We start from the raw sequence: 71527 nt of genomic DNA, 5'->3' as shown, positions 1-71527 counted from the left end.
TATTGCCATAATATGGACTTGGTCTTTTAACGAATAGGGCTATCTTCTGTATACCACCCCTACTTTGTCACAACACAACTGATTAGCACAAATGCATTAAGAAGGTAAGAAATTCCACAAATTAACTCTTAACAAGGCACAGCTGTTAATTGAAATGCATTCCAGGTGACTACTTCATGAAGCTGGTTCAGAGAATACCAAGGCTGCGGTCCAAACCCTTAAAAAACACAATGATCAGCCAAGCAAGGGAAGATTGCAACGTAAGCCCCTCAGCCCTTATTTTTAGTCGGCTTTACGAGTGTGCAATTATGTTCACTCCGGGGCCTGATACTCCCCATAATTCAATTTGCGACGATTGTACATCCGCTAAGAAAAGTCAGCGAAAACTTAAAAACAACATCAATGGAGAAGTCAACATACAAGTGTAAGTGAAATAGAATGCAAATAAGTTAGAAATGGTGCTACTAATGCACATGAAGGCCCAAACACGCGTGTTAAAAAGTAAATGTGTTTTTGCTTGGTTCTTTTGGAAATTGTAGAAATAAAACATTTGGAAAACAGAAAGTAAAAACACTGCTGCTCATGCTCCCAGGTGACATTTATTTACAACGTTTCGACCCTTAGGGCTTCATCAGGCATCCATAACCCAGGTGGGGGTGGAAGGTCCTGTATATAGGGGCAGTACTCTGTGACATCACTTCCTGAAACAGGAGGTAAAAAATGTATAACAGTTTCACAATATTAACATTCAATGCATAGAGAAAGTCATCAATATTTATAGTAATATACATACACATACAAAATTCAATAAGGATTAAAAAAAAAACACAAGAAGAATTAGAATTATTGAAACTATAAAAACGTTTTCAAGTCAAGCTCCTCGTTAAGGCCAAGAGGAGACAGTGTGTTCAGCCTGTGAATCCAGAAAGATTCCTTTTGAAGATGTTTCCTCTCAGTGTCCCCTCCCCAGCGTGACATCTTGACCATTTCTATTCCAATGTATCTCAGAGAACTAATAGGAAGTCCTGGTTGCTGCTCATTTTGTACAAGCTGATGTTTTGTCTTATCTGTCCGTGTGTTGCTGCGGTGCTCACTGATCCGTGTCTTAAGGCTTCTATGGGTTTTCTCTATGTAAGACAGACCACACGGACATTTCAACATGTAAATAACACTGGTGGACATACAAGTAATCAGGCCCTTAATCTTAAATATTTGTCCTGTGCGGTTGGTGGGTAAATGAGTTGCATTTGTATGTGAAGCTGCATTGGGCACATCGGCCACATTTGTAATTACCCTCTGGAACCTTGTCCAAAAACGTTTCCCTTTTCTCTGGTGGGTAATCAGATTTAACCACAATATCTCTCACGCTTGGGGGTCTTTTAAAAACCATACGTGGGGGATATTTAAAATGTGTTTCAATTGTGGGTCAGTATCAATAATGTACCAGTGCTTCCTGATAATGTCCTTAAATGCCTTCCCCATTGGTGAGTATTGGGTAAAGCATGATGGGACATGTTCTGCTTTTTCTTTTCCTTTTGGTTTCAGGCTTTCCAACTGTGTTTGACCTTCAAAACGATCATTGGCATGTTTTACCCAATTGTCTTTGTACCCCCTTTCCTTAAATCTTTGTGTGAGGTCCGTGGTCTGTTGCAGATAAGCAGCATCAGAGCTGCATATTCTTCTGATACGACTGAATTGACTGATAGTGAGATTTTTAATAAGTGGACGTGGATGAAAGCTGTCACCTCTAAGGAGGGTATTTCTGTCCGTAGGTTTCCTATAGAGATCTGTAGAGAGATATGTTTTGTCCTTAATAACCATCACACCAAGAAAACTGATTTGCGATAGGTCATAGTTAATGCTGAAGTGTAGGTGTTCATTCATAGAGTTTAGGTAAGCATGGAATTCCAAAAGTTCTTCCTGGGTGCCTGTATAGATCACAAAAAATGCCATCCAAATATCTCAGAATTAGGAGAATATTGGAGAGAAAAGGGTTAAGGTCTGGATTCAGCACCACCTGTTTTTCATACATACCTAGATACAGGTTAGTATAATTAGGAGCCATAGTGCTCCCCATCGTTGTCCCTTTGGTCTGGAGAAAGAAGTCTCCTCTGAAGAGAAAACAGTTGGAGGTACCAGTTCACCCAAGTCCACCATACGATTGATTGGTGCTGGGAAGAGCTTTAGGGGGACGTTCATTGAGGAAGAACTTGAGGGCCTCTTGGCCGCCCTGATGGGGGATGTTAGTATACAGGCTGGTAACATCAAAAGTACACAGAATAGAATTTTCAGGTATATGGTTCACAGATTTAAAAAACATTGATAAAATCAATAGTTCCTAGTATACGTGGGGAGGGAGATCGCCCAGGGTTTCACAAAACCCGTGTCGTGTGGTAGCAGAGAAAACAGTCTATGACTTGGGTGACTGGAGTCTCTGACAATTTTATGGGCTTTTCTCTGACACTGCCTATTATATAGGTCCTGGATGGCATGAAGCTTGGCCCCAGTGATATACTGGGCCATACGCATTATCCTCTGTATCACCTTATGGCTAGATGCCGAGCAGTTGCCATACCAGGCGGTGATACCAGGCGGTGATCTTGTTATATTCTCCTACATTCAATTCACATTTCCACAAACTTCAAAGTGTTTCCTTTCAAATGATACCAGGAATATGCATTTCCTTGCTTCAGGGCTTTAGCTACATGCAGTTCGATTTGGTATGTCATTTTAGGCAAAATTTGAAAAAAAGGGGGCTATCCCTAAGAACAAACAGCAAAAATATATACATGATCAAATACAAATCTTAGAATCGACTATTTAAGACTACCAGAACCCATTGGATTCTCCAATTACATTGAATGAACTACAGGAGAAAATACAAACCCTCCAACCCTCCATCAACCCCAAGAACTGTGGGGTTGATGGTATCCTAAATTAAATGATAAAATATACAGACCACAAATTCCAATTGGCTATACTGAAACTCTTTAACATCATCCTCAGCTCTGTCATCTTCCCCAATATTTGGAACTAAGGACTAATCACCCCAATCTACAAAATTGTAGACAAATTTGACCCCAATAACTACCGGGGGGATATGCTTCAACAGCAACCTTGGGAAACAACCGTACATTTCCTCAGCGAAAACAATGTACTGAGCAAATGTCAAATTGGCTTTTTACCAAATTAGCGTACAACAGAACACGTATTCACCGTCCACACCCCAATTAACAAACAAACAAACCAAACAAAGGCAAGGTCTTCTCATGCTTTGTTGATTTCAAAAAAGCTTTAGACTCAATTTGGGATCAGGGTCTGCTATACAAATTGATGGAAATTGGTGTTGGGGGAAAAACATACAACATTATAAAATCAATGTACACAAAAAACAAGTGTGCAGTTAACATTGGCTAAAAACACAAATTTCTTTCCACAGGGTCAGGGGGTGAGACAGGGATGCAGCTTAATCCCCACCCTCTTCAACATATACGTCAACAAATTGGCGAGGGCACTAGAACAGTCTGCAACACCCGGCCTCACCCTACTAAAATCTAAAGTAAAATGTCTACTGTTTGCTGATGATCTGGTGCTTCTGACCCCAACCAAGGAGGAACTACAGCAGCATCTAGATCTTCTGCACAGATTCTGTCAGACCTGGACCCTGAAAGTAAATCTCAGTAAGACAAAAATAATGGTGTTCCAAAAAAGGTCCAGTTGCCAGGACCACTAATATAACTTCCATCTATAACTTCCATCTAGATACCATTGCCCTAGAGCACACAAAAAAACTATACATACCTCGGCCTAAACATCAGCGCCACAGGTAACTTCCACAAAGCTGTGAACGATCTGAGAGACAAGGCAAAAAGGGAGAGACAATGCCATCAAAAGGAACATACATTTTGACATACCAATTAGGATCTGTTCTAGAACCCCTTGCAAAAATATCCTGTGTACAACGTAAAACACCAAATAATGCCTGCCGAGCAGAATTAGGCCGATACCCGCTAATTAGCTAAATCCAGTAAAGACCTATTAAATTCTACAACAACCTAAAAGGAAGCGATTTCCAGACCTGCAGAGAAATTCATCTGGAGAAGAGCCCCCTAAGCAAGCTGGTCCTGGGGCTCTGTTCACAAACACAAACAGGCCCCACAGAGCCCCAGAACAGAAACGCAATTATACCCAACCAAATTATGAGAAAACAAAAATAAATTTCCTTGACATATTGGAAAGAATTTACAAAACAACAATGCAAACTAGAATGCTATTTGGCCCTAAACAGAGAGTACACAGTGGCAGAATACCTGACCACTGTGACTGACCCAAAATTAAGGAAATCTTTGACTATGTACAGACTCAGTGAGCATAGGCTGGCAATTGAGAAAGGCTGCTGTAGGCAGACCAGGCTCCCGAGAAAACATGCTGTGCACACTGCCCACAAAATGAGGTGGAAACTGAGCTGTACTTCCTAACATCCTGCCAAATGTATGACCATATTAGAGACACATATTTCCCTCAGATTAAACAGACCCACAACGAATTCGAAAACAAATCCAATTTTGATAAACTGCCATATCTATTGGGTAAAATACCACGGTGTGCAATCACAGTAGCAAGATTTGTTACCTGTTGCCACAAGAATAGGGCAACCAGTGAAGAACAAACACCATTGTAAATAACACCTATATTTCTTTATTTTCCCTTTTTCTACTTTAACTATTTGCACTTCTCACTCAATGTCAACAAAACAAAGGAGATGATTGTCGACTTCAGGAAATATAATGTAATCATATGCTTCCCATGCCATTAAAGACCCTTAAATTGGAGAGAGAGAGAGAGAGAGAGAGAGAGAGAGAGAGAGAGAGAGAGAGAGAGAGAGAGAGAGAGAGAGAGAGAGAGAGAGAGAGAGAGAGAGAGAGAGAGAGAGAGAGAGAGAGAGAGAGAGAGAGACCCCGAAGTTGAATGGTAATTCAATACGTAAGTTCCAAAATGGTGACAAATACTGTCATTACATGACTCTCCCCTGGACTAAATAAAAAAAAATACCAATCCCTCCCCAGACTGAAATTGAAGAGCATGACACTCGTCCATTTTCCACCGAGAAATACAGCCTGTCCCTGAAGTATAATGGATTTATACTAAAGTCCAGTTGGGGGCGGTAATGCAAGATATTGGATGCCACCCACCATTAAAGCCCACTGAGGAAGAATACATCGAATCTGGTCATTGCAAATCGTTTTCGGCATGTGAGATAATTTACTTGTTCTCTGTAATATCGTATAGATTTGGAATCGGGACATTATTTACTGCGGAGGAAAATATGCAGGTTTCTCGACTCATTCCCTGACTATGAGAAGGGATTGAGTGACGATTCGTTTAGCAACCTTGTGACCCAGCATGGCCAGTGTGAGCCAGAATACTAACTAGCCAGCCTGTTGTTCTTTCAAATGCGGTGGTCAGTGGATAAACTAGCTGAGTTGAACATTTGTCATAAAACGAACTAGTAGCCAGTTGTTGTTGTTGTCCATGGTGGAATAATATCAAACCCACAGTCTCCCGAGTCTAGTTAGCATTTCGCTACCTAGCTAGGCTGTTTTATGACAAAACGGTTGATCTGAATCAAACACTAACGTTAGTTAGCCATCATCGGCGACAATGTTATTGTGGCGCAGGAATGTAAGATTCGTGTTTTAACGTTATGTTAATTGTCATTGAAGTTGATGTTTACTATTAGGTTTCAGATCCGAAGTAAGATAAATTGTCAGCCACGTTTTGTTTCGTTTATGCCTCAGTAACGTCAAGCATTTAAGATAACTCAACCAGTCACCCAATGGGTTTTATGTAGAGAGGTATGAATATACACGATATTGCCCCTTACTGCTGAAGGAAATCACGCCTTCCAGCAGACCTCTTGTGAACACTTTAACAAAGTAACTATACTACTGTTGACATTTTTTATTTATTTTTTGCAATTCAGGATATCATTTATATAACAAGTTGTCTGATAAAGGAGAAATAGCTTCCTCAATGGATCAGGTAAGTCTGGTTTCCTTTTAACAGTACAGGTCTGCTGTGTTGTATAAATGTATAGGCCTAGTTTTCATCATATTTGATCCTCCACATCCTTCAGAAAAGTAACCTACTAATGTATCATGCGTAGGAATCTGTGTTTATTACTTAATTATTTATCCTTCATCCCAAAGTGTGCACTTGTTCATCACTGATTTGAAAGTCAGATTATCCATTATATGACCAGATACTGAAAATACATCATCTCCTGTGGGGTTTATTGGCTGTTGACACTCAACGTTATGGTGCATTACGCCACCTACTGTATTGGAGTGTGGGCCAGTGACAGGGATCAAGGTACTAAATCCTATATGCCTTCCCCGTTTCTCTTAAAGATACATATTTGCAACTGTATCTAACAATGTTCTACTCAGTACACGTATCAAACTCAATTCCTGTACCCCGTTCTCCTGGATCAGTCTCTCTCTATCATACTGCCCACACTGTATCAGTACATTCTCCACTGTCTCTGTTTCCTGGCAGTAATCACATCTTCCTGTTGAATGATTTCCCATCACATTTAATCACTTATTCAGCTGGCTGTGTCCTACTCTTAGCCTTGTAAGGAAAGCCTCCTCTCTTCTGTCCATTACTACCATCCTCCCCTACTTTACTCTGTACCTGGAATAGGGGTGGCAGGTAGCCTAGTGGTTTAGAGCGTTGGGCCAGTAACCTGAGCCGACTAGGTGAAAAATCTGTCAATGTGTCTTTGAGCAACTTAACCCTAATTGCTCCTGTAAGTCGCTCTAGATAAGAGTTTCTGCAAAATGACTAAAATGTCATTAATGAATCGATGCCTTCCCTTATTGTCCCTGTTCCACTGCTCCTGCCATCTCTGCACCACCACTGCCCATATCATTCCCTTAGCCTCTGCTTTGCTCATTGGCACCTCCACTTCCTGTCTCCTAAGGGCCTGTTTAGCTAGCACATCTACTTCCTCATTCCCTTCCACCCCCACATGGGCCGGGACCCAAGCAAAGCTTATATGGACACCTATAGTGGGGAGAACAAGTATTTGATATACTGCCAATTTTGCATGTTTTCCTACTTACAAAGCATGTAGAGGTCTGTAATTGTTTTATCATAGGTACACTTCAACTGTGAGAGACGGAATCTAAAACAAAAATCCAGAAAATCACATTGTATGATTTTTAAGTAGTTAATTAGCATTTTATTGCATGACATAAGTATTTGATCACCTACCAACCAGTAAGAATTCCAGCTCTCACAGACCTGTTAGTTTTTCTTTAGGAAGCCCTCCTGTTCTCCACTTATTACCTGTATTAACTGCACCTGTTTGAACTTGTTACCTGTATAAAAGACACCTGTCCACACACTCAATCAAACAGACTCCAACCTCTCCACAGTGGCCAAGACCAGAGAGGGTGTAAGGACATCAGGGATACAATTGTAGACCTGCACAAGGCTGGAATGGGCTACAGGACAATAGGCAAGCAGCTTGGTGAGAAGGCAACAATTGTTGGCGCAATTATTAGAAAATGGAAGAAGTTCAAGATGACGGTCAATCACCCTCGGTCTGGGGCTCCATGCAAGATCTCCCCGCGTGGGGCATCATGAGGAAGGTGAGGGATCAGCCCAGAACTACACAGTAGGACCTGGTCAATGACCTGAAGAGAGCTGGGACCACAGTCTCAAAGAAAACCATTAGTAACACACTACGCCGTCATGGATTAACATCCTGCAGCGCACCCAAGGTCCCCCTGCTCAAGCCAGCGCATGTCCAGGCCTGTCTGAAGTTTGCCAATGACCATCTGGATGATCCAGAGGAGGAATGGGAGAAGGTCATGTGGTCTGATGAGACAAAAATAGAAGCTTTTTGGTCTAAACTCCACTCGCTGTGTTTGGAGGAAGAAGAAGGATGAGTACAACTCCAAGAACACCATCCCAACCGTGAAGCATGGAGGTGGAAACATCATTCTTTGGGGATGCTTTTCTGCAAAGGGGACAGGACGACTGCACCGTATGGATGGGGCCATGTATTGCAAGATCTTGGCCAACAACCTCCTTCCCTCTGTAAGAGCATTCAATGGGTCGTGGCTGGGTCTTCCAGCATGACAACGACCCGAAACACACAGCCAGGGCAACTAAGGAGTGGCTCCGTAAGAAGCATCTCAAGGTCCTGGAGTGGCCTAGCCAGTCTCCAGACCTGAACCCAATAGAACATCTTTTGAGGGAGCTGAAAGTCCGTATTGCCCAGCAACAGCCCCGAAACCTGAAGGATCTGAAGAAGGTCTGTATGGAGGAGTGGGCCAAAATCCCTGCTGCAGTGTGTGCAAACCTGGTCAAGAGGAAACGTATGATCTCTGTAATTGCAAACAAAGGTTTCTGTACCAAAATATTACGTTCTGCTTTTCTGATGTATCAAATACTTATGTCATGCAATAAAATGCAAATTAATTACTTAAAAATCATACAATGTGATTTTCTGGATTTTTGTTTTAGATTCCGTCTCTCACAGTTGAAGTGTACCTATGATAAAAATTACAGACCTCTACATGCTTTGTAAGTAGGAAACACTGCCGATTTTGCAGGTTATCAAATACTTGTTCTCCCCACTGTATCTGTCTCACCCGGGCATGAATTTGAATTCCCTCATGTAGTGCTCCTTGTCTGCTATGTGAGCTAAATGATTGTAGACTCATCAACGCAGCACATGAGTCAGAACATATAACTACACTGTCTGGTTTGACTTCTTCCGCCCACTGCAGTACGGTCATCAGCTCTGCCATGTACACAGCCAGGTGGTCTGTAATACGTCTCCTGACAGCCACTTTCCTGTTCAACAAAGGCTGGTCCAGTCTGACCTGTCCGTGGGTCTTTTGATCCATCTGTATATTGCGGCGACAGGGTAGCCTAGTGGTTAGTGTTGGACTAGCAACCGGAAGGTTGCAAGTTCAAATCCCTGACTTGACAAGGTACAACTCTGTCGTTCTGCCCCTGAACAGGCAGTTAACCCACTCTTCCTTATATGGGAAAAAAATACAAGTCGTTTTGAAAGGTAATGACTGGTATGAGATATATGGTGGAAACTAGCCCATGCCTCCACTAACCCAATACTATTAGATTAGTGGGAAGTAGTGAACGATTGAACATTTAAGCAAAAAGGTGATATTCTAGGGATGCACCCAAATTAGAGGTGTGGACTAAATTAATAAAATATTTGGTTTAATGATACTGTTTAATATTTCTTGTGTCCAACAGGACAAATCTAGCCCATTCCCCTCCACCCTCCCGGAGTCCCCAGGTCAAACGTCTCCCGGGACCGCTTCACTGCTGGGTCTGGTTGACTGCAGGACAACACCGGGGCAAAGAGGAGAAGAAGAAGAGAAGGAAGATGGAGATTTGATTTCATTAAGTAAGAACCATGGTGTGTAGATTAGACTACAGTCTGCTTCTGAAACAATAGCGGAGTTACTCCTTTTGCTGAGTTCACTGTATTCTACATTGCTCTCCTTTACTGTTTTGTTGGTATGGTCATTAGCACATTTAACATGATCCCAATTTTAGCTTCAAGATGGCGGTGATTGTAGATTTATTGGAACATTGTTCAATGTCGCGCACCGTAGTTTCAGAACTCAGTGGATAGTGCTAAAACAGTGACGTCATATCAGAATCCTGCCATCTTTATGCACTTTAGTCATTAATTGATCAATTATATATGAAAATATCTGGGTCATTCCACCCATTTTTAAATGTGTAAAAAATTCACCCAATTTTACCATTCTGTAATAAAGAGCACATGTTCAACTTCATAAAAAACAAGACATTGAATAAAAATATGACTACACTAAGTGCCAATGCGCCAAATAAAGTAACAGGGTTGACTGTAACAGGGGACGACTGAAAACAACAGAACCACCAGATTACATGGGTAAAACGGTCCTTTAAATCAGCCATGAATCTGCTTGTGACAGGGGGAATGGAAGCTAGTATTGTGTAACAGGAAGTAGTAATTGAATGCAGTCTTCACATAAAAAGTTATTGTTAAAACATCTCTATCATGTCTGTGTCTGGATAGAAGGGTTGAGATGCTCAGTTATCCACCACAAAACAGCAGTAAATTGATAAAGAGTAGAACCAGCTCACCTGCTTTTACTCTGATTTGACTATTAGATGTTCAATGTTTCTTTTGAAAACCTATTTTCTTAAAGAATAGTTTCACCATATTAAAACGAGAGTTCAGTTCATGTAACAGGGTAGACCTTAAAATGAGGGGCAGACGTAAATGAATTACTAATCACATCCATAATAACCTTCAGAAATGACTTTGTCAAGGCAACAAAATAACTAGCACTTTACAATGAGTATGTTTACATGTGTTAGGTTCTGAACAAACAGAGTAAAAACTCAGAACTTGCTAAGGCTCAATCCAAGATTCTTCACCCACTGGGTCATACAGCTGCAAAGACATGATTACACAAGCACATGTATTTATACCCTCCTACTAGGCTCGAGTGCAGTGAGTTCAGGGAAAACTGAAAGTAAACATCTTAGAAATAGTTTTCACATACAAACTTAATATGTCCGAAATCGGAATCAAATATGCTTCTAAAAGATAATATGGTCACTGTGGTAGTACATTTATTTTGATTGCCAATTTTCAGCATTTATCAAAGTCCCATCAGGTAGCCTGATTTCAGATGTCCATGCTATTCAATATCTTTCTTTCACAGGGGACAGCCCTAACCGTTGCTCTCTCAGCGGGAGAGGCTTGTCATCTGGGGAGCCTCGACAACATCGTGATGCTGACAAGACAGAGAAGAGTCTCTCCAGATCAGGACGTTTCAATAAACACCGGCATAGAGGTATAGGGAAGAAACCTCACCACTGCTGCTTTGACTGGGGGAAGAGTTTAGCTAAACAGAAGGAATTGATCATTTACAAGCGGCGTAACACTGGAGAGAAACCGTACCACTGCTCTCAGTGCGGGAAGAGTTTAGCTGCATCTAAAACCTTAAAATCTCAGAGAATTCTTACAGGGGAGAGGCCTTACCCCTGCTTTGATTGTGGGATGACCTTCAGTCAATCAAGGGCCCTGACAACACACCAACGCATACACACAGGAGAGAAGCCTTACAGCTGTGATCAGTGTGGGAAGAGCTTCAGGAACTCAGGACACCTGACTAGACACAAACGCATACACACAGGAGAGAAGCCTTACAGCTGTGATCAGTGTGGGAAGAGCTTCCGGAGGTCAGGACACCTGACTAGACACCAACGCATACACACAAGAGAGAAGCCTTACAGCTGTGATCAGTGTGGAAAGAGCTTCAATCAATCAGGCGATCTGACAACACACCAACGCATACACACAGGAGAGAAGCCTTATAGCTGTGATCAGTGTGGGAAGAGCTTCAAGAACTCAGGACACCTGACTAGTCACAAACGCATACACACAGGAGAGAAGCCTTATAGCTGTGAAGAGTGTGGGAAGAGCTTTGCACTGTCCGGAACTCTGACTACACACAAACGCATACACACAGGAGAGAAGCCTTATAGCTGTGATCAGTGTGGGAAGAGCTTCAATCATTCAGGATCCCTAATTACACATCAATACATACACACAGGAGAGAAGCCTTATAGCTGTGATCAGTGTGGGAAGAGCTTCAATCATTCAGGAAATCTGACTTCACACCAACGCTTACATACAGGAGAGAAGCCTTATAGCTGTATTCAGTGTGGGAAGAGCTTCAGGAAGTCAGGACACCTGACTGAACACCAGTGCAAACACACAGGAGAGAAGCCTTATAGCTGTGATCAGTGTGGGAAGAGCTTCAATCAATTAGGAGACCTGACTAAACACCAACGCATACACACAGGAGAGAAGCCTTATAGCTGTGATCAGTGTGGGAAGAGCTTCAATCATTCAGGATCCCTGGTTACACACCAACGCATACACACAGGAGAGAAGCCTTATAGCTGTGATCAGTGTGGGAAGAGCTTCAATCAATCAGGAGACCTGACTACACACCAACGCATACACACAGGAGAGAAGCCTTATAGCTGTTATCATTGTGGGAAGAGCTTCAGTAACTCAGGACACCTGACTGCACACCAGCGCACACACACAGGAGAGAAGCCTTATAGCTGTGATCAGTGTGGGAAGAGCTTCAATCAATCAGGAGTCCTGACTAAACACCAACGCATACACACAGGAGAGAAGCCTTATAGCTGTGATCAGTGTGGGAAGAGCTTCAATCAATCAGGATACCTAACTATACACCAACGAATACACACTGGAGAGAGACCTTATAGCTGTGATCAGTGTGGGAAGAGTTTTGTTCAAGATTCCACCCTGACTGCACACCAACGCATACACACAGGAGAGAAGCCTTATAGCTGTGATCAGTGTGGGAAGAGCTTCAATCAATCAGGATCCCTAACTATACACCAACGAATACACACTGGAGAGAGACCTTATAGCTGTGATCAGTGTGGGAAGAGTTTTGCTCAAGATTCCAGCCTGACTACACACCAGGTCACACACACTGGAGAGAAACCTTACTCCTGTCTATGTGGAAAGAGCTTTGCTCATTCAGGGTCACTGAAAAAACACCAGAAATCACAAACATGTTTTCTTTTATCTCCCTCCTCTCCGGCACCGGTTCCAGATCCCTAAATACAGTTTCATTAGAAAACATATTGTAAAGAGTCATCCATTTCCCATTCTCTAACTAAGTCTTATTACCATGGTAACATGTGTAGATAATATGCAGCTCTGGATCCATATGTATCAAGCGTCTTGGAGTAGGAGTGCTGTGTGTGGTGGGGTGGGGGGGTTCAGAGCTGTATCTTATTTCATCAACTCCTGTTATCCATTAAATAACTGTATAATGTAGAATAATGTTTCAACAATACTCTGTGTGTATTCATGTATTCAAAAGATTAATAATTAAATCCATTATCTGATCAACGTCTGCTTATCACATTAATTATAGACTTTTAAAATCTATAATTCATTTTTTTATAAGGAGCATATGCCTCTTGTATAGTTTTTGTTGGTCCTAAAGATGTTAACATTTCTTTTTAAAACCCTTCATCGGGTTTTACTGTCGCTTATGAGACATAAGGAAGTGTGGTCAAAAATACTATTAGTGTGGTCAAATGATGTTGTTGCATTTGTTTTCAATGATTTGAATGGGTATATCTTTCAACTTTCCTTATTGTACAGTACCAGCCAAAGGTTTGTCCTTAATCATTCCAGAGTTTTTCTTTATTTTACTGTTTTCTACATTGTAGGATAATAGTGAAGACATCCAAACTATGAAATAACACATATGGAATAATGTAGTAAGCAAAATATATGTTAAAATCTTCTAGGTAGCCACCCTGTGCCTGACTCACACTGTGCCTGTGCCTGATTCACACAGTCTCCTCTGAACAGTTGATGTTGAGATGTGTCTGTTACTTGAACTCTGAAGCATTTATTTGGGCTGCAATTTGAGGTGCAGTTAATTACCGATTTCTGAGTCTGGTACCTCTAATGAACTTATCCTCTGCAGCAGAGGTAACTCTGAGGCTGGTACCTCTAATGAACTTGTCCTCTGCAGCAGAGGTAACTCTGGGTCATTCTTTCCTGTGGCAGTCCTCATGAGAGCCAGTTTCACCATAGCGCTCAATGGTTTTTGTGACTGCACTTTCCGGATTGAATGACCTTCATGTCTCAAAGTCATGATGGACTGTCGTTTCTCTTTGCTTATTTGAGCTGTTCTTGCCATAATATAGACTTGGTATTTTACCAAATACGACTGTCTTCTGTATAGCAACCCTCAAAAGTTGTCGGGATGTCACGTGTCCTACTTCTACCAATACACTCCTAACAACCAACTTGTTACGAACTGTATATTGATCAAATAAGCCAGAAGCCAGATTTTGGGCCCAGTTATCCCTCTTGCTTCTCCTCTTCTGCACTGTTTGATAGGAAATGACTGGTATATGAAATATGGTGGAAACTAGCGCATGCCTCCACCAGCCAATGCTCTTAGATTTGCGGGTCGATTTGAACGAGTGAACATTAAAGGAACAAGAGATATTCGAGGGATGCACCCAAACCCGACGTTTAGACTCATTTTAAATTCCTTATATTAGGCAAAGCAGACAGTACCATTTTCTTATTTTTTTTATTTACAGATAGCCAGTGGCTCAATCCAACACTCAGACATCATTTACAAACAAAGCATTTGTGTTTAGTCAGTCCACCAGATCAGAGGAAGTAGGGATGACCAGGCATGTTCTCTTGATAAATATGTGAATTGGACAATTTTCCTGTCCTGCTAAGCATTCAAAATGTAATGAGTACTTTTGGGTGTCAGGAAAATGTATGGAGTAAAAAGTACATTATATTCTTTAGCAATGTAGTGAAGTAAAAGTTGTCAAAAATATTAATAGTAAAGTACATATACACAAAACAACGACATATGTAGTGCTTTAAGTATTTTAACTTCAGTACTTCACACCACTGGTAACCAAATAACTAGGGCTTTACATGCACACTAATCATTTCCTATTAAACTGATTATGTCAGTAGACCGAGTATGACATTAGTCATGTAAACATCTTACTCTGCTGATCTTAATTGGTGTAAGGTCATAACCGAAGTAAGGATACGCCTTTAAAAACACCTGGTTTTCTGAGAATTCTTTAGAATGATTAGGACATGTAAACACTTTAATCAGAGTTATAGAGGTGTATTTAATCTGTGCATGTGCTAACACAAGCAGCGCCAGCTAACTTATTTTGACTGAGTTCAGGAAAAACTAAAAGTATACAGTTTAGAAATTGTTTTCACATACAAACTTTTTTCTCCAAACTCAGAATTAAATATGCTTAAAAAAAATGACATGGTCGCTGTGGTGGTACGTTTGACCCTCGACCCCAGTCAGCAGTGAGGATACAGGCAGGAACTCCTGTACAGTAGAAGGCTACAATAATCTCCACTTTCCTGTGTTGTCTGTGGGGGAACAATCGTCTTTGAAGGAAGCAGCTGTAGGAATCATAGTGTATGTTCTGATTCTCATCCTCTGGCTCTCTGGATTTATGTGGTTCAGGTGAGTGAGAGGAATTAACCCCTTTTCATATTCTGTTTTATAATCATTGATCTCAATATTAAACTTGATTTTAATTTATTAATTCATTAATCCAATCATCTGTTCATTTATTTATTCTTTCCATCATTCGCAAAAACAGGGAGAAGGCCTCCAAATCCACCTCTGACAGAAGAGACACAGCAGAGAATGGACTTGTGAGTCTGTTGAAATCAGCTGACTGACAACGGTATGTGTGAATCACCCTTAGCTGCTTGGCAGAAAGTGGATTTTTCTGGTTTTCAGGGATAAAGCATTTTCAACCTAACTACCGTTTCTTTTGAAAAACGGAAGTGTGCTGAAAAACGGAAGTGTGCGCTCTGCTCAGGCATCTTTCTATGCCAATGACTGTGGCGTTACTGTATTTTTCAACCGTAATGTTATCGGCCTTCTTTCCCCATCAGCGAGACGCTAGTCCAATTTATGTCAACGGCTCAGGCATGGCCATGACCCCTTCTGCAGCACAGACAGCAGACACAGATGATCAGGATGATGTTCACAACATCAGTATTCACCACAGAAACCAGGAAGTGCCTCTATATTCCACCGTCCAACTGCCTCAAACCCAGAAATAGGTTGGGTGCTTCTATGTGTGTATTGGCAGTTTTTAAAATAAATTAAAAAGGTGCACACTGCCATCATCTGTGTTGGAGTCTGTATCGTCTGAACAGGTGCAAAGTCAAGGTTGGTGATTTCCTGCCACCTGCAGTCATGGAATGTTTGCTCAGGAGTATAATTAATTAGCAGACCCTTCATGTTGACCTGGATATACTTTTTTTTATCCTTCCTGAACTCATATCAAGTCCCACCTAGTCGACTACTTCAAAATGGTGAAAACCCTCAATGCTGCTATCCATGCTAAAATAGGCTTTGGTCCAAGTGCTCCCTCTACCTACCTCTATGGTTTGAGTCAGCTTGACGGCTGTTGTGTTGAGATGCCAGTAGAGAGCACTGTGGTCCAATTATATTGTAGGATTTTAATAGGGATATTTTACAACGCTCCTTCTTGTAGAATAGCTTGACTGACTTAAACCCCTGGCTTCTAGAAAGAACATAGGCCTCTTGTATAATAAGTGCTCCATAAGAAGTTAATAGATTTGTTGAAAAGCCCTTTACTGACATGTTGGTTGTCAGGAGAAGACATGACAGGAAGACAGCTCTTCATTACCATTTTAGCCTCTGTACATCTGGATGGTGTCAACCACAGACCTCAGACTTTGTTTCACACATCCAATAAGGTATTCTATCAAAACTCTCGCTCTCTCTTCACTCTGTAAGTACACTTGATAATAACTTATACCCTACCGTTCTACTTTTTATTGGTGATTTGTTCTGCAGAATGAAAGCTTGCATGTAAATCCAAATGTAAAATAGACATCTGTAGTGTGGTGTAATCTATTTTGTTATGTTGAGTTGAATTATGTTTAGTTGAATTACGTAGAAGAGACCAGGACATATTGTGCGCCTGAGTTCCAAAACAACAATGCTATAGTCATGGAAATGAGAATAAAATAAGTTTGAAACAATTGATGGAGAAACATGTCTTACAGGAGCTACACATTTGCTCCAATAAGTGACCACCCACCCCTCCCGTGCTTAGTTGCAGTATGACGTGTAATCTACATCATATTAACCATCTACAGTCGTGGCCAAACGTTTTGAGAATGACACAAATATTAATTTCCACAAAGTTTGCTGCTTCAGTGTCTTTAGATATTTTTGTCAGACGTTACGATGGAATACTGAAGTATAATTACAAGCATTTCATAAGTGTCAAAGGCTTTTATTGACAATTACATGAAGTTGATGCAAAGAGTCAATATTTGCAGTGTTGACCCTTCTTTTTCAGGACCTCTGTAATCCGCCCTGGCATGCTGTCAATTAACTTCTGGGCCACATCCTGACTGATGGCAGCCCATTCTTGCATAATCAATGCTTGGAGTTTGTCAGAATTTGTGGGTTTTTGTTTGTCCATCCGCCTCTTGAGGATTGACCACAAGTTCTCAATGGGATTAAGGTCTGGGGAGTTTCCTGGCCATGGAACCAAAATATCGATGTTTTGTTCCCCGAGCCACTTAGTTATCACTTTTGCCTCATGACAAGGTGCTCCATCATGCTGGAAAAGGCATTGTTCGTCACCGAGAAGTTGCTCTCGGAGGATGTGTTGGTAACATTCTTTATTCATGGCTGTGTTCTTAGGCAAAATTGTGAGTGAGCCCACTCCCTTGGCTGAGAAGCAACCCCACACATGAATGGTCTCAGGATGCTTTACTATTGGCATGACACAGGACTGATGGTAGCGCTCACCTTGTCTTCTCCGTACAAGCTTTTTTCCGGATGCCCCAAACAATCGGAAAGGGGATTCATCAGAGAAAATGACACTACCCCAGTCCTCAGCAGTCCAATCCCTGTACCTTTTGCAGAATATCAGTCTGTCCCTGATGTTTTTCCTGGAGAGAAATGGCTTCTTTGCTGCCCTTCTTGAAACCAGGCCATCCTCCAAAAGTATTTGCCTCACTGTACGTGCAGATGCACTCACACCTGCCTGCTGCCATTCCTGAGCAAGCTCTGTACTGGTGGTGCCCCGATACCGCAGCTGAATCAACATTAGGAGACGGTCCTGGCGCTTGCTGGACTTTCTTGGGCGCCCTGAAGCCTTCTTCACAACAATTGAACTGCTCTCCTTGAAGTTCTTGATGTTCCGATAAATGGTTGATTTAGGTACAATTTAGGTACAAAGTATATTTTTGATTCTTCAAAGTAGCCACCCTTTGCCTTAAAGACTGCTTTGCACACTCTTGGCATTCTCTCAACCAGCTTCATGAGGAATGACAGAGTGATTCATTCCTCATGAAGCTGGTTGAGAGAATGCCAACAGTTTTGAAGGATTCCTATATATGCTGAGCACTTGTTGGCTGATTTTCCTTCACTCTGCGGTCCAGATCATCCCAAACCATCTTAATTAGGTTGAGGTTGGATGATTGTAGAGGCCCGGTCATCTGATGCAGCACTCCATCACTCTTCTTATTGGTCAAATAGCCCTGATACAAACTGGAGGTGTGTTGGGTCATTGTCCTGTTGAAAAACAAATGATTGTCCAACTAAGCACAAACCAGATGGGATGGTGTATCGCTGCAGAATGATGTGGTAGCCATGCTGGTTAAGTGTACCTTGAATTCTAAATAAATTACTGACAGTGTCGCCAGGAAAGCACCCCCACACCTCCTCCTCCTCCTCCTCCTCCATGCTTCATGTTGGGAAGCACACATAGGGAGATCATCTGTTCACCAACTGTGTCTCACAAAGACACGGCGGTTGGAACCAAACATCTTAAATGTGGACTCATCAGACCAAAGGACAAATTTCCAACGGTCTAATGTCCATTGCTCGTGTTTCTTTTCCCAAGCAAGTCTCCTCTTCTTATTGGTGTCCTTTAGTAGTGGTTTCTTTGTAGCAATTCGACCATGAAGGCCTGATTCACGCAGTCTCCTCTGAACTGTTTACGTTAAGATTTGTCTGTTAGTTGAACTCTCCAAAGCATGTATTTGGGCGGCAATCTGAGGTGCAGTTAACTCTAATGAACTTATCCTCTGCAGCAAAGGTAACTCTGGGTCTTCCTTTCCTGTGGGGGTCCTGATGTGAGCCAGTTTCATCATAGCGCTTGATAGTTTTTGCGACTGCACCTGCAGAAACTTTCATAGTTCTTGACATTTTCCGGATTGACTGACCATGTCTTAAAGTAATGATGGACTGTCGTTTCTCTTTGCTTATTTGAGCTGTTCTTGCCATAATATGGACTTGGTCTTTTACCAAATAGAGCTATGTTTTGTATACCATCCCTACCTTAACACAACTGGAACCCAAAAGAGTTCTCCTATGGGGACAGCTGAAGAACCCATTTGGAATCCTGTTTTCTAAGAGACTACCCTGCATGTGTCACAGGTGTAACCAAGGTCCTATAATGAGTGACATAATCCTCGCCTCGTCCATGGAGGCTCCACTGTTGATCCTGGCAACGGCTCAAAGGTTCTGAGCACGGTCGCTAGGCAACGGTCCAGGGTGGAGAGGGGCCACGGGAATAGAGGATCATGAAAAAGAGAGTCCCTCATGACATCAGACTGTACTGGGGCAGGGAGAGGAGACGCAGACAGACACAGGAGGGTAGAGTGACGGATCCTAGAGAAGGAGAAAGAGAGCGAGAGAGAAATGAAGTGAAAGTTGAGAAAGAAGAGGAATAAATTACATTTTTCATGTATCATGTTCTCTCCTCTAGGTGAGTATATATATTCATGATAACACAACTTATTGCACCTTAATGTTTAATCATGTACCATGTTATACCTGCAGCACTGCTCCACAGGTGTCAGGATAGAGGGTTCATCTGTAGAGTGACGTCCAAACCTGTAGTCAGCACACACACAGTGTCAATGTTACAATCAACTAACGTTAGTTAAACCTGTAGTCAGCACACAGACCGTGTAAATGTTACAATCAACTAACGTTAGTTAAACCTGTAGTCAGCACACAGACCGTGTAAATGTTACAATCAACTAACGTTAGTTAAACCTGTAGTCAGCACACAGACCGTGTAAATGTTACAATCAACTAACGTTAGTTAAACATGTAGTCAGCACACAGACAGTTGATTGTAATATTAAGACTAACGTTCGTTAGCTAGCATTCGAGGGCTGACTGTTCTCAATGATTTGTGCAGAGTAAAAATAAAATGTTGGTAATTTGTGTAGCCTTACTACTGCAGTATGCTACTGCTTGTCCATGTGCTAGCTAACAACAAGAAACCCAGACGAGAGAAACGTGAAAGCATTCAGGCAGCAGAGATGAGCTTGTCATTAGCTAGCTAACGTTTGCTTTATAGCTACAATATAGCTTTGTTTGTTATTTTGAAATTGCATCTTTATTGTTTATTTATTGTATACAAGTTATATACATAGACAGAAGGGTGTTAGTTATAAATACAGTATATTTGGCTGTAGTTTAGTTTAGAAGAAAGACTTACGCAGGGGTGTAAAGTACTTAAGTAAAAATACTTTAAAGTACTACTTTAGTAGTTTTTGGGTGTATCTGTACTTTACTATGTATATATTTGACAGCTTTCACTTCACTACATCCCACAAGAAAATAATGTAATTTTCCCTAAAGCCCAAAAGTCCTAATTACATTTTGAATTCTTAGCAGGACCGAAAAAAGTTAAATGCGCACTTATCAAGAGAACATCCCTGGTCATCCCTACTGACTCTGCTCTGGCAGACTCAATAAACAGAACTTATTTGTTTGTAAATGCTGTCTGACTATCCGGCTATCCGTACATTTGAAAAAACAAGAAAATTGTGCCGTCTGGTTTGCTTAGTATAAGGACATTTTAATTATTCATACTTATATTTGAACAATTACCTCAACGTTGTATCTTTCCATAATTCCTCTCCGTGTAAATAGATTCCCACTAATATGAACTAATTGGCGGACAAGGACAATGTTGTTCGAGAACCAGATACTCCCTCGCGAGAGAGAAGCCTGTTGAGATACTCCCTCTTTGCGCATGTGTTCCAAGTGGCTGTCAGGTAAAAGTAGACGATATCAGACAACAGGATCCTAAGGGAAAGGGGGTGTTGAACGTTTTCTTCACTTTTATAGATCACGTCAAATGTTATCCAGGAACTTTCTGAAGTAATATTAGGCTACATGAGACGTTTATTTGTTCTAACTTATTTAAGTTTTGATATTTAAATAGATGTTCGATTGCTCTGGTCTAGGGGCGCATCAGTCGTAGCCTTGAGAATCGGATTTTTTTCTCAGCAACTCCCTAGTCATTATCTGAACACTACAACAAAGTAGTTCAACTGTACCCTACAACATGTCATGCCATACAAATAAACAATAGCTTCCACAATGGATCGGGTAAGTCTATATACCTGCTGTGTTGTACAAAAGGTCTAGGCCTAGTTTTCATCATCTTGGATCCTCCACATTCATGTGTTGGGTTTAAACGGCTGGACAAAAAAACATGACAGAAAAACTTGTTGGGATTTTTTTCTTCAACAAAGTAGCCTACTACTACTACTATATCATGTTTAGGAATCTGTGACTGACCTAATTATCTCTCCTCCCTCCCAAAGTGTTCACATTCCTTCGCTGATTTCGAACACATTATCCATTATTTGACCAGATACTCAAGTGGCCGCTCTAACAAAGAAAATAAATGTCTTTAAAAATGGAAGGAAATCGGAAAAAGGCAAGATCAGGTGGGAACATTATAGCCAACGAGAGGGCAGATATGCGTGTTGCCACAGAGTCTAACTTCTATTTAGCATTTAAATTTATGTAGGATTAGGCATAACGCTAGAAGTGTTGTTAAGGTTAGGGTTAAAATCACATGTTAATAAGGACAATGGTAGAAATGGGCGTGGTTTATGGCTTTGTTTGCGGTAACTAGTGACAAGTCACTACTACCATATAAAGTGTCCTATTTTTATCAATACACTCTTAACAACCTAATCGTTACGAATTTTATATTCGATCAAATAAAACAGAAGACAGATTTTGGGCCCAGTTATCCCTCTCGCTTCACCTCTTCATCGCTGTTTGAAAGGAAATTACTGGTATGAGATATATGGTGGAAACTAGCCCATGCCTCCATCAGTCAATGCTCTTCGATGAGTGGGAAGTAGTGAACGATTCAGCATTTGAGGAAAAATGAGATATCCTAGGGATGCACCCAAAATCAGAGGTTTGGAATAAATTAATAAAATATTTGGTTTAATGTTAATCAATGTAGAATACTTATTGTGGCCAACAGGACAAAGCTAGCCCGTCCCCCTTCACCCCTCTGGAGTCCCCAGGTCGAATGTCTCCCTGTACATTACTGCTGGGTCTGGTCGACTGCAGAAAAACACCGGGGCAGAGTGGAACTGAGACAGGAGAAGAGGAACATGGAGATGTCATTTCATTACGTAAGAACCATGGTGTGTGGATGAGACTACAGTCTGCTTCAGTAACGAATTATTGATTTAAGCATATATTGATTAAAATATCTGGTCGATTTTAAGAAGTGTAACTTGGTAAAAAAAGAACAACGTTTGATTTCACATCATTTTAACATTCTGTCATAAAGAGCAAGTGCTCAACTAAATAAAAAACAAGTTTCTCATCTCAAGAGGTTACATAGAAATAAATACTATAGTAAGTGCCAAATAAAGTAACCAGGTTCACTTAACAGGGGACGACTGAAAACAACAAAACCACCAGATTACATGGCTAAAATAGTCCTTTAAATCAGCCATGAATCTGCTTGTGACAGGGGGAATGGAAGCTAGTATTGTGCAACAGGAAGTAGTAATTGAATGCAGTCTTCACATAAAAAGTTATTGTTAAAACATCTCTATCATGTCTGTGTCTGGATAGAAGGGTTGACTTCCTCAGTTCTCCACCACAAAACAGCAGTACATTGATAAAGAGTAGAACCAGCTCACCTGCTTTTACTCTGTGATTTGACTATTAGATGTTCAATGTTTCTTTTGCAAAAAAAATAAATATATATCTATAATTCTCCCCAAATTTTTTTTAAAGAATAGTTTAACCATATTAAAAAGAGAGTTCAGTTCATGTAACAGGGTAGACCTTAAAATGAGGGACAGACGTAAATTAATCACTAATCACATGAAATATATCATGTTCAGAAATGTCTGTCAAAGTAACCAAATAACTAGTGCTTTACATGCACACTAATCATTTCCTATTAAACTGATTATGGCAGTAGGCTGAGTATGTCATTAGTCATGTAAACATCTTACTCTGCTGATCTTAATTGGTGTAAGGTCATAACCGAAGTAAGGATACACCTTTAAAAACACCTGGTTTTCTGAGAATTCTTTAGAATGATTAGGACATGTAAACACTTTAATCAGAGTTATAGAGGTGTATTTAATCTGTGTATGTGCTAACACAAGCAGCGCCAGCTAACATCTTTTGCTCGAGTGCAGTGAGTTCAGGAAAAACTGAAAGTATGCAGCTTTTTTTATCTGAACTCAATCAAATATGCTTAAAATAACATGTTCGCTGTTGTAGAAAGTTTATTTTGATCGCCTATTTTTTGCATTTATCAAAGTCTAGCATGATTTCAGCCGTGTCCATATAAACAGGTTTATGAGGGAAATTGTTCTACTTTCCAAGCTTGTCAATGTTTAAATCAAACTCCTAAACTAATTGACTTCACAATAGTCATATTATTATGCGCTTGTAACCGTACTCAATGATGGTAAACCTACGAGTAATTATTGTATTAGGTGGGTTCAAATCTTTCTAGAAGTTTTGACGGAGGGACCTGTCAAAATGCTGAATTGTGTCACTTTAGCAAGTGTTTATTCATATAAAAAATCAAATTAATTAAATACTCCATCCATGTGCTTCTACACCTGCATTGCTTGCTGTTTGGAGTTTTAGGCTGGGTTTCTGTACAGCACTTTGAGATATCAGCTGATGTACGAAGGGCTATATAAATACATTTGATTTGATGTGTTCTGTATTAAATGGCACTTTATTTCATATAACAGAGATTTAAAATGGAATATTGGTGCACAATTATTACTGGAAAAATATCAGAAGGAAGCAAAAGGCATTCATTTAATGGAAATACCGATCTGTTTATGGACCCATATTTGCAGAACTTAATGATTTAATGTCTTTGTTTCACAGGGGACATCCCTCATCGTTGCTCTCTCAGTGGGAGGGGCTTATCATCTGGGGCACCTCGACAACATCATGATGCTGACGAGAAAGAGCAGAGTCCCTCCAGATCAGAAGACCTCAAGAAACACCAGCAGAGATGTATAGGGAAGAAACCTCACCACTGCTGCTTTGACTGTGGGAAGAGTTTTGCTAAACAGAAGGAATTGATCATTCATGAGCGGATTCACACCGGTGAGAAACTGTACCACTGCTCTCAGTGTGGGAAGAGTTTAGCTGATTCTAAAACCTTAAATTCTCATCAGAAAATTCATACAGGTGAGATACCGTACCCCTGCTTTGATTGTGGGAAATACCTCAATCAATCAGGAGCCCAGACAACACACAAACACGTATACTCAAGAGAGAAACCTTATCGCTGTGATCAGTGTGGGAAGTGCTTTAGTCGATCAGGAGACCTGACTAGACACCAACGTATACACACAGGAGAGAAGTCTTATACCTGTGATCAGTGTGGGAAGAGCTTTAATAAATCAGGACACCTGACTATACACGAACGCATACACACAGGAGAGAAGCCTTATAGCTGTGATCAGTGTGGGAAGGGCTTCAGTCGATCAGGAGACCTGACTAGACACCAACGCATACACACAGGAGAGAAGCCTTATCGCTGTGATCAGTGTGGGAAGAGCTTCAATAATTCAGGACAACTGACTACACACCAACGCATACACACAGGAGAGAAGCCTTATAGCTGTGATCAGTGTGGGAAGAGCTTCATTCGATCAGGAGACCTGACTACACACAAACGCCTACACACAGGAGAGAAGCCTTACAGCTGTGATCAGTGTGGGAAGAGCTTCAATCAGTCAGGACACCTGACTTTACACCAACGCATACACACAGGAGAGAAGCCTTATAGCTGTGATCAGTGTGGGAAGAGCTTTGCTCGAGATTTCACTCTGACTACACATCAGCGAACACACAGAGGAGAGAAGCCTTATAGCTGTGATCAGTGTGGGAAGAGCTTTGCTCGAGATTCCACCCTGACGACACACCAACGCATACACACAGGAGAGAAGCCTTATAGCTGTGATCAGTGTGGGAAGAGCTTCAATCATTCAGGATCCCTGATTATACACCAACGCATACACACAGGAGAGAAGCCTTATAGCTGTGATCAGTGTGGGAAAAGCTTCAATCATTCAGGATCCCTGACTGAACACCAACGCGTACACACAGGAGAGAAGCCTTATAGCTGTGATCAGTGTGGGAAAAGCTTCAATCATTCAGGATCGCTGACTACACACAAACGCATACACACAGGAGAGAAGCCTTATAGCTGTCATCAGTGTGGGAAGAGCTTCAATCAATCCGGCGACCTGACTACACACCAACGCCTACACACAGGAGAGAAGCCATATAGCTGTGATCAGTGTGGGAAGAGCTTCAATCAGTCAGGACACCTGACCACACACCAACGCATACACACAGGAGAGAAGCCTTATAGCTGTGATCAGTGTGGGAAGAGCTTCATTCAATCAGTAGAGCTGACTAGACACCAGCGAATACACACTGGAGAGAAATCTTACTCCTGTCTTTGTGGAAAGTGGTTTGCTCATTCAGGGTCACTGATAAAACACCAGGAAGTACAAACATGTCGTCTTTCATCTCCCTTCTCTCTGGCACCGGTTCCAGATCCCTAAATACAGTTTCAATAGAAAACATCTTGTGAAGAGTCATCCATCTCCCATTCGCTAACAGTTTACTAAGTCTGATTACCATGGTAACCTGTGTAGCATGATATGCAGCTCTGGATCCATATTTCTCAAGCGTCTTGAAGTAGGAGTCCTGTGTGTGTCGTGGGGTGTTCATAGCTGTATCTATTTCATTAACTCCTACTATCCATTAAAAAATGTAGAATAATGTTTAAAAAATGGTAGGTGCATATTCATGTGTGATGGAAATGTTGTCTGAAGAGAGAGCCTTGAATTGTACATCATGTCTCATACAAACATTGGTTCCTGTAGGTGATGGGTAGAGATATGAGGGGGACAAGGTCATGACCCCCTCAGACCCTTTGGCAGAATGCCCAGAATATGTTCTATAAGTTAAGATAGGAGACGGTTCCAGTCACATGCAGGATCCAAACGTTAATGATGAACAATGTAAATCATGCAAATATAACTTGTCTGTGTTAGCAGTGTATAAGAGAACTAACGGGACTGCCCCGAAAGAGCTCCTGACCGACGTGTACTATGGTGCATTAAGTTTGTTGGAATCTCTCCAGCTTGCTGATAATAAAGAATGATTCATTTCAGTTTGACTTTGAGGCTTTGGTGGTAATTTCCATGACACGTATTCAATACAAAAACAAATTATGTGAAGGAGATGTGTCGCGCTGCATGAGGCACTGACTGATACTGAGGCACTGACTGGCACTGATACTGACTACCTTTTTTTAAGGGATCTATGACCAACAGATCTGTAATCCCAGTCATGTGAAATCCATAGATTAGGGTCTAATTCATTTAGAACAGTTTACTGATTTGTTTATATGAACTGTAACTCAGTAAAATCTAACAAATTGTTGCATGTTGTGTTTCTATTGTTCAGTGTAATAATTATAGAAGAAACTGATTGAATAAATGAATGGGCCTCCTACTGTTTTAGGTGTTTTGGGTCAGAACTCTTTCAATGTGACTTACACCCATCAGAGTATCTGTGCCCTGGAACAACTTACTGTCACAGATAATATATAATATCTACAGGTAATATATAATATATACAGGTAATATATAATATCTACAGGTAATATATACAGGTAATATATCATATCTACAGGTAATATATAATATATATAGGTAATATATAATATCTACAGGTAATATATAATATATACTGGTAATATCTACAGGTAATATATAATATCAAATTATAATAATTCATTAGAATCATTCAGAGCTGCAGGTGAAGGTGTCTTCCTCCACAGAGGAAAAGAAGAGAACACTGACCTGTAGCACCACCTGTCTTCTGACAACGTCTCACCAACCCAAATACCAAAATAACTACCTAGACCCAGTCAGCAGTAAGGATACAGACAGATACTCCTGTGCTGTAAACGGCCATGAGGATCTCCTCTCACTGTCACGATGTGGCCTTTTGGGTGTAGATTGTGGCTCCCCCCTTCTCTCTCTCTCCCACGTCAGGTTTTACAACTGTCATAAATACCTGGTAGAAACTCCCATGCAGTATTGAGGGAGAGAGTCTACCAGAGCAAAGAGCTTCTTTTTAATCCCCAAAATGGGAGAGTTAAACCATTTCTATTTTTGAGAATGTGGGAATTGCCCGTGGACATTTAAAGAACAATCCTGTCGAAGTAGTTTGACACACAACTATATCTCTTAATGTGTACATTTCCCAGCTGTCAGGTTTACATATATATATATATTGAGAAACGTATGTGATTAAACATTAAACTATTTGTGAAAAGATGTCATGTGATGTTAACCTTCTAAATGAGTGGTTTTCATATAAAGATTCCAAGAACACAGGATGAGATGTTACTATCCTTTGTGCAAGCACTTCCAAGAGTTAATGAACAGTGAGCCTGGTGAAATTTGGGGAGCGCATCGTCAGTAGTGTACCTTTGGTTCCTAGGGTGTTTCGGCCTTTCACACTATACACCCTCCCCAAAGGCGGCCAGCGACAGGGTGATCAATCCTACGCTTTCGTCCAATTCCCAATTAGTCATAGGAGTTGCCTTGTTGTTGATAGCCAACATCCCACGGGACTATGCATGGCAGGGGCGTCCTCCTCCCTTAGTCAAGCATTGTTGACCGCATACTTCCTGGCCCTCTCACTTCGGGGCCCAGCTGGGGTCTTTCCTCTTCATCCAGAGCCACTGACTGCCGCCTTCTGCCGCCTCCGATACAGCTTTGATTGCCGAACGCTGGTTCTGGCCCTGAATTCCCAGGTCTCTAAGCAGTCTGGTTGTAGATGTTGCCACAAAACCTCTGCAGCCCACCTCCACTGGTCGGACTTCTGTGTTCCAGCCATGATGCCGTGCTTCGGCAGCTAGATCGGCATAGCGCAGATGTTTTCGCTCATAAGCCTCATCTACTGAGTCCTCCCAGGGTACTGTGAGCTCAATGATGAAGACCTTCTTGAGCGAACGGGACCAGAGCACCATGTCAGGTCTTAGGGTGGTGGTTGCGATCTCCGGAGGAAACACAAGTTGCCGGCCAATGTCAGCTAGCATTTTCCAGTCGCGGGCCAAGCGCAGCTGGTCTCGCTCTAATGGTGTAGGGCCGCTCTTCTGAGGTTTAGCCCCTTCGCGGACAAAGTTTGTCCGTAAGGGGTGTAATGCTGCTGGGGGTGGTAGGGAGTTGGTGGCAGCTCGCTTGTCCTCCAGGGCGGACGCAAGGATTTTAAGGACTTGGTTGTGACGCCAAGTGTAGCGTCCTTGGGTGAGGTTTGTTTTACACCCTGTGAGAATGTGCCTGAGGTTGGCTGGCATGGAACAGAGGGCACAGTCCGGATCTTCACCATACCATTGGTGAATATTAACTGGTGTTGGAATGACGTCATATGTTGCTCTGATGGAAAAGCTCAACCGCCTCGCTTCCATGGCCCACAGATCCTTCCAGCTGATCTTTCTCTTCTCCACACTGTCCCATCGAGTCCACTGTCCCTGTTTGGAAAGAGAGACTGCCTTGGCCCACCTTGCAGCCTCTTCCTGATGGCGTACTTCCTGCACTACCATCTTCCGCCGCTCTGGTGCAGTGGCCTTACTCCAAGCAGCAAGGCTAGTTAGCCCAAGGCTTCCTCTCCCTTGCTGAACATGACCGACAATGTCAGCATGTCTGAGGGCTGCTGTTGCCTCCTGGACTGCTTTTCCTGGCTTCCATTTGCGCCCAGTTGCCAAGGTCGGCACGTTGTTGCTCACCACTGGGTCTCGAGATTCATTCAGTGTCATCTGGAGCCTGGTTTTTGCACACTTGAATTCCTCTGTTAGACTGGTGAGGGGCAGCTTGAGGACACCATCTCCATAGAGGCCTATGGTGGTAAGGCATCGTGGAACTCCGAGCCACTTCTTTAAGTAGCCTGTGACTCCTCTTTGCATCTTCTCCACTGTTGAGATTGGAACCTCATACAGAGAACTGAGAACTGGGAGGAAAGACGACCAAAGGAGAAATTGGCTTTGGGGTGACCAGTGAGATATACCTGCTGGAGCGTGTGCTGCGAGTGTGTGCTGCTATGGTGACCAGTGAGCTGAGATAAGGCGGGGCTTTACCTAGCAGAGACTTGTAGATAACCTGTAGCCAGTGGGTTTGGCGACGAGTATGAAGCGAGGGCCAGCCAACGAGAGCATACAGGTCGCAATGGTGGGCAGTGTATGGGGCTTTGGTGACAAAACGGATGGCATTGTGATAGACTGCATCCAGTTTGTTGAGTAGAGTGTTAGAGGCAATTTTATAGATGACATCATCGAGGTCGAGGATCGGTAGGATGTTCAGTTTTACGAGGGTATGTTTGGCAGCATGAGTGAAGGATGCTTTGTTGCGATATAGAAAGCCGATTCTAGATTTAATTTTGGATTGTAGATGCTTAATATGAGTCTGGAAGGAGAGTTTACAGTCTAACCAGACACCCAGGTATTTGTAGTTGTCCACGTATTCTAAGTCAGAGCCGTCCAGAGTAGTGATGCTGGACGGGCGAGCAGGTGCGGGCAGTGATCGATTGAATAGCATGCATTTAGTTTTACTTGCGTTTAAGAGCAGTTGGAGGCCACGGAAGGAGAGTTGTATGGCATTGAAGCTCGTCTGGAGGTTAGTTAACACAGTGTCCAAGGAGGGCCCAGAAGTATACAGAATGGTGTCGTCTGCGTAGAGGTGGATCAGAGAATCACCAGCAGCAAGAGCAACATCATTGATGTATACAGAAAAGAGAGTCGGCCCGAGAATTGAACCCTGTGTCACACCCATAGAGACTGTCAGAGGTCCATTCTTCGGCTTGCAAGCCTCCCCCTTTTTCCTCCAAACATAACGATGGTCATTATGGCCAAACAGTTCTATTTTTGTTTCATCAGACCAGAGGACATTTCTCCAAAAAGTACAATATTTGGGCCTCCCGGGCAGCGCCAGCTGTGCCATCAGAGTCCCTGGGTTCGCGCCCAGGCTCTGTCGTAACCGGCCGCGACCGGGAGGTCCATGGGGCGACGCACAATTGGCCTAGCGTCGCCCGGGTTAGGGAGGGCTTGGTCGGTAGGGGTGTCCTTGTCTCATCGCGCACCAGCAACTCCTGTGGCGGGCTGGGCGCAGTGTGCGCTAACCAAGGTGGCCAGGTGCACGGTGTTTCCTCCGGCGCTACTGGTGCGGCTGGCTTCCGGGTTGGATGCGTGCTGTGTTAAGAAGCAGTGCGGCTTGGTTGGGTTGTGTATCGGAGGACGCATGACTTTCAACCTTCGTCTCTCCCGAGCCCGTACGGGAGTTGTAGCGATGAGACAAGATAGTAGCTACTACAACAATTGGATACAACGAAATTGGGGAGAAAAAGGGGTAAAATTCAAAAAAAAAAAAAAGTACGATATTTGTCCCCATGTGCAGTTGCAAACCGTAGTCTGGCTTCTTTTCTTCCTTGCCTTTCAGGTTATGTCGATATAGGACTCGTTGTACATATATATATAGATACTTTTGGAGCTGTTTCCTCCAGAATCTTCACAAGGTCCTTTGCTGTTGTTCTGGGATTGATTTGCACTTTTCGCACCAAAGTATGTTCATCTCTAGGAGACATAACGCGTCTCTTCCTGAGCGGTATGACGGCTGCGTGGTCCCATGGTGTTTATACTTGCGTACTATTGTTTGTACAGATGAATGTGGTACCTTCAGGCATTTGGAAATTACTCTCAAGGATGAACCAGACTTGTGGAGGGCTACAATGTATTTTTCTGAGGTCTTGGCTGATTTATTTTGATTTCCCATGATGTCAAGCGAAGAGGCACTGAGTTTGATGGTAGGCCTTGGTCCACAAAACTGCTGTTCACAAATGCTCTCCATCCAACCTCACTGAGCTCGAGCTGTTTTGCAAGGAGGAATGGGAAAAAATTTCAGTCTCTCGATGTGCAAAACTGATAGAGACATACCCCAAGCGACTTACAGCTGTAATCGCAGCAAAAGGTGGCGCTACAAAGTATTAACTTAAGGGGGCTGAATAATTTTGCACGCCCAATTTTTCAGTTTTTGATTTGTTAAAAAAGTTTGAAATATCCAATAAATGTCGTTCCACTTCATGATTGTGTCCCACTTGTTGTTGATTCTTCACAAAAAAATACAGTTTTATATCTTTATGTTTGAAGCCTGAAATGTGGCAAAAGGTCGCAAAGTTCAAGGGGGCCGAATACTTTCGCAAGGCACTGTACAAAGGATTCCAAAAGGTTACCAGCAAAGTATATCCAAATAAGTCAAACAATGTTTTTTATTAATCCTCAGAATGTCTAACATCTAAAAAAAACGAAATAATATTTCAGACTGAGATTACTATGTCCAATAGGAAAGTAAAAGAACGAAGAACGCTCTTCTGCTGACAATGCAGTTTTTAAAGAAATGTCCTGATGTTTGCAGAGATCATATTTGCATTGGCACTCACCTTGGAAAGACTACAAATACTTCTTCATTTAAAAAAAAAAACAAGCCTAAAGCCTTGTATTAAGACTGTTGACATCTAGTGACATTTAGTGGAAGCCATTGGAACTGCAACCTGGGAGGCAGAAATTATATCTTCCATTAGTTTCTTCAATTGTTATTGCACTCAACAAAAATATTAACGCAACATGCAACAATTTGTACAATTTGACTGAGTTAAAGTTCATATAAAGAAATCAGTCAATTTAAATTAATGAATTATGCCCTAATCTATAGATTTCACATGACTGGGAATACAGATCTGTTGGTCACAGATACCTTTAAAAAAAAGGTAGTCAGTATCTGGCGTGACCACCATTTGCCTCATGCAGTGCGAAATCTCCTTCACATAAGACAATAGATTTAATGTATGTTTGTATTGAAGACATGTGTTCTGAAAATTACTAACTGGGACTCAGTGAAACTTAAATGAATAATGATTTATTATCGGCCAGCTGGAGAGGTTCCAACAAACTTAAAGCAGCAGAGTACACATCGGTCTGGAGCTCTTTCGGGGCAGTCCCGTTCAGGGTAGTCTTTAGTTCTCTAAAATACTGCTTACACAGACAAGTTATATTTGCATGATTTACATTATTCATAATTAATTCATCATTAACGTTTGGTTCCTGCATGTGACTGAAACTGCATGTGACTGGAACCGTCTCCGATCTTAACATATAGAACATATTCTGGGCCTTCTGCCAAAAGGTCTGAGCGGGTCATGACCGTCTCCCCTCATATCTCTACCTACAGGAACCAATGATTGTATGAGGAAAGATGTACAATTCAAGACTCTGTCTTCAGACAACATTTCCCTCACACATTAATATGAACCTACCATTGTTGAAACATTATCCTACATTATTTAATGGATAACAGGAGTTAATGAAATAACATACAGCTCTGAAAACCCCACCACACACAGGACTCCTACTCAAAGACGCTTGATACATATAGATCCAGAGCTGCATATTAGCAACACAGGTTACTATGGTAATCAGACTTAGAGAATGGGAGATAATAACTCTCTACAAGATGTTTTCTATTGAAACTGTATTTAGGGATCTGGAACCGGTGCCGGAGAGAAGGGAGATAAAATAAAACATGTTTGTGCTGCATTGTGTTTTTTTAGTGACCCTGAATGAGCAAAGCTCTTTCCACATAGACAGGAATAAGGTTTCTCTCCAGTGTGTATTCGCTGGTGTGTAGTCAGGGTGAAATCTAGAGCAAAACTCTTCCCACACTGATCACAGCTATAAGGCTTCTCTCCGGTGTGTATGCGTTGGTGTTTAGTCAAGTTTCCTGATTGATTGAAGCTCTTCCCACAATGCTCACAGCTATAAGGTTTCTTTCCTGTGTGTATGCGTTGGTGTCTAGTCAGTTCTAATGATTGATTGAAGCTCTTCCCACACTGATCACAGCTATAAGGCTTCTCTCCTGTGTGTACTCGTTGGTGTGCAATCAGATTGGAATCTCGAACAAAACTCTTCCCACACTGATCACAGCTATAAGGCTTCTCTCCTGTGTGTATGCGTTGGTGTATAGTCAGGGGTCCTGATCGATTGAAGCTCTTCCCACACTGATCACAGCTATAAGGCTTCTCTCCTGTGTGTATGCGTTGGTGTGTAATCAGGTCTCCTGATCGACTGAAGCTCTTCCCACACTGATCACAGCTATAAGGTTTCTCTCCTGTGTGTATGCGTTGGTGTGCAGTCAAGTTTCCTGAATAATTGAAGCTCTTCCCACACTGATCACAGCTATAAGGCTTCTCTCCTGTGTGTATGCGTTGGTGTGTGGTCAGCGCTCCTGAATGATTGAAACTCTTCCCACACTGATCACAGCTATAAGGCTTCTCTCCTGTGTGTATGCGTTGGTGTATAATCAGGGATCCTGAATGATTGAAGCTCTTCCCACACTGATCACAGCTATAAGGCTTCTCCCCTGTGTGTATTCGCTGGTGTGTAGTTAGGTGTCCTGACGTATAGAAATTCTTCCCACACTGATCACAGCTATAAGGCTTCTCTCCTGTGTGTATTCGCTGGTGAGTAGTCAGGTGTCCTGAGGTCCAGAAATTCTTCCCACACTGATCACAGCTATAAGGCTTCACTCCTCTGTGTATACGTTGGTGTGTAGTCAGGGAGAAATCTTGAGCAAAACTCTTCCCACACTGATCACAACTATAAGGCTTCTCTCCTGTGTGTATGCGTTGGTGTCTAGTCATGGCGCCTGAATTACTGAAGCTTTTCCCACATTGATCACAGCTATAAGGCTTCTCTCCTGTGTGTATGTGTTGGTGTGTGGTCAGATGTACTAATTGATTGAAGCTCTTCCCACACTGATCACAGCTATAAGGCTTCTCTCCTGTGTGTATGCGTTGATGTCTAGTCAGGGCTCCTGATTTATTGAAGCTCTTCCCACATTGATCACAGCTATAAGATTTCTCTGCTTTGTGTACGAGCTGGTGTGTAGTCAGGTCTCCTGACTGATTGAAGCATTTCCTACAACCAAAGTAGGGGTAAGGCCTCTCCCCTGTATGAATTCTCTGATGAGATGTTAAGGTTTTAGATGCAGCGAAACTCTTCCCAAACTGAGAGCAGTGGTACGGTTTCTCTCCGGTGTGAATCCGTTTGTGAATGATCAAATCCTTCTGTTTAGCAAAACTCTTCCCACAGTCAGAGCAGCTGTGGTGAGGTTTCTTCCCTATACCTCTATGCTGGTGTTTCTTGAGGTGTTCTGATCTGGAGAGACTCTTCTCTTTCTTGTCAGCATTATGATGTTGAGGCTCCCCAGATGATAAGCCCCTCCCACTGAGAGAGCAACGATTAGGGATGTCCCCTGTGAAACAAAGACATTGAATAGTTAGGTTTTGCAAATATGGGTCCATAAACATATGGGGCGTTACATGAAATGAATGCTTTTCGCGTTCCTTAGATATTTTCCAGTAATAATTGTGCACCAATATTCAATTTTAAATCTCTGTTATATGAAATAAAGTGCAGAACACATACAGAACACATGGACAATTCAATCAATATGATTTTTAATATGAATAAACAGTTGCTAAAGTGACATTTCTGCATTTTTCATTTACATCTGTCCCTCATTTTAAGGTCTACCCTGTTACATGAACTGAACTCTTGTTTTAATATGGTGAAACTATTCTTTAAGAAAATAGGTTTTCATAAGAAACACTGAACATCTAATAGTCAAATCAGAGTAAAAGCAGGTGAGCTGGTTCTACTGTTTATCAATTTACTGCTGTTTTGTGGTGGGAAACTGAGCATCTCAACCCTTCTATCCAGACACAGACATGATAGAGATGTTTTAACAAAAACTTTTTATGTTAAGATTGCATTCAATTACTACTTCCTGTTGCACAATACTAGATCCATTCCCCCGTCACAAGCAGATTCATGGCTGATTTAAAGGACCGTTTTACCCATGTAATCTGGTGGTTCTGTTGTTTTCAGTTGTCCCCTGTTACAGTCAACCCGGTTACTTTATTTGGCTCTTACTATAGTATTTATTTCTATGTAACCTCTTGAGATGAGAAACTTGTTTTTTATTTAGTTGAGCACTTGCTCTTTCATTTCATTAAACCTCTTGAGATGGCAAAATGTATTTTATTAAGTTGAACACGTGCTCTTTATAACATGACAATGTTAAAATGATGTGAAATCAAACTATTTGTTTTACCAAGTTACACTTCGTAAAATTGGGTGGAACAACCAGATATTTTCATCAATATATAACTCATCAATTAATTGTTACAGAAGCAGACTGTAGTCTCATCCACACACCATGGTTCTTACTTAATGAAATCACATCTCCATGTTCCTCTTCTCCTCTCTCAGTTCCACTCTGCCCCGGTGTTTTCCTGCAGTCGACCAGACCCAGCAGTAAAGTACAGGGAGGCGATTGACCTGGGGACTCCTGGAAGGTGGAGGGGGACGGGCTAGATTTGTCCTGTTGGCCGCAAGAAGTATTCAACATAAAATATTTGGTTTAATATTAATCTATTGGGTGCATACTTCGAATATCTCCTTTAATGTTCAATTGTTCACTACAACCCACAAATCTAAGAGCATTAGATTGGTGGAGGAATGGGCTAGTTTCCACCATATATCTCATACCAGTCATTTCCCTTCAAACAGCGAGGAAGAGGTGAAGCGAGAGGGATAACTGGGTCCAAAATCTGGCTTCTGCCTTATTTGATCGAATATACATTTCATAAAGATTAGGTAGTTAGGAGTGTATTGATAAAAGTAGGACACGTTTCAGGGTAGTCAGGAACCAATATATGTAACGGATGTGAAATATCTAGCTAGTTAGCGGTGGTGCGCACTAAATAGCGTTTCAATCGGTGACGTCACTGGCTCTGAGACCTTGAAGTAGTAGTTCCCCTTGGTCTGCAAGGGCCGCGGCTTTTGTGGCGCGATAGGTAACGATGCTTCGTGAGTGACTGTTGTTGATGTGTGCAGAGGGTCCCTGGTTCGCGAGTGGACGGTCTAAAGTTATACTGTTACATATACAGTGTCAGTTAGGAAAGCAAAGGCTAGCTTTTTCAAACAGAAATTTGCATCCTGCAGCACAAACTCCAAAACGTTTTGGGACACTGTAAAGTCCATGGAGAGTAAGAGCACCTCCTCTCAGCTGTCCACTGCACTGAGGCTAGGAAACACTGTCACCACCGATAAATCCAAGAAGCATTTCTCTACGGCTGGCCACGCTTTCCACCTTGCTACCCCAACCCCGGCCAACAGCTCCGCACCCCCTGTAGCTACTGATCGCTGCAGCTGTACACAGCCAATCTGTAAATAGCCCATCCAACCAAATACCTACCTCATCCCCATATTGTTTTTTTTCCTGCTCTTTTGCACACCAGCATTTATTCCAGTATTTATAATTGCACATCCTCAACTGCACATCTATCACTCCAGTGTTAATTGCTAAATTGAAATTACTTCGCCACCTTGGCCTATTTATTGCCTTACCTCCTTACTTCATCTGCACACACTGTATACATATTTTCTATTGTGTTATTTACTGTACTTTGTTTATCCCATGTGTAACTCTGTGTTGTTTTTGTCGCACTGCTTTGCTTTATCTTGTCCAGGTCGCAGTTGTAAATGACAACTTGTTCTCAACTGACCTACCTGGTTAAATAAAAAAATAAGATGGTAGTAGTGCCTGGACGTTACTAGTTACCACAAACAAAGCCAAAAACCACGCACATTTCTAAAATGTATCTTATTAAAATGTGATTTTAACCCTAACAACACTTCTGACTTTATGCCTAACCTTAAATAAATGAAAATGAAATATAGACGGCTGTGGAAACACGCATGCTGCCCTCTATTATGTTCCCACCTGATCTTGCCTCTTTACCGATTGCCTTCCATTTAAGAAAACATTTATTTTCTTTGTTAGAACGGACACTTGAGTATCTGGTCAAATAATGGACAATGTGTTCGAAATCAGCTAATGAATGTGAACACTTTGGGAGGAAGGAGAGATAATTAGTTCATAGTCACAGATTCCTAAACATGATATAGTAGTAGGCTTCTTTGACGAAGAAAAAAATCCCAACAAGTCGTACCGTGATGTTTTTTTTGTTGTTGAGCCGTTTAAACCGAGCACAGGAAGTGGAGGATCAAAGACGATGAAAAAACTAGGCCTAGACATTTTGTACAACACAGCACTTATACGGTTAAAGCCAGACTTACCCGATCCATTGTGGAAGCTATTATTTCTTTGTATGGAATGAAATATTGTTGTCTACAGTACAGTTAGACTACTTTGTTGTAGTGTAGAGATAATGACTAGGGAGTTGCGGAGAGAAAATTCGATTCTCACGGCTGCAACTGATGCGCCCCTAGACCAGAGCAATCAAACATGTATTTTCATTTCAAAACGGAATTAAGTTCAAACAAATAAACGTCTCATGAAGCCTAATATTTCTTCAGAAAGTTCCTGGATAACATTTTACGTGATCTATAAAAGTCGAGTAAAGTCAAGAAAACGTTCAACACCCCCTCTCGCTAAGAATCCTGTAGTTTGTTATCGTCTACCCTTGCCTGGCAGTAACTTGGAATACATGGGCAAAGAGGGAGCATCTGAATAGGCCTTTTAAAAAAAAGTTTTATTAACAACAAATCAATACAGGAAGTACATATGGGAAAACAAGTTTATATAAATAATATACAAAGGACAATTGGGCTGGGGGGTACAATATCACATTACACAAGGACCATAAGGGGCATGCATACACTTATTATTCTAACAGCTTTTTTGTTAGTAGAGTATTTAATTGTCTTAAAGTACAGTTCAATTTATTTTTGTAAGGTAATAAAACGTGGTGTTTTGTTTGTAAATTTACATTTGTGAATATGAAATTTGGCCAAAAGAATAATGAAATTAATTACATAAAATGGTTTCAGCTTATTTCTATCGTAGGTAAAGAATCCAAGCAGTACATCTCTCCACAATAGCGTAAAATCTTCATAAATGTGTTCAATTATAAACCTACTGATGTCTTGCCACAGTTTCTTACATGAATACAATGCCAAAAAATGATGCAACACTGTTTCTGGGTGGTCATTACAAAAGGAGCAATTTGAGTTGATGTTTTCCTTAAACTTCTTCATATAGTGGTTAGCAGGATAATATTTATTAATAATTTAAAAGGAAACTTACTTAATTTTGTTAACAGGTGTGTGTTGCAACATCCAAACTTTTTTCCAACAGATATTATCAATAAATCCATTCCAATAAGGCATGACATACAACATCCTGCTGAAACAAGGTTCGTATCGCTCTGTTGTTGAATGAACCAAAAGAGAAACAAATCTTTCCTACTGATGAGTCAACAGGGTCAATAGAAGGTAGGCTCTGAGGGTCAGGTCTTGACACGTTCCAAAAAATAAACAAATCTTTCCTACTGATGAGTTAACAGGGTCAATAGAAGGTAGGCTCTGAGGGTCAGGTCTTGACACGTTCCTGAATAACAATGCAACACCTGAGGGAATGGCATATAAAACAATTGCAAAATCTTTAGGTGTTACAGGGACCTTGTAAAGTGATAAGAATTCCTTATCTGAATAGGCCTCTCGTGAGGGAGTGTCTGAGAATGACTTCTTCTGGTCTTTCGCTGCTGTTATAATGGCAGCTGCTGTTCACTACCAGCACAGACAGGACAAAGAGCTGTTTATGCAAGTCTTTGCAATGGGTGCATCAAACCTAATTCACAAGTAATTATCCAGTCAAAAATAAACGTAAGTCCAGTGGTGAACAAAGTACCCAATTGTCATACTTGAGTAAAGTAAAGAAACCATAATAGAAAATGACTCAAGTAAAAGTTAGTCACCCAGTAAAATTCTACTTGAGTAAAAGTCTAAAAGTAATTGGTTTCTAATATACTTATGTATCAAAATAAATAATTTTGCACGCCCAATTTTTCAGTTTTTGATTTGTTAAAAAAGTTTGAAATATCCAATAAATGTCGTTCCACTTCATGATTGTGTCCCACTTGTTGTTGATTCTTCACAAAAAAATACAGTTTTATATCTTTATGTTTGAAGCCTGAAATGTGGCAAAAGGTCGCAAAGTTCAAGGGGGCCGAATACTTTCGCAAGGCACTGTAACACTGAAACATGCATGAGAGCACCAGCTGTTCCGGAAGACTGTGGGATCACGCTCTCTGCAGCCGATGTGAGTAAAACAATTTAAACAGGTCAACATTCACAAGGCCGCAGGGCCAGATGGATTACCAGGACGTGTACTGCAAGCATGCGCTGACCAACTGGCAAATGCCTTCACTGACATTTTCAACCTCTCCCTGTCCGAGTCTGTAATACAAATATGTTTGAAGCAGACCACCAAAGTCTCTGTGCCCAAGAACACTAAGGTAACCTGCCTAAATAACTACCGACCCGCAGCACTCACGTCTGTAGCCATAAAGTGCTTTGAAAGGCTGGTCATGGCTCACATCAACACCATTATCCCAGAAACCCTAGACCCACTCCAATTTGCGAGGAAGGAAGGCTTCTGCCATGTAGCGGGACTGGACGCGGTGCCTGGACTGGGCACCGGCGCAGAGGAAGGCTCCTGCCATGTAGCGGGACTGGACGCCGTGCCTGGACTGGGCACCGGCGCAGAGGAAGGCTCCTGCCATGGAGCTGGACTGGACGCCGTGCCTGGACTGGGCACCGGCGCAGAGGAAGGCTCCTGCCATGGAGCGGGAATGGACGCCGTGCCTGGACTGGGCACCGGCGCAGAGGAAGGCTCCTGCCATGTAGCGGGACTGGACGCCGTGCCTGGACTGGGCACCGGCGCAGAGGAAGGATTCTGCCATGGAGCTGGACTGGAGCCGTGCCTGGCTCTCCGGACCGTTGACCATCGCTGGAGGTTCCCGGACTGCTGACCGTCGCTGGAGGTTCCGGACTGTTGACAGTCGCTGGAGGTTCCAGACTGTGAACCGTCGCAGAAAGCTCTGGACTGTGAACCGTCGCCGGAAGCTCTGGACTGGGAACCGTCGCCGGAAGCTCTGGACTGGGATCCGTCGCCGGAAGCTCTGGACTGGGATCCGTCGCCGGAAGCTCTGGACTACCAAATACTAATTGAGTGTATCTAAACTTCTGACCCATGTGAGGTATGTGATGAAAGATATAAAAGCTGAAATAAATAATTATCTCTACTATTATTCTGACATTTCACATTCTGAAAATAAAGTGGTGATCCTAACTGACCTAAAACAGAGAATTTTTACTAGGATTAAATGTCATGATTTGTGAAAAACTGAGTTTAAATGTATTTGGCTGAGGTGTATGTAAACTTCCAACTTCAACTATATGCATCTGTTGGTCACAGATACCTTAAAAAAAACGGTAGTCAGTATCTGGTGTGACCACCATTTGCCTCATGCAGTGCGGCATAAGATAAAGGATTTAATGTGTTTTTGTATTGAATACATGTGTCGTGGAAATTACTACCAAGGACTCAGTCAAACTTAAATGAATAATTATTTATTATCAGCAAGCTGGAGAGATTCCAACAAACTTAATGCACCATAGTACATGTCTGTCAGGAGCTCTTTCGGGGCAGTCCCGTTAGTCCTCTTATATACTGCTTACACAGACAAGTTATATTAGCATGATTTACATTATTCATCATTAACATTTGGTTCCTGCATGTAAATTATAGAACATATTCTGAGCGTTCTGCCAAAAGGTCTGAGGGGGTCATGACCGTCTCCCCTCATATCTCTACCTACAGGAACCAATGATTGTATGAGACAAGTACAATTCAAGGCTCTCTCTTCAGATAACATTTCCCCCACACATGAATATACACCTACCATTGGTGAAACATTTTATTATACATTATTTAATGGATAATATGAGTTCATAAATTAAAAGATAGCTCTGAACACCTCCTCCGCCACCCCACCACACACACAGCACTTCTACTCCAAGACGCTTGATACATATGGATCCAGAGCTGCATATTATCTACACATGTTACCATGGCAATCAGACTTAGTAAAGTGTTAGAGAATGGGAGATGGATGACTGTTTACAAGATGTTTTCTATGTAAACTTTATTTAGGGATCTGGAACCGGTGCCAGAGAGAAGGGAGATGAAAGAAAACATGTTTGTGCTTTCTGGTGTTTTATCAGTGACCCTGAACGAGCAAAGCTCTTCCCGCACTGATCACAGCTATAAGGCTTCTCTCCGGTGTGTATGCGTTGGTGTTCAGTCAGGGATCCTGAATGATTGAAGCTCTTCCCACACTGATCACAGCTATAAGGCTTGTCTCCTGTGTGTGCACGTTGGTGTTTAGTCAGGTGTCCTGACGTCCTGAAATTCTTTCCACACTGATAACAGCTATAAGGCTTCTCTCCTCTGTGTATTCGCTGATGTGTGACCAGGTGGAATCTTGAGCAAAGCTCTTCCCACAATAATCACAGCTATAAGGCTTTTCTCCTGTGTGTATGCGTTGGTGTATAGTCAGGAGTCCTGATCGACTGAAGCTCTTCCCACACTGATCACAGCTATAAGGCTTCTCTCCTGTGTGTATGCGTTGGTGTATAGTCAGGAGTCCTGATCGACTGAAGCTCTTCCCACAATAATCACAGCTATAAGGCTTCTCTCCTGTGTGTATGCGTTGGTGTATAGTCAGGTGTCCTGAATAATTTTTTGAAAAAGAAACATTGAACATCTAATAGTCAAATCACAGAGTAAAAGCAGGTGAGCTGGTTCTACTCTTTATCAATTTACTGCTGTTTTGTGGTGGAGAACTGAGGAAGTCAACCCTTTTACCCAGACATAGACATGCTACAAATATTTTAACAACTTTTTTTGTGAAAATGACATTCAGTTGCTACTCGTTGTTGCACAATACAATACTATCTTCCATTCCCGTCACCAGAGGATTCATGGCTGATTTAAAGGACTAATATTACAATGTAAAATAGTGGTTTTGTTGTTTTCAGTTGTCCCCCATTACAGTCAAACGTGTTACTTTATTTGGCACATACTATAGTATTTATATTTCATTAAACCTCTTGATGGGAAAACGTGTTTTTTCTTTAGTTGAACACGTGCTTTTTATGACAGAATGTTAAAATGATGTGAAATCAAACTTTTTTTTAAACCAAGTTACACTTCTTAAAATTGGGTGGAACGACCAGATATTTTCATCAGTACATAATTAACCAATTAATTGTTACAGAAGCAGACTGTAATCTAATCCACATGGTTCATACTTAATGAAATCACATCTCCATGTTCCTCTTCTAGTCTCTCAGTTCCACTCTGCCCCGGTGTTTTCCTGCAGTCAACCAGACCCAGCAGTAAAGTACAGGGAGGCGATCAACCTGGGGACTCCTGGGGGGTGGAGGGGGACGGGCTAGATTTGTCCTGTTGGACACAATAAGTATTCTACATAGATTAAAATTAAACTAAATATTTTATTAATTTAGTCTACACCTCTAATTGATTTGGGTGTATCCCTAGAATATCTAATTTTTCCTGAAATGTTCAAACGTTCACTACAACAAACAAATCTAATAGCATTGGGTTACTGGAGGCTTGGGACCGTCAGAGTTTCCACCATATTTCTTATACCAGTCTCTTTAGGGGTCTCATTTTAAGTAATCATGTAGATTTTAACACATTTAAACCAATCAATTGCTGGTCTGCTTAACATACAAGTGTTTAATGCATTCCTAAGGGTCAAGCACAAGTGCCATCTAATAAAAAAATTGTGAGATGTTGTAATGACTGGACTTGCTCACCGGGTGGCAGCACTGGGGCAGTTGAATTTCACAGCATCATACTGGACATCCTCATCCTCTTTCTGGGGTTGAGGAGGTTGGACAGTGGAGTACAGAGGCACATCCTGGTTATTGGAGCAAGAGAGGTGGGCATTGGCGTAGTCAGCATCACCCTGTTAGTCTGTGCCGCAGTAGGGGCCATGGCCATGCCTGAGACGTTGTCATAAACTGGACTGAGTCTCCCTGGAAGAGAAAAGAGACAATATAAGCATTCCTTGGGAATATTCCATTGGTTCCACTGTGCCAGGCAAGATTAATCGAGCACTGTTAAAAGATCTGAAAGGAAACAAATACTTTTTGACCTCAACTCACCTGTCCATTCCCTGCTGACTTTAATGTTTTTTTACACAAGTGAATGAATAAATCAATAATTGAACAACAAATCACGTTAATAACAACTCAAAATTTTAAAGTAAAATATACTTCTTAGAAAGATGCTCAACTGAACCACATGAAGCCGGAGAGACAGAAGATGAGAACCACAACTACATTTCCTATAGCTGCATTCTTCTGTATGTCCCATCAGCTGCACTGAAACCTGGTAAAAGGTTTTACAATAAATATGTCTAGATCTTTTTGGGGCAAACTTATTCTAGAAGAGGCCTCTGGCCCATAGTGAGAAGCAGATGTTGTTGAGCAGATAATGGATTTAATATATTGATCTATTGAATACATGAATACACACCTTGTATTGTTGAAACATTGTTCTACATTACACAAATATCTAATGGATAATAGGAGTTAATTAAATAAGATACAGCTCTGAACACCCCACCCACACCAACATCCCCCTCTATACACAAACTGTTCACTATGACATTTTCCATTTAGATGACAAGTTTACAGTGTTGTAAAGTACTTAAGTAAAAATACTTGAAAGTACTACTTAAGGAGGTTTTTGGGGTATCTGTACTTCACTATTTATATTTTTGTCAACTTTGACTTTTTACTCCATATATTTTCCCTGACACCCAAAAGTACTTGTTACATTTTGACAGGAAAATGGTCCAATTCACACACTTAACAAGATAACATCCCTGGTCATCCCTACTGCCTCTGATCTGGCAGACTAACTAAACACAAATACTTCATTTGTAAATTATATCTGAGTGTTGGAGTGTGCCCCTGGCTATCCATCAATAAACATAACAAAAATAATTTTCCACAACGTTTCTCTCCAGTGTGTGTGAGTAAGAATTGAGTTTAATAATCATTCGGAGTAGAACATCGTTAGACACAGTCGCAAATATAAATATTTTTTAAGAGAACCTGGGCTGGCTGATAGGATTTAGTTCATTGATTCCTTTTGCTGGCCCACATGCCATTACAGTAGGTGGCCTAATGCACCATAACGTTGGATGCCAACCGCTGATAAACTTCACAGAAGATGATCTATTTTCATTGTTAGGGTGGCGACTTGAGTTTAAAATATATATTTTTATTTAACTAGGCAAGTCAGTTAAGAACAAATTCTTATTTACAATGACGGCCTACCCCGGCCAAACCCTCCCCTATCCCGGACCGGCCAATTGTGCGCCGCCCTATGGGATTCCCTATCACGGTCGGTTGTGATACAGCCCAGGATCGAATCAGGGTATGTAGTGGAGCCTTTAGCACTGAGATTCAGTGCCTTAGACTGCTGAGCCACTCGGATGCTCCTGAGTATCTGGTCATATATTTAATCATCTGACTTTCAAATCAGTGGAGGTGAACAAGTGCACACTTTAGGGGATAAGTAATATGACAGATTTCTAAACATGAATGGGTACCTTGCTGAAGGAAAGGAAAAATCCCAACAACTTTTACAGTAATGTTTTTGTTGTCCAAGCTATTGTTTTTTCAGTGTTCATTCCTAAAACAAGAAATGTGTAAACTACAGTACAGTTACTTTGTTGTCACAGTGTTCAAATAAGGATTAGAGGGTTGCTGAGAGAATTCCAGTCTCAAGGCTGCAAGTGATGCACCCCTAGACCAGAGCAATCAAACATCTATTTAAATATACAAGCTCAATTAAGTTATGACAACATAAAATCTCACATCTCATGTAGGATAATCTTACATCAGAAAGTTTTGGGATAAGATTTGACCTGATCTATAAAAGTCGAGTAAAGCCAATAAAACACTCAACAACAACCCTTTCACTAAGAATCATGTTGTCTGCTATCGTCTACTTTTACCTGACAGCAACTTGGAACAGAGTTCTATTTGAGTCCAGATGTTCTCAGGGCTGTTGTTGCATCTCCCTCCCTGCAGCCATAGAAACATAAAGAGAGACAACAAACACACTTTATAACTGGTGAAAAACTACACCTGATACTTCAATTAAGCAGGAAAAGGTCTCTATAATAACAGATGTGTAGCACTGTAAGACACGTGTTTCTCTGTTGTTGTTTTAAACCTGTTTTATTCTCAGGACCAGGACTATAACACTGAGTATTGGGGCCCAGGCCAACAACATATCCTGGTCTCTATTCTCAGTACCAGGACTATAACACTGAGTATTGGGGCCCAGGGAAACAACATATCCTGGTCTCTATTCTCAGGACCAGGACTATAACACTGAGTATTGGGACCCAGGACAACAACATATCCTGGTCTCTATTCTCAGAACCAGGACAATAACACTGAGTATTGGGGCCCAGGGAAACAACATATCCTGGTCTCTATTCTCAGGACCAGGACTATAACACTGAGTATTGGGACCCAGGCCAACAACATATCCTGGTCTCTATTCTCAGGACCAGGACTATAACACTGAGTATTGGGACCCAGGCCAACAACATATCCTGGTCTCTATTCTCAGGACCAGGACTATAACACTGAGTATTGGGACCCAGGCCAACAACATATCCTGGTCTCTATTCTCAGGACCAGGACTATAACACTGAGTATTGGGGCCCAGGACAACAACATATCCTAGTCTCTATTCTCAGGACCAGGACTATAACACTGAGTATTAAGGCCCAGGCCAACAACAATCTGTAGATTTGAGTTTAGCCGTATATAGGACAACTGCTGGGACTGCCCCAGCAGAGCTCCCGATCGATGTGTACTATGGTGCATTGAGTTGGTTGGAAACTCTCTAGTTAACTGTGAATAAACAATGATTCATTTAAGTTTGACTTCCAGTGAAACCTGTGTAGAATTTCCACAACAATATTATCAAGTGTATTTCCAGTGTGAAGAGAGAGAGGTTTGGTAGGAGACCTTACTGGCTGTGAGGAAACAGAAGAGTGTGAGGTCTGTGTTTGACTTGACCTACAGGTACTGATGGGCAGAGCTGACTTCCTGCCCCCATGATGCCTCATCCTAACAACCAAATGTGTGAACATCTTTCTGGAGCACACTTAAAATACAACAAGGAAACTTGAAAGATATCACTATTAAAATCCTTTAAAATAAATACAACATAATTAGACCACACTAATAGTCCTATGTCCCATCAGCTACACTACTGCATCTTGCCTATGCCACTCTGTACCATCACTCATTCATATATCTTTATGTACATATTCTTTATCCCTTTACACTTGTGTGTATAAGGTAGTAGTTTTGGAATTGTTAGATTACTCGTTGGTTATTATTGCATTGTCGGAACTAGAAGCACAAGCATTTCGCTACACTCGCATTAACATCTGCTAACCATGTGTATGTGACAAATACATTTGATTTGACCTGGTGAAGGGTTTTACAATAAATATATGAACATCTTTTAGGAGCAAACTAATTCTACAGGAGTCCTATGCTCCTTATACATAGTTCATTATTATAGACAATAAAAACATAAAATGAATGTGATAAGCAGCTGTTGAGCAGATAATGGATGTCATTTATTGATCTTTTGAATACATACCTAGTATTGTTGAAACATTCTACATTACACAATTAATTAATGGATAACAGGAGTTGATGAAATAAGATACAGCTCTGAACCCCCCACCCCACCACACACAGCACTCCTACTCCAAGACGCTTGATACATATGGATCCAGAGCTGCATATTATCTACACATGTTACCATGGTAATAAGACTTAGTAAACTGTTAGCGAATGGGAGATGGATGACTCTTTACAAGATGTTTTCTATTGTAACTTTATTTAGAGATCTGTAACCGGTGCTGTAGGAGGGAGATGCTTTCTGGTGTTGTTTCAGTGACCCTGAACGAGCAAAGCTCTTTCCACATAGACAAGAGTAAGGTTTCTCTCCAGTGTGTGTGACCTGGTGTCTAGTCAGGGCTCCTGAATGATTGAAGCTCTTCCCACACTGATCACAGCTATAAGGCTTCTCTCCTGTGTGTATGCGTTGGTGTGTAGTCAGGGCTCCTGAACGATTGAAGCTCTTCCCACACTGATCACAGGTATAAGGTTTCTCTCCTGTGTGTATGCGTTGGTGTGCAGTCAGAGTGGAATATTGAGCAAAACTCTTCCCACATTGATCACAGCTATAAGGCTTTGCTCCTGTGTGTATGCGCTGGTGTCTAGTCAGACTTCCTGAATCCATGAAGCTCTTACCACACTGATCACAGCTATAAGGCTTCTCTCCTGTGTGTATGCGCTGGTGTCTAGTCAGACTACCTGAATCCATGAAGCTCTTCCCACACTGTTCACAGCTATAAGGCTTCTCTCCTGTGTGTATGCACTGGTGTCTAGTCAGGTCTTCGGACAGAGCAAAGCTCTTCCAACACTGATCACAGCTATAAGGCTTCTCTCCTGTGTGTATGCGTTGGTGTCTAGTCAGTTCTCCTGATTGATTGAAACTCTTCCCACACTGATCACAGCTATAAGGCTTCTCTCCTGTGTGTATGCGCTGGTGTCTAGTCAGGTTCCCGGATAGAGCAAAGCTCTTCCCACACTGATCACAGCTATAAGGCTTCTCTCTTGTGTGTACACGCTGGTGCGTAGTCAGGTTTCCTGATTGGTTGAAGCTTTTCCCACACTGATCACAGCTATAAGGCTTCTCTCCTGTGTGTACACGCTGGTGCGTACTCAGGTTTCCGGATAGAGCAAAGCTCTTCCCACACTGATCACAGCTATAAGGCTTCTCTCCTGTGTGTATGCGTTGGTGTGTAGTCAGGGCTCCTGATTGACTGAAGCTCTTCCCACAATCAAAGCAGGTGTAAGGCCTCTGCCCTGTATGAATTATCTGAGATTGCAAGGTTTTAGATGCAGCAAAACTCTTCCCACACTGAGAGCAGCAGTACATTTTCCTCCCAGTGTGAATCTGCTTGTAAATGACCAATTCCCTCTGTTTAGCAGAACTCTTCCCACAGTCAAAGCAGCATTGGTGAGGTTTCTTCCCTGTAAGTCTCTGCTGGTGTTTCTTGAGGTGTTCTGGTCTGGAGAGACTCTTCTCTTTCTTGTCAGCATCATGATGTTGTTGAGGCTCCGCAGATGATAAGCCCCTCCCACTGAGAGAGCAACGGTTAGGGCTGTCCCCTGTGAAAGAAAGATATTGAATAGCATGGCCATCTGAAATCAGGCTACCTGATGGAACTTTGATAAATGCTGAAAATTGCCAATCTAAATAAATGCACTATCACAGAGAAGCATGAAGGAAACTTGCGCTGCTCGTGCTAGAACATATGCAGATTAAATATGCCTCTATGAATCTGATGAAGGCCTTTACGTGTCTTAATAATTTGAAATATTGCTCAGAAAAACAGGTGTTTTTAACAGCGTTACTTCGATTGTCAACTTAAGCTGTTTTGTGGTGGAAAACTGAGCATGTCAACCCATTTACCCATACATAGACATGCTAGTAATCTTTGAACAATTCCATTTTCTGGATTGCATTAAATTAACACTAACTGTTGCAAAAAAACAAGCTTCCATTCCCTGTCACAAGTGAATTGATGGCTGATTTAAGACTTTTACAGTCAACCCTGTTACTTTATTTGGTACATAGGCACTTAGTATAGTTATATTTTTATTCAATATCTTGAGATGGGAAAACATGTTTTCGTGAAATTGAACATGTCTTTATGACAATATTTATAGATATTTCACCTAATTTTAAGTTACTTTTAAAAATGCGTGGAACTACCCAAATATTTTTATCAATATATCATTCATTATTCAATTAATGACTAAAGTTCATAAAGATGGCAGAATTCAGATATGACATCTTTGTTTTAGCACTAACTACTGAGTTTTGGAACTACGGTTTCCGACATGGTTCAATGTTCCAATATATCAGCACAATCTACTTCTTTGAATTTTCAAATCGCCGCCGTCTTGAAGCAAAAATTGGGATCATGTTTACTGCGCTAATGACCATACAAAAAAAACAGTATAAAAGAGCAATGTAGAATACAGTGAACTCAGCAAAAGGAGTAATTTGTGGTAAGTACATGCGGGCCACCATCTTTAAGCCTTGTTTCAGAAGCAGATTGTAGTCTAATCTACACACCATGGTTCTTACTTAATGAAATCAACTCTCCATCTTCCTTCTTTTCTCCTGTCTCAGTTCCACTCTGCCCCGGTGTTTTCCTGCAGTCGACCAGACCCCGCAGTAAAGCGGAACTGGGAGGCGTTTGACATGGGGACTCCGGGAGGGTGCAGGGGAACGGGCTAGCGTTGTCCTGTTGGCCGCAAGAAGTATTAAAAAGTGTATAATTAAACCAAATATTGTATTAATTTAGTCTAAACCTCTGATTAATTTGAGTGCATCCCTTAAATCTAATTTCCTTGAAATGTTCAATCGTTCACTACAACCCACAAATCTAAGAGCATTAGATTGGTGGAAGCTTGGGCTAGTTTCCAACATATATCTCATACCAGTAATTTCCTTTCAAACAGCAATTTAGAGGCGAAGCCCAGAATCTGGCTTCTGACTTCTGACTTATTTGATCGAATATAAATTTCGTAACGATTAGGTTGTTAGAGGAGTGTATTGATAAAAGTAGAACACTTTATATGGGAGTAGAGCCTGGTCGTCACTAGTCATAGAAGTCATAAACCACGCCCATTTCTACAATGGATCTTATTAAAATTTTATTTGAACCCTAACCATACTACTTTATTTTATTTAACTAGGCATGTCAGTTAAGAACAAATTATTATTCACAATGACGGCCTACACTGGCCAAACCCGGATGACGCTGGGGCAATTGTGCGCCGCCCAGTGGGATTCGAACCAGGGTGTCTGTAGTGACGCCTCTAGCATTGACACGCAGTGACTTAGACTGCGCCACTTCTAACTTTATGCCTAACCCTAAATAAATAAAAACACGATATAGACATTTGACTTTGTGTCCGTGGTAACTAGTGGAAACACGCACATCTGCCCTCGTTGCATTTCATGGTCCCACGTGATCTTGACTCTTCACGATTGCCTTATATATTTTTTTCTTTGTTAGAGCGGCCACTTGAGCATCTGGTCAAATAATGGATAATGTGTTCGAAATCAGTGAAATAATGTTAACATGTGCACACTTTGTGGAAGGAGAGATAATTAGGTTATAGCCACAGATTCCTCAACAGGCTACTTTGTTGAAGTAAAAAAAAATCCCAACAAGTTTTACTGTCTTGTCTTTTTTTTGTAACGACATTTAACCGAAAACAGGAATGTAGAGGTGCAAAGATGATAACTAGGCCTAGACATTTTATACAGCACAGCAGGCATATACTGTTAAATCCAGACTTACCCGATCCATTGTGGAAGCTATTGTTTCTTTGTAAGACATGAAATGTGGTCGGCTACAACAGTACAGTTAGGCTACTTTGTTGTCTTCTTCTTTAAGGTTTAATGTCAGACTACGTATTACCGCCACCTACTGGACGGGTAGTGAACGGGGGAAAAAAGTCCATTGTGGGAAATGAATGCGGGAGGGGGGGATACAGTACCACCATCATCATCATATACAATAACAAAAATGTTGTTAATCCCCAAATACCCGCAGGGGCGACGAGGGAGCAGCGTCCTGTGAGGATGTACTTTTCTGAGCTCCTCAACAGAACATTTAAATATTTGAGCAGATTGTATTTCGGGATTCCCGAATGGCGCAGCGGTCTAAGGTACTACATCTCAGTGCTAGAGGCGTTACTACGGACCCTGGTTTGATTCCAGGCTGTATCTCAACTGGCCGTGTTTAGGAGTCCCAAAGGGTGGAGCACAATTGGCCCAGAGTCGTCCAGGATCCTTGTCAGTTAATAACAAATTCGTATTTACTTGCCTAGTAAAATCAAATACAATTTTAATTTTGATCAAAATACCCCTCTACAACCATCTACAACTCCATTTTAATGCTTAATGTCACCTTTTTGTCGAAGATGTCAGGCACCAACCGCAAGAATCAGCCAAGGGCTAATTCTAACAGACCAGCTAGCCTAGCCAAGGACCATGAATCTACACCAACAACTGAACAATGCACAGCCGAGGCGACTGGACAAGAAGCTGTTCTACAGGCATTAACTGAAATGAAGCAGGAATTAATTGACAAAATGGACAGATATACAGTCGGCAGAGCTACGAAACTAGGTTAGCCAGCTGAGAGAGGAGCTGAAAACTGCCACTGAACAGACTAGATCCAACCACAAGGCACTGGACATCCGCATGACCAGCCTGGAGACCACGGCTAATGGCTACTCTGGGTTGATCACCACCACATGACCAGCCTGGAGACCACGGCTAATGGCTACTCTGGGTTGATCACCACCACATGACCAGCCTGGAGACCACGGCTAATGGCTACTCTGGGTTGATCACCACCTCATGACCAGCCTGGAGACCACGGCTAATGGCTACTCTGGGTTGATCACCACCACATGACCAGCCTGGAGACCACGGCTAATGGTTACTCTGGGTTGATCACCACCACATGACCAGCCTGGAGACCACGGCTAATGTCTACTCTGGGTTGATCACCACCACATGACCAGCCTGGAGACCACGGCTAATGGTTACTCTGGGTTGATCACCACCACATGACCAGCCTGGAGACCACGGCTAATGTCTACTCTGGGTTGATCACCACCGCATGACCAGCCTGGAGACCACGGCTAATGGCTACTCTGGGTTGATCACCACCGCATGACCAGCCTGGAGACCACGGCTAATGGTTACTCTGGGTTGATCACCACCTCATGACCAGCCTGGAGACCACGGCTAATGGCTACTCTGGGTTGATCACCACCACATGACCAGCCTGGAGACCACGGCTAATGGCTACTCTGGGTTGATCACCACCACATGACCAGCCTGGAGACCACGGCTAATGGCTATTCTGGGTTGATCACCACCACATGACCAGCCTGGAGACCACGGCTAATGGCTACTCTGGGTTGATCAACACCACATGACCAGCCTGGAGACCATGGCTAATGGTTACTCTGGGTTGATCACCACCACATGACCAGCCTGGAGACCACGGCTAATGTCTACTCTGGGTTGATCACCACCACATAACCAGCCTGGAGACCATGGCTAATGGTTACTCTGGGTTGATCACCACCACATAACCAGCCTGGAGACCACGGCTAATGGTTACTCTGGGTTGATCACCACCACATGACCAGCCTGGAGACCACGGCTAATGTCTACTCTGGGTTGATCACCACCACATGACCAGCCTGGAGACCACGGCTAATGGCTACTCTGGGTTGATCACCACCACATGACCAGCCTGGAGACCACGGCTAATGTCTACTCTGGGTTGATCACCACCACATAACCAGCCTGGAGACCATGGCTAATGGTTACTCTGGGTTGATCACCACCTCATGACCAGCCTGGAGACCACGGCTAATGGCTACTCTGGGTTGATCACCACCACATGACCAGCCTGGGACCACGGCTAATGTCTACTCTGGGTTGATCACCACCACATGACCACATGATTTTTGTCTTTTGAGCTTCTAGTCATGAAATCTATGCAGCCTACTCAATCACTTATTATAGCTACTGATTACAGGCCTCCTGGGCCATGTACAGCGTTCCTCACTGAGTTCCCTGAATTCCTATCGGACCTTGTAGTCATAGCAGATAATATTCAAATTTTTGGTGACTTTAATATTCACATGGAAAAGTCCACAGACCCACTCCAAAAGGCATTCGGAGCCATCATCGACTCAGTGGGTTTTGTCCAACATGTCTCCGGACCTACTCACTGCCACAGTCATACTCTGGACCTAGTTTTGTCCCATGGAATAAATGTTGTGGATCTTAATGTTTTTCCTAATAATCCTGGACTATCGGACCACCATTTTATTACGTTTGCAATCGCAACAAATAATCTGCTCAGACCCCAACCAAGGAGCATCAAAAGTTGTGCTATAAATTCTCAGACAACCCAAAGATTCCTTGATGCCCTTCCAGACCCCTCTGCCTACCCAAGGACGTCGGAACAAAAATCAGTTAACCACCTAGCGTAGGAACTCAATTTAACCTTGCGCAATACCCTAGACGCAGTTGCACCCCTAAAAACATTTGTCATAAGGAACTAGCCCCCTGGTATACAGAAAATACCCGAGCTCTGAAGCAAGCTTCCAGAAAATTGGAACGGAACTGCCTCCACACCAAACTGGAATTCTTCCGACTAGCTTGGAAAGACAGTACCGTGCAGTATCGAAGAGCCCTTACTGCTGCTCGATCATCCTATTTTTCGAACTTAATTGAGGGAAATTATTTTTGGTACTGTTGCAAAGCTAACTAAAAAGCAGCATTCCCCAAGAGAGGATGGCTTTCACTTCAGCAGTAATAAATTCATGAACTTCTTTGAGGAAAAGATCATGATCATTAGAAAGCAAATTATGGACTCCTCTTTAAATCTGCATATTCCTCCAAAGCTCAGTTGTCCTGAGTCTGCACAACTCTGCCAGGACCAAGGATCAAAGGAGAAACTCAAGTGTTTCCGTACTATATCTCTTGACACAATGATGAAAATAATCATGGCCTCTAAACCTTCAAGCTGCATACTGGACCCTATTCCAACTAAACTACTGAAAGAGCAGCTTCCTGTTCTTGGCCCTCCTATGTTGAACATAATCATCTCTATCCACCGGATGTGTACCAAACTCACTAAAAGTGGCAGCAATAAGGCCTCTCTTGAAAAAGCCAAACCAGAAAATACACTGCTCAAAAAAATAAAGGGAACACTAAAATAACACATCCTAGATCTGAATTAATGAAATATTCTTATTAAATACTTTTTTCTTTACATAGTTGAATGTGCTGACAACAAAATCACACAAAAATGATCAATGGAAATCAAATGTATCAATCCATGGAGGTCTGGATTTGGAGTCACACTCAAAATTAAAGTGGAAAACCACACTACAGGCTGATCCAACTTTGATGTAATGTCCTTAAAACAAGTCAAAATTAGGCTCAGTAGTGTGTGTGGCCTCCACGTGCCTGTATGACCTCCCTACAACGCCTGGGCATGCTCATGATGAGGTGGCGGATGGTCTCCTGAGGGATCTCCTCCCAGACCTGGACTAAAGCATCTGCCAACTCCTGGACAGTCTGTGGTGCAACGTGGCGTTGGTGGATGGAGCGAGACATGATGTCCCAGATGTGCTCAATTGGATTCAGGTCTGGGGAACGGGTGGGCCAGTCCATAGCATCAATGCCTTCCTCTTGCAGGAACTGCTGACACACTCCAGCCACATGAGGTCCAGCATTGTCTTGCATTAGGAGGAACCCAGGGCCAACCGCACCGGGCATGTGGTCTCACAAGGGGTCTGAGGATCTCATCTCGGTACCTAATGGCAGTCAGGCTATCTCTGGCGAGCACATGGAGAGCTGTGCGGCCCCCCAAAGAAATGCCACCCCACACCATGACTGACCCACTGCCAAACCGGTCATGCTGGAGGATGTTGCAGGCAGCAGAACGTTCTCCACGGCATCTCCAGACTCTGTCACGTCTGTCACATGTGCTCAGTGTGAACCTGCTTTCATCTGTGAAGAGCACAGGGCGCCAGTGGCGAATTTGCCAATCTTGGTGTTCTCTGGCAAATGCCAAACGTCCTGCACGGTGTTGGGATGTAACCACAACCCCCACCTGTGGACGTCGGGCCCTCATACCACCCTCATGGAGTCTGTTTCTGACCGTTTGAGCAGACACATGCACATTTGTGGCCTGCTGGAGGTCATTTTGCAGGGCTCTGGCAGTGCTCCTCCTGCTCCTCCTTGCATAAAGGCGGAGGTAGCGGTCCTGCTGCTGGGTTGTTGCCCTCCTACGGCCTCCTCCACGTCTCCTGATGTACTGGCCTGTCTCTTGGTAGTGCCTACATGCTCTGGACACTACGCTGACAGACACAGCAAACCTTCTTGCCACAGCTGGCATTGATGTTCCATTCTGGATGAGCTGCACTACCTGAGCCACTTGTGTGGGTTGTAGACTCCGTCTCATGCTACCACTAGAGTGAAAGCACCGCCAGCATTCAAAAGTGACCAAAACATCAGCCAGGAAGCATAGGAACTGAGAAGTGGTCTGTGGTCAGCACCTGCAGAAGTACTCCTTTATTGGGGGTGTCTTGCTAATTGCCTATAATTTCCACCTGTTGTCTATTCCATTTGCACAACAGCATGTGAAATTTATTGTCAATTAGTGTTGCTTCCTAAATGGACAGTTTGATTTCACAGAAGTGTGATTGACTTGGAGTTACATTGTGTTGTTTAAGTGTTCCCTTTATTTTTTTGAGCAGTGTATAAAAAACTATCGGCCTGTATCGAATCTTCCATTCCTCTCATTTTTTTTAACGAAATGCTTCAGTCTGGTTTTAGACCCCATCATAGCACTGAGACTGCACTTGTGAAGGTGGTAAATTGCCTTTTAATGGCGTCAGACCGAGGCTCTGCATCTGTCCTCGTGCTCCTAGACCTTAGTGCTGCTTTTGATACCATCGATCACCACATTCTTTTGGAGAGATTGGAAACCCAAATTGGTCTACACGGACAAGTTCTGGCCTGGTTTAGATATTTTCTGTCGGAACGATATCAATTTGTCTCTGTGAATGGTTTGTCCTCTGACAAATCAACTGTAAATTTTGGTGTTCCTCAAGGTTCCGTTTTAGGACCACTATTGTTTTCACTATAAATTTTACCTTTTGGGGATGTCATTCGAAAACGGATGACACACAGCTGAACATTTCAATGAAACATGGTCAATGAAACATCAATGAAACAAGTCCCAAAATTGCCCTCGCTGGAAGCCTGGCGTTACTCTGGACCCTGATCTCTCTTTTGACGAACTTATCAAGACTGTTTCAAGGACAGCTTTTTTCCATTTACGTAACATTGCAAAAATCTGAAATCTTCGGTCCAAAAATGATGCAGAAAAATTAATCCATGCTTTTGTTACTAGGTTAGACTACTGCAATGCTCTACTTTCCAGCTACCCGGATAAAGCACTAATAAACTTCAGTTAGTGCTAAATACGGCTGCTAGAATCCTAACTAGAACCAAAAAATGTGATCATATTACTTCAGTGGTAGCCTCCCTACACTGGCTTCCTGTTAAGGCAAGGGGTGATTTCAAGGTTTTACTGCTAACCTTCAAAGCATTACATGGGCTTGCTCCTACCCATCTTTCCGATTTGGTCCTGTCGTACATACCTACATGTACGCTACGGTCACAAGATGCAGGCCTCCTAATTGTCCCTAGAATTTCTAAGCAAACAGCTGGAGGCAGGGCTTTCTCCTATAGAGCTCCATTTTTATGGAATGGTCTGCCTACCCATGTAAGAGACGCAGACTCGGTCTTGTTATGTTTGTTCCTTATATAATGACAAACCGGGGCGTAGGTTTAACTACTTTTAATGAACATATACCTCAGCTAGACAACTCCATGTTTAGCCATGCAAGGCATTCTTTAACCAACTCCCGCGCCCGCATAGCCTGCTGGGTAACGTAGTCTAAATGTTATTAACACATAACAACACATATTCTTTCCTTTAAAAGAAAACAACTTTTCTATGTAACTACACGTCACATCACATTTGTTTACTCAACCTGCATAACATGCAATTTTCAATAACACACATTTCTTTCCCTCAATTTTTTTTTCCTTCAAAATAAAATAGTTTTTCAACTAAATATAGTCTGTCCAACAATACTCTATTGTGGCTCTATTTCTATTCACATTAACAAAACATTCAGTCCAGGTAAGTGTCTTGCACTTTTGTTGTGTGGCTCTTTTTGTTTGTCTTTCTGTTTTTCCTTTGCGAGTTTGACTTTGTGAACACCTCTGGGTGTTAGCATGTCCTCATGGATGGGTAGGTTGGTTCTGATGCGATGTCCCATCAACATTTGTGCAGGTAAAAGTCAATTCTGCAGCGGTGCGATGCTGTAAATCATCAGATTTTTTAGGAAATCCTCCTCTCCATCGTGTGCCTTTTTCATCAGACCTTTGACAATTTTGACTGAACTCTCTGCTAAGCCGTTGGACCTTGGGTAGTTGCGGCTGGAGGTGTTGTCGGAATCCCCAGTTCGTCAGCGAACGATTGGAATTCAGAACTTGAGAACTGCGGGCCATTGTCCGAGTACAGTTCAGACGCAACCCCATGTCTTGCAAAGACTGATTTCAGGTAGGTGATTACAGCTTTGCTGAAGGTAGTTGGCAGTGTTGCTACTTCAGGGTAATTTGAGTAGTAGTCGGTAACAACAATGTGACTTTTGCCATTGCAGTCAAAAAGGTCAACTCCAACTTTGTAGTAGGGTCTGTTGGGTACTGGATGAGGCATTAGCGGCTCTGCTTGCTGCTTTGGCCTATAGGTCAAACACAGTTCACATGAATCAGTGGTCTGGCTGATTTCCTGGTTCATTCTTGGCCAGGACATTACTTCCCGTGTTCGTCGTTTGCATTTTTCCTCACCCAAGTGGCCCTCGTGTATTTTCTGTAGCATTTCTTTGCGCAGTGTCATGGGAATGACAATCTTGTTGCCTTTGAACACTATGTCATCCACAACGGTGAGCTCTGCATATCCAGTAATCTTGTATTCTCCTTGGACAGTTGTTTTTCTGTGCAGGCCATCCTATCAGTGTTGTTTCTTTCAACTCTGTCATTGTTTGGTCAGCTGCGGTCTCTCTTTTGATCTGCTCCATTCTCTCAGAAGACACAGGAAGTGATGCTACGATCATGTCGACGTAGGCCTGAATCTCAGTGTTTTTCTGTGTGTCGAAGCTCTCCTTGTCAACTGCTCGAGAAAGAGTGTCGGCGGCGAACATGAACTTTCCCATGGTATAGATCATCTTCAGATCATACTTTTGCAGTCTGATCAACATTCTCTGGATTCTCATTGGACAATCATTCAGTGGCTTAGACATGATTGACACCAATGGTTTGTGGTCGGTTTCTACTTCGAAGTCTCGTCCGTAGACGAATTGGTGAAACCTTTCACAAGCATATGTGCTCGCCAGTAGTTCTTTCTCTATTTGTGCATACCTTGTCTCTGCGCCTGTCAAGGCTCTGGATGCATAAGCGACATGTGTCGTCATGCTGTTGCAGAAGAACTGCTCCCAGGCCAAAATGTGACGCATCTACAGAAATCCTTGTGCTTTTCTCTGGATCATAGAACCTGAGCACTGGCTCTTCTGTGATTGTCTTCTTTAGGTTTTTGAAGCAGTTTTCCTGTTCATGGGACCATTCCCATTCATTTTTCTGTTCCAGAAGACATCTGAGTGGAGCGGACTGTGCTGACAGTTGAGGTATGAACTTTGCAAAGTAGGTGATCATTCCCATGAAGCGAATCACATCGTCCTTGTTCTTCGGGTGCTCCATGTTGTTGATGGCTGATGTTTTCCTCGGGTCTGGTTTGACTCCGTCTGAAAGTACATCTCCCACGAAGGTAAGTGTTTTCACACCAAACTCGCATTCGTCCTTGTTTAGTTTTAGGTTGACTTTCCGTGTCAGGTCCAGCACTTGTCTTACTCTCGCATTGTGTTCTTCTTTTGTGGACCCCCAGACGATAATGTCATCAATCATAGTCTCCACTCCTGGAATGTGCTCGAAGATCATGTGGATTGGCTTGTGGTAGACCTCTGGTGCTGAGAGAATCCCATATGGTAGACAAAGAAATCTGTACCTGCCCTCAGGTGTGTTGAATGTGCATAGCCTTGAGCTTGCATCATCTAGCTTCATTTGCCAGAATCCTGATGAGGCATCAAGCTTACTGAACCACTTTGCTCCAGCAAACTGCGACATTATGTCTTCTCTGGTTGGCAACTTGAAATGCTCTCTCTTGATTGCTTTGTTGAGATCTCTCGGGTCTAGACAGATCCTGAGATCGTCGTTCTTTTTCACCACAATAACCAGTGAGCTTACCCAGTCTGTAGGTTCATCCATTTTTGGGATGACATCCATCTTTTCCATGCGTCCGAGTTCCTCTTTGAGCTTTTTCCTCAGTGCAAATGGAACTTTCCTGCATGCACAACTGGAGTCATTTTGTCATCAGTACATATTTTGTGTTCTCCTGGTAAACATCCAAGACCCTCAAACACATCCTCATACTCTGCCAGTATTGATTCTTGGTCATTTTCAGTCTGTGATGTCATTACATACACTCTTTTCAACAAATTGAGCTTTTCACATGCAATGATTCCTAGAAGAGGCTGTAAACTCTTTTCCACAATCAGCAGCTGTGCTCTGAACAGTTTTCCTTTGTGCTGTAAAGTTACTATGCAGCTAACTTTGACTGGTATGTTCTCCCCAGTATAACCAGACACCTTAATATTCACCGGGTGTATTTTGCTCTTCACCTTCAGTGTTTTGTCGTCATCCAGCAACAACAGGGTTACCTGTGCCCCAGTATCAAGCTTGAATGGTATTAGTTTCATTCACAGTCAATGGCACAATCCATTCAGCATTTACTGCATTGCATACTTCCACAGAATCAACAAAGAATTCTTCTATCTCCTCCACTGTGTGAACCTTTTTCTTTGTAGCCTCAGCTTTGCAGCATTTTGAGAAATTATTATTTTTCCCACAGTTGTTACATGATTTGTCATATGCAGGGCATTTGTTAGGCTTGTGGATAAATCTACATTTTCCAAATGTAGTGTTTTGATTTCTCTCTTTTGCTTGTTTTTGTTTTGTAAGGTGTTGTGTGTGGTGCTCCTCTCTTTTTATTGCATACACTGACGTCTCTTCCCTGCACAGCTCTTTAGCTTGTGCTCTGGTGGTTTCAGCAGCTCGACACATATTCACTGCTTTATCCAAAGTTAAATCTTGCTCACGCAGCAATCTCTCCTCGGGTCCATTATCAAGTATGCCACAGACTATCCTGTCTTTCACTAGTGAGTCTTTCAGATTTTTTAAATTCACATGTTTTGCTCAGTGTGTTCAGCTCAGTCAAATACTGGTCAAAACTGACTCCTTGTTTCTGATCATGAGAGAAAAACTTGTATCTCTCAAACGTGACGTTCTGGCTTGGTACAAAGTACTCCTCAAATTTAGCCATTAGCACAGTCAATGTCAAGTTTGCCTCGTCTTGCTGAAAGCTATTGTAAATGTCCAATGCATCCTCTCCAATAACATGCAGAAAAATGGAAGCTTTCAATTTGTCATCATCTCCCCCTGCACCACTGGCTGCTAGGTAGATATTGAATCTCTGCTTGAAACGTTTCCAATTGTCAGCTAAATTGACTGTTAACTGCATAGGAGTAGGAGGACTAAGGCTATCCATGACGGAGAACAGGAACAGTGTCAATTTCTCTTACTTCAGTACGTTAATCATCAACTTGCTCGTCAACAGATTCCAATGCAGCCTCGCTCTCGCTGCTGTCACTCTCGCTGCTGTCACTCTCGCTGCTGCGGCTCGTTGTCCTCGCTCTTGCAAGCTAGCATCTTCGACTACTCACGTCACTTGACTTGTGGTAGAATGTTCAATTTCCGTCGCGGAAATTTGCAGAGTTACTCCTTTCTTTTCTCTGTCTTGTCAAAGCGACGACCAATCTGACACCATGTTATGTTTGTTCCTTATATAATGACAAACCGGGGCATAGGTTTAACTACTTTTAATGAACATATACTTCAGCTAGACAACTCCATGTTTAGCCATGCAAGGCATTCTTTAACCAACTCCCGTGGCCGCATAGCCTGCTGGGTAACGTAGTCTAAATGTTATTAACACACAACAACACAGGTCTCAACCTTTAAGTCTTTACTGAAGACTCATCTCTTCAGTAGGTCCTATGCTTGAGTGTCCCAGGAGTGTGAAGGTGAACGGAAAGGCACTGGAGCAACGAACCGCCCTTGCTGCCTCTGCCTGACCGGTTCCTCTCTCCACAAACATATGCTACAGTAGTTTGTGTCAGGGGGCTAGGGTCAGTCTGTTATATCTGGAGTATTTATCCTGTCTTATCCGGTGTCCCGTGTGAATTTAAGTATGCTCTCTCTAATTCTTTCTATCTCGGAGGACATGAGCCCTAGGACCATGCCTCAGGATTACCTGGCATGATGACTCCTTGTTGTCCCCTGTCCACCTGGCCGTGCTGCTGCTCCAGTTTCAACTGTTCTGCCTGCGGCTATGGAATCCTGACCTGTTCACTGTGATTACTATTATTTAACCATGCTGGTCAATGTTGGGAAATAATCATAATTAGTTGGGTAACATAGATAGGATGTTTTATTATCATGATATGCTTATGAGTTATTTCTCATAAGAATGTATTTTGTTGTACTATAGTGGTGGCCATTGGCAGTTATCTGTTCTCTGTCAGGACAAAGTTGCTTGGGCCGCAGAGAGGGGAGAGGTCAAGGTGTCATCATGTGTAAACATATATTTTGCTCCACTGTGTCTGTGTGCCAGTCACTCCCTACTTTTCCCATCAGGGAGAGGAGGATGGCAGTGTCTGGAATCATTCTATGCTCCCTCTCTGTTGCCCCTATCTTAACCTAAAGCCTCACTCTCCTCTCCGTGAGCTTGTCCAGGATTGGTTGTATTTAGAATTGGTTGTATCTAAATGACAATTTGATATATATCATAGGGTGGGGGTAATGTCTTGGTACCATTTTGTACCAAGGACGAAATAAGAGCTTTGTTTAGGAGACCAAACTGAACGATAATTTATAGCCAACTCTGTCTGGCTAAGGGATACTCCTCTCTGAAGTAAAGTCTTTCTTTGTGTAAGTTCCTAAGACCTGTGGTTTGTCATGTCGTCTAGGGGGGGGGGGGGGGATTTTTGCTATGAAAGGATCTCAGTTTCAATGTAGAGGGGACTCTCAGAGAATTCATTGATAGACACCGAATTGATCTGAGAGTCACAGGGTTTGTGATAGAGCTCATATAATTAAAGATGGACTTTGATAACTAACTCTGACTTGTGTGTGTGGTTAGCTCCAATGATTTGGTAAATAGAGGAAATTTCCACAACATAATTTATGAACATTTGAACATCTTGGCCATGTTCTGTTATAATCTCCACCCGGCACAGCCAGAAGAGGACCTCATAGCCTGGTTCCTCTCTAAGTTTCTTCCTAGGTTTTGGCCTTTCTAGGGAGTTTTTCCTAGCCACCGTGCTTCTACACCTGCATTGCTTGCTGTTTGGGGTTTTAGGCTGGGTTTCTGTATAGCACTTTGGGTTTAGCCGGGGTATATTAAACCATATAGTATACTATATTAAACCCAAGAGTATACTATATTAAACCCAAGAGTAAGTATACTATATTAAACCCTATAGTAGACCCTATAGTATACTATATTAAACCCTATAGTAGACCATATATATATATTTTTTTACCCCCTTTCTTGGTATCCAGTTATTAGTAGTTACTGTCTTGTCTCATCGCTACAACTCCCGTACGGGCTCGGGAGAGACGAAGGTCGAGAGCCATGCGTCCTCCGAAACACAACCCAACCAAGCCGCACTGCTTCTTAACACAGCGCGCATCCAACCGGGAAGCCAGCCGGCAGGGTCAGTGTGCACTGCGCCCGGCCCGCCACAGGAGTCGCTAGTGTGCGATGAGACAAGGCTATCCCTACCTGCCAAACCCTCCCTAACCCGGACGACGCTAGGCCAATTGTGCATTGCCCCACGGACCTCCCGGTTGCGACAGAGCCTGGGCTCGATCCCAGAGTCTCTGGTGGCACAGCTAGCACTGTGATGCAGTGCTTTAGACCACTGTGCCACCCGGGAGGCCAGTAGACCCTATTTTTAATCATAAAAAGTAACAAAAATAGAAAGACTTCTTTTGTGCTGCTGACAACACAGCTTTTAAAGACAATTTCCCTGATAATTGCAATCGTTATTACCTTTCAAATGCAAGTGCATTATGGAACTTTGATTGAGTCCCAGGCAGAGTCATCTTGTGTTCAGGTCTTCTGGTGTTCAGAGTGCATCCAAATTTAGACCCTATCGCCTACATAGTGCACTAGAGGTACCATTTGGGACGTATTCAAAGTAATATTGTGTTCAGGTCTGTTGGTTGTGGTCTTCTTGGTTCTGGGTTTGTTAACTGTGGTATCGAGCACAGAGAGATCCTCAGCTTTTTGTGCCGGAGGTCTGTTATGAAAGGAGACGCAACGTCATCATCAATCTTCACTTCTGGGGTCTCATTTTAAGTAATTATACAGATGTTAATACATTTAAATGAAACAACTGCTGGTGTGCATAACATACAAGTATTGTATGCATTCCTAACGGTCAAGCACAAGTACCATCTAATTTGTAAATTCCCTGAGATGTTGTAATTGCTGGACTTGCTCGCCAGGTGGCAGTACTGGAGGGGGGGGGGGGGTTGAATTACACAGCATCCAACTAGACATCCTCATCTTTTCTGGGGTTGAGGAGGTTGGACAGTGGAGTACAGAGGCACTTCCTGGTTATTGGATCAAGAGAGGTGGGCATTGGTGTAGTCAACATCACCCTGTTTGTCTATGCCGCAGTAGGGGCCATGGCCATGCCTGAGACGTTGTCATGAACTGGATTGAGTCTTCCTGGAGGAGAAAAGACAGACAAACATACCTTGGGACTATTCCATTGGTTCCACTGTGCCAGGCAAGATTAATCAAGCACTGATAAAAAGATCTGAAAGAAAACAAATACTTTTTGACCTCAACTCACCTGTCCATTCCCTGCTATGCCCCATGTCAGATTGAGGCTTTCTTCATGTTTTTTACACAAATTAATGAATCAGTCATTGAATAACAATCAAGATGATAAAGTGAAAGATAAGTCTTGAGAAAAATGGTCACCTGAACCACATGAAGCCAGACAGACAAAGGATTAGAACAACAACATTTCCTATAGCTGCATTCTTCTGTATGGCCCATCAGATGCACTACAACATGTTAAAGGGTTTTACAATAAATATGTCAAGATCTTTTTGGTGCAAAATATTCTAGAAGAGGCCTCTGGTCCATATAAAAAACATATAAAAGAAGTGAGAAGCAGATGGGGTTGAGCAGATAATGGATTTAATTTATTGATCTCCTGAATACATGAATACACACTTAGTATTGTTGAAACATTATTCTATTGTTATTTAAAGGATAATAGGAGTTAATGAAATAAGATACAGCATAATATGCAGCTGCATATTATGCGACACAGGTTACCATGGTAATAAGACTTAGTTAGAGAATGGGAAATAGATGACTCTTTACAAGATGATTTCTATTGAAACTTCATTTAGAGATCTGGAACCGGTGCTGTAGGAGGGAGATAAAATAAAACATGTTTGTGTTTTCTGGTGGTTTTTCAGTGACCATGAATGAGCAAAGCTATTTCCACATAGACAGGAGTAAGGTTTCTCTCCTGTGTGTATGCGCTGGTGAATAGTCAGGTGTCCTGAATGATTGAAGCTCTTCCCACACTGATCACAGCTATAAGGCTTCTCTCCTGTGTGTATGCGTTGGTGTATAATCAGTTGTCCTGATTGACTGAAACTCTTCCCACACTGATCACAGCTATAAGGCCTCTCTCCTGTGTGTATGCGCTGGTGTCTAGTCAGGTTTCCTGACTGATTGAAGCTCTTCCCACAATGATCACAGCTATAAGGCTTCTCCCCTGTGTGTATGTGCTGGTGTGCAGTTAGGGCTCCTGATTGATTGAAGCTCTTCCCACACAGATCACAGCTATAAGGTTTCTCTCCCGTGTGTATGCGCTGGTGTACAGTCAGGGTGTAATCTCGAGTAAAACTCTTCCCACACTGATCACAGCTATAAGGCTGTCCTGTGTGTTTTTGTGTAGTCTGGGATCCTGATTGTTTGAAGCATTTCTCACAATCAAAGTAGGGGTAAGGCCTCTCCCCTGTATGAATTCTCTGATGAGATTTTAAAGTTTTAGATGCAGTGAAACTCTTCCCGCACTGAGAGCAGTGGAACGGTTTCTCTCCGGTGTGAATTTGCTCATGAATAGTCAAGTCTTGTTTAGCAAAACTCTTCCCACAGACAGAGCAGTGGTGAGATTTCTTCCCTGTACCTCTATGCTGGTGTTTGAGGTGTTCTGATCTGGAGAGACTATTCTTTTTCTTGTCAGCATCATGATGTTGTTGAGGCTCCCCAGATGATAAGCCCCTCCCTCTAAGAGAGCAACGATTAGGGATGTCCCCTGTGAAACAAAGGCATTGAATAGTTAGGTTTTGCAAAGATGGGTCCGTAAACAGATGGGTCCTTCCATGAAATTAAGGCCTTTTGCTTCCCTTTCATATTTTTCTAGTAGAAATTGTACATCAGTATTACATTTTAAATCTGTTATTAAATAATATGAATTAAGACTTGATAAAGTGACAAAATTCTGAATTTGAAAAGTCCCCACATCAACCCTGTCACATCAACCCTGTCACATCAACCCAGTCACATCAACCCAGTCACATCAACCCAGTCACATCAACCCAGTCACATCAACCCAGTCACATCAACCCAGTCACATCAACCCAGTCACATCAACCCAGTCACATCAACCCAGTCACATCAACCCAGTCACATCAACCCAGTCACATCAACCCTGTCACATCAACCCAGTCACATCAACCCAGTCACATCAACCCAGTCACATCAACCCTGTCACATCAACCCTGTCACATCAACCCTGTCACATCAACCCTGTCACATCAACCCTGTCACATCAACCCTGTCACATCAACCCTGTCACATCAACCCTGTCACATCAACCCTGTCACATCAACCCTGTCACATCAACCCTGTCACATCAACCCTGTCACATCAACCCTGTCACATCAACCCTGTCACATCAACCCTGTCACATCAACCCTGTCACATCAACCCTGTCACATCAACCCTGTCACATCAACCCTGTCACATCAACCCTGTCACATCAACCCTGTCACATCAACCCTGTCACATCAACCCTGTCACATCAACCCTGTCACATCAACCCTGTCACATCAACCCTGTGTCACTTCTAGAAGGGTTAAAATCGAACTAATACAATATTTTCTCCAAGTTTTACCATCATTGAGTACAAGTGCAGAATAATACGATTATTGTGAAGTCAATTAGTATAAGAGTTTGATTTAAACGTTGACATGCTTTGAATGAACAATTTCCCTAATAAACCTGTTTACATGGACACATCTAAAAATATTGACAATCAAAATAAACATTCACTGCACTCGGTCAAAAGGAGTTAGCTGGCGCTGCTTGTGTTAGCACATACACAGATTAAATACACCTCTATAACTCTGATTAAAGTGTTTACATGTCCTAATCATTCTAAAGAATTCTCAGAAAACCAGGTGTTTTTAAAGGCGTATCCTTACTTCGGTTATGACATTACACCAATTAAGATCAGCAGAGTAAGATGTTTAATGGCAAATTATGAGTGTGCATATAAAGCCCTAGTTATTTGGTTACTTTGACAGTCATTTCTGAACATTATTTATTTCATTTAATTACTGATTAATTTACATCTGTCCCTCATTTTAAGGTCAACCCATGTTGTAATATGGTGAAACTGTTCCTTGCAGGTAAGCTGGTTCTAGTCTTTTTATCAGTTATCTGGTGTTTGTTGTAGAAAACTGAGCAAGTGAACCATTATACCCATAAATTGATATGGTAGAATATATTTTTGTGTGATTTGTGGCTGATTTAAAAGGACTATTCTACCTATGTAAACTAGTGGTTGTTGTTGTTTTCAGTTGACCCCTTTTACTTTATTTAGCACATTGGCACTTAGTACAGTATGTATTTTCATATAACCTCTTGGGAAAACATGTTTTTATGAAGTTGAACATGTGCTCTTCATGAAAGAACGTTAAAATGGAGGTGAAATCAAACGTTTGGGGGAGCAAGTTACACTTCTCAAAATTAGGTGGAACGACCAGATATTTTCATCAGTACATAATGAACCAATTCATTGTTACAGAAGCAGTCTGTAATCTAATCCACATGGTTCTTACTTAATGAAATCACATCTCCATGTTCCTCTTCTCCTCTCTCAGTTCCACTCTGCCCCGGTGTTTTCCTGCAGTCGACCAGAACCAGCAGTAAAGTACGGAGAGGCGGTTGACCTGGGGACTCCTGGAGGGTGGAGGGGGACAGGCTAGTCTTTTGCTGTTCGACAAGACGTATTACAGTTGATCATTAAACCAAATATTATATTAATTCAGTCTAAACCTCTGATTTGGGTGCATCCCTCGAATATCTCCTTTTACCTGAAATGTTAAATCGTTCACTGCAACCCACAAATATAAGAGCGTTGGATTGGTGGAGGCATGGGCTAATTTCCACCGTATTTCTTATACCAGTTATTTCCTATCGAACAGCACGGAAGAGGAGAAACCAGAGGGATAACTGTGCCCAAAATCTGGCTTATTTGATCATATATACATTTTCGTAACGAGTATGTTGTTAGTTAGTTAGTGTATTGGTAAAAGTAGGCCACGTCACATCCAGGCAACTTTGAGAAAAAAAAACACTTTGTATGGAAGTAGTGCCTGGTCATCACTAGTTACCACAACCCACGCCCAGTTACACAACTGGTCTTTTTAAATGTGATTTTAACCTTAACCTTGCAAACACTAACTTTATGCATAACCCTAAATGAATAAAAATACGTTATAGGCGTTTGACTCTGTGGCTGTGTAACTAGTGGAAACACGCATATCTGCCCTCTCATTGTCTATAATGGTCCCATCTGATCTTGCATCTTCCTGATTGCCTTCCAGCTACATTTCAAATTCAACAGCCCTCGGCTCTAAATCCTCAGCCCTTGAATGACGTTTTACATCCGAGTCTACCTTAAAATGTCCCTTGCCCAAGCTTGGGAGAGTGATTATGGGAGAGGCAACGTCCTTGGTGGAAATCTTGAAGTTTAACTTAAAAACAACCAACCTAAGGCTATTAATGAACCGAGTAAGCTAACGTGTCTAGCTAGCACTCCTGTCCGGTAGCTAGCTACAGTTACCCATAGTTTGGTCATTTATTCCAATACATTTCTGAATTGCACTCATCACTACGAAACTGAGCCAATTTTCCAAAGCTAAAATCAATATATTTTCTTTAGACCGCTCGATTAATATTTTTCTGAGATGCCTTAAATGCAACTTGTTGATTAAATTTGACACTTCGCGGCCACCAGAGTTTGACATGTGACTACAGTTTGCATTGAATTGTGGGTCATATCATCCCCGCAAGCGACCAAAGTTGTTCAATCGCTCCTTCAAGCTAAATCGAGGGCCAACTTTAGGGAATTAGACCTCCCTTAAAATGGCAATCAAACTGCATCCGGTTTCGACGGGGATACCACGAGGGAAAAACAACGTGTTTTAAACTGCAGCCATTTATTTTCTTTGTTAGAACGGCCACTTGAATATCTGGTCAAATAATGGCTCATGTGTAAGAAACCAGTGAAGGAATGTGAACATGTGCACACTGGGCGGAAGGAGAGAATTAGGTCATAGTCACAGAGTCTTAATTTTGCTGGACCCCAGGAAGAGTATCCACAATAAATACAAATTATTTAGTTGTAGGCTATTTAAAAATATATAAATTAACTAGGCAAGTCAGTTAAGAACAAATTCTTATTTACAATGACTGACCATCAACAGTGGGTCACCTGCCTTGTTCAGGAACAGAACGACATATGTTTATCTGGTCAGCTCCGTGATTCGGTTACTGACCCAACGCTCTAACCACTAGTCTACCTGCCGCTCCAAACAGAACACAGCAATGTGGAGGTTCAAATATGATGAAAACTAGGCCTAGACATTTTATACAACACAGCGGGAATATAATGTTAAAACCAGACTTACCCGATCCATTGTGGAAGCTACTGTTCCTTTGTATGATATGAACTGTTCGACCCAAGCTGTTCTCGTCAACAATTTCCTGTTGTCTTGTTCTTCTTTAAGGTTTTATGGCAGACTACACCTATTGCCGTATTGCTGCCACCTACTGTACGGCGAGTGAATGAATAATAAAAATGTCCAAATGATCCAAATGATTCCTATCGTCGGTAAAGAATGAATGTAATACGTCTCTCCATAATAGTGTCAAATCTAAATGCAGATTTTCCATTATAAATCTACTGATGTCTTGCCAAAAATTATTTACATTAATACCATTCAAAGATGCAAAACCGTTGCAAAAGGTACAATTTGAATGTTTCTATTTTTAAATCTTCATTTAGTGGTTGGCAGGGTAATATTAATGAATTATTTTATAATAAACTTCCTTAATTGTGTTAGAAAGTACGTATGTATGAGACAACAGATATTATCAATAAAACGATTCCAATAAGGAATTACATAAGGTGTATAGACAGATACAAAATCCTGTTGATACAAGGCAAGTATCGCTCTGTTGTTGAATGGACTAAAACAAACAAAAACAAATCTTTACTACTATTGAGTCAACAGGGGTAATCGAAGGTAGGTTCTGAGGGTCTTAACATGCTCCTGAATAATGGGGCGGCAGGTAGCCTAGTGGTTAAAGTATTGGACTATTAACCGGAAGGTTGCGAGATTGAGTCCCCGAGCTGACAAGGTAGTTCTGCTGTCTGTTGTTCTGCCCCTGAACAAAGCAGTTATTAACCCGCTGTTATTGAAAATAAGAATTTGTTCTTAACTGACTTGCCTAGTTAAATAAGTAAATAAAAAATAAAGCAACACTTGAGGGAATGGAGACAAAAAGAATTGTAAACTCTTTAGGTGTTATAGGGATCTTGTAAATTGATAAGAATGAGTCATAATGAAGTAAACTACTCTGCATTTACAAGTTCTCTCACCAATAGGATATTATTTCTGAACCAATATTTTAAAAACAAGGATTCATTGTTATACAATATGTGCTGATTATTCCAGATATAATATATGTGTGGAGAGAAATTATGCTTCTAAAAATGAAGGTTAATGACTAGAAAACCTGTTGATGAAAAGCAGAGTTTCACTGGAACTTTGTCAATAGCAAACCAACATGAAGTTAAGGCCACCAAAAGTAGAAAAGGCATGATGAGGAATGCAGTTCCACATAGAAGTGGGTCTTCTTAGGAAGTGTTTTATCAAACTGATCTTAAAAGTATTGCTTAAGGTAGGATTGTCCAGAAAATTCAGCCCACCATACTCATAAGTGTTCAATGCAACAGTTTCCTAATATGACAGGCACGCGTTCTCCACAGAAAGTTGAAAAGCATCTGGTGTGCCATTTCAGACACAGACTCTGTGTAGGTCTATTCTAGTCTGGTGGATGGATGGTGTAATAGATTGCTCCTGAGTGGAGTAGCAGTCTAAGGCACTGCATCTCAGTGCAAGAGTCATCACTGTAGTCCCAGGTTTTAGTCCAGGCTGCATCACATCCGGTGGAGTCCCATAGGGCGGCACACAATCGGCCCAGGTTTGGCCGGGGTAGGCCACCATTGTACATAGGAATTTGTTTTTAACTGACTTGCCTAGTTAAATAAAGGTTTAAAATATATATATATATATTTTTATTAACATGGTAATCTGCCTAGATACAATTATCACTAACCTGAATTGTTGTTACCCTTTTTATGAGCTTATAATATAAACACCTACGTGAAAGGTACTGTTTACTTGAATGGTAATCATGTCAGTGTAGTGTTACAGCCATTTACAGCATTTTTGTTCCTCTTCCCCAGTCCACGTAAACTTTCCTTATTTATTTCCCATGAGCTTCACCCGAGAACGCCCTAGTGGCTGGCAAACAACTGTATTAAGCCTCAGTTAATCCTGTGACCTCTGAACTTTGATAGAACGTGCTGCCTCAAACATGCCGGTGTTATTCTACCATTTTCTGAATTAGTAAAGTTTCCCAGATGAGCTCCTCTCTCCTGTCCAGTTGTTATTATTAGTTGTTCTATAGGTGATAAAACCTCAAATACGACAAATGGATTCAAAAGAACAAACGTGAGGATTGTAAATGGAGCAGCCATGCACCTGTCAGGAAGAACATACAGAACTATTGCAGAGATATTAGCCCAGAGAACAGTGGCGATGGAAAATGGCTACTATACAAGGCGGACAAGTGGACGAGTACAAAGAATCGCTGGAGGATTTTGAAAGCTATCTTGAGATTTTGGAGCTATGGATGTTTGCAAATGACATTAAAGACGACAAGAATGTCCGTGTGTTTCCTTCTGTGATTGGTGCAGAGACATATGGACTATTAAAGAGCTATCACACCTGATACAAGTACTTTCCAGTATGAGGAACTGAAGCTAGTGTTGCTAGCTCACTACAAACCAAAACCTCTGGTGATTGCGGAGCAAT

The 71527-nt window shown here is 42.0% G+C and overlaps 4 protein-coding genes, 1 long non-coding RNA gene and 1 pseudogene across 16 annotated transcripts; 2 read left to right on the top strand and 4 right to left on the bottom strand.

Annotated features, from left to right (window-relative positions):
- Positions 1 to 5176: 5176 nt before the first annotated feature.
- LOC110495075 (uncharacterized) lies at positions 5177 to 13010 on the top strand. Of its 7 annotated transcripts, none has more exons than XM_090195440.1 (4): positions 5177 to 5252; positions 5984 to 6042; positions 9298 to 9451; positions 10770 to 13010. In XM_090195440.1, the coding sequence occupies exons 2-4, from the start codon at positions 6034 to 6036 to the stop codon at positions 12713 to 12715; spliced, it is 2109 nt and encodes a 702-aa protein (XP_090051566.1). In that variant the 5' UTR covers positions 5177 to 5252; positions 5984 to 6033; the 3' UTR covers positions 12716 to 13010. The 7 variants fall into 7 exon arrangements, with proteins under 7 accessions (XP_090051566.1, XP_090051565.1, XP_090051567.1 ...); XM_090195439.1 differs by having other exon boundaries at positions 9298 to 9463; XM_090195441.1 differs by having other exon boundaries at positions 5204 to 5461.
- Positions 13011 to 16946: 3936 nt separating this feature from the next.
- Positions 16947 to 20965, bottom strand: LOC118938194 (uncharacterized). The gene is made up of 3 exons (XR_016485706.1): positions 20592 to 20965; positions 19521 to 19580; positions 16947 to 19355 (listed from the first exon to the last, which is right to left on the bottom strand). It is a non-coding gene; the product is annotated as an uncharacterized LOC118938194 (long non-coding RNA).
- On the top strand, positions 20950 to 26205 carry LOC110495076 (uncharacterized). 4 transcript variants are annotated; one of them, XM_090195451.1, is made up of 3 exons: positions 20950 to 21095; positions 21994 to 22147; positions 23889 to 26205. In XM_090195451.1, exons 1-3 carry the CDS (start codon positions 21087 to 21089, stop codon positions 25583 to 25585), a joined length of 1860 nt encoding a protein of 619 aa, XP_090051577.1. In that variant the 5' UTR covers positions 20950 to 21086; the 3' UTR covers positions 25586 to 26205. The 4 variants fall into 4 exon arrangements, with proteins under 4 accessions (XP_090051577.1, XP_036796058.2, XP_090051579.1 ...); XM_036940163.2 differs by having other exon boundaries at positions 21994 to 22159; XM_090195453.1 differs by having other exon boundaries at positions 21005 to 21095; positions 22037 to 22147.
- A 5781-nt stretch (positions 26206 to 31986) lies between these two features.
- LOC110517299 (uncharacterized) lies at positions 31987 to 50659 on the bottom strand. Its single transcript, XM_090194318.1, has 9 exons — positions 50544 to 50659; positions 49307 to 49478; positions 46971 to 48333; positions 46160 to 46233; positions 43010 to 43080; positions 42859 to 42920; positions 37288 to 37339; positions 35362 to 35527; positions 31987 to 34396 (listed from the first exon to the last, which is right to left on the bottom strand). The coding sequence occupies exons 1-9, from the start codon at positions 50580 to 50582 to the stop codon at positions 32619 to 32621; spliced, it is 3777 nt and encodes a 1258-aa protein (XP_090050444.1). The 5' UTR covers positions 50583 to 50659; the 3' UTR covers positions 31987 to 32618.
- Positions 41025 to 45160, bottom strand: LOC110494949 (uncharacterized; annotated as a pseudogene). Its single transcript, XR_005036858.2, has 3 exons — positions 45075 to 45160; positions 42859 to 43080; positions 41025 to 42481 (listed from the first exon to the last, which is right to left on the bottom strand). The product of XR_005036858.2 is annotated as an uncharacterized LOC110494949 (transcript).
- Positions 50660 to 64236: 13577 nt separating the features above from the next.
- Positions 64237 to 69132, bottom strand: LOC110513273 (uncharacterized). 2 transcript variants are annotated; one of them, XM_036949141.2, is made up of 3 exons: positions 69053 to 69132; positions 67199 to 67352; positions 64237 to 65388 (listed from the first exon to the last, which is right to left on the bottom strand). In XM_036949141.2, the coding sequence occupies exons 1-3, from the start codon at positions 69059 to 69061 to the stop codon at positions 64439 to 64441; spliced, it is 1113 nt and encodes a 370-aa protein (XP_036805036.1). In that variant the 5' UTR covers positions 69062 to 69132; the 3' UTR covers positions 64237 to 64438. The 2 variants fall into 2 exon arrangements, with proteins under 2 accessions (XP_036805036.1, XP_036805038.1); XM_036949143.2 differs by lacking the exon at positions 69053 to 69132 and adding an exon at positions 68840 to 68928 and having other exon boundaries at positions 67199 to 67319.
- Positions 69133 to 71527: the final 2395 nt, after the last annotated feature.

Source organism: Oncorhynchus mykiss, chromosome 13 (genome assembly GCF_057628025.1).
Source record: "Oncorhynchus mykiss isolate SJ-2025 chromosome 13, ASM5762802v1, whole genome shotgun sequence".
Taxonomy (NCBI): domain Eukaryota; kingdom Metazoa; phylum Chordata; class Actinopteri; order Salmoniformes; family Salmonidae; genus Oncorhynchus; species Oncorhynchus mykiss.
The sequence above is the reverse complement of the archived record's forward strand: the minus strand, read 5'-3'. Positions and strand labels throughout refer to the sequence as shown.

Bases quoted from the DNA above. Each gene is read 5' to 3' on its own strand.
- LOC110495075 (XM_090195435.1), top strand. From the start codon at position 9,265: ATGATACTGTTTAATATTTCTTGTGTCCAACAGGACAAATCTAGCCCA. The intron at 9,464-10,769 runs GTGTGTAGATTA...TTTCTTTCACAG, and splicing joins TTCATTAAGTAAGAACCATG to GGGACAGCCCTAACCGTTGC.
- LOC110495076 (XM_036940163.2), top strand. The intron at 22,160-23,888 runs GTGTGTGGATGA...TTTGTTTCACAG, and splicing joins TTCATTACGTAAGAACCATG to GGGACATCCCTCATCGTTGC.
- LOC110517299 (XM_090194318.1), bottom strand. From the start codon at position 50,582: ATGTCTTACAAAGAAACAATAGCTTCCACAATGGATCGG. The intron at 46,234-46,970 runs GTAAAGAGTCAT...AGTGTGCTCCAG, and splicing joins GTTACAATAGAAAACATCTT to AAAGATGTTCACACATTTGG. The intron at 43,081-46,159 runs GTAGGTCAAGTC...TTTCTCTTCCAG, and splicing joins AGCTCTGCCCATCAGTACCT to GGAGACTCAGTCCAGTTTAT.
- LOC110513273 (XM_036949141.2), bottom strand. The intron at 65,389-67,198 runs GTAAGAACCATG...TTTGTTTCACAG, and splicing joins TGGAGATGTGATTTCATTAA to GGGACATCCCTAATCGTTGC.